The sequence below is a fragment of the Cetorhinus maximus genome, chromosome 21 (assembly GCF_964194155.1).
Source record: "Cetorhinus maximus chromosome 21, sCetMax3.hap1.1, whole genome shotgun sequence".
Lineage (NCBI taxonomy): Eukaryota > Metazoa > Chordata > Chondrichthyes > Lamniformes > Cetorhinidae > Cetorhinus > Cetorhinus maximus.
The window spans coordinates 43,421,158-43,493,246 of record NC_135899.1 but is presented as its reverse complement, the minus strand read 5'-3'; positions in this window follow the sequence as shown (position 1 = coordinate 43,493,246).

Genomic DNA, 72,089 nt, shown 5'->3' with positions numbered 1-72,089 from the left:
CCACCACTGACACACAGTAGCAGCAGTGTGTACCATCTACAAGATGCACTGCAGGTACTCACAAGGCTCTTTAGACAGCACCTTCTAGAACCATGACCACTACCATCTAGAAGGACAAGGGCAGCAGATAGATGGGAACACCACCACCTGGAAGTTCCCCTCCAAGTCACTCACCATCCTGACTTGGAAATATATTGCCGTTCCTTCACTATCGCTCAGTCAAAATCCTGGAACGCCCTCCCTAACAGCATTCATTGAGGGTGTACCTAAACCACATGGACTGCAGCGGTTCAAGAAGGCAGCTCACCACCACCTTTTCAAGGGCAACTAGGGATGGGTAATAAATGCTGACCTGGCCAGCAATGCCCACATTACTTGAAAGAATTTTTAAAAAGTCTCGGACAACCGAGGTGTGCCTTCTAACCAGCCTGCCTCAGCACTCACCCACCCTCATGGTCGCCTACAATCTACTTCTGGGCTCGACATGCCTGACTCTATTACGTTCCTCCCTCCCAAAAGCGAAAATTGGATGTAATGGACCCTTTAAAAGTTGGGATATCTCCAGACTCAAGCTACCTGCCTCGGTAGCAAACATCTGGACCCTTATTTTAGGTAATTATATTTTGTAGTTTTACTTTGAAAGGTCTCTTTTGAATGGATCAATGTAAATAGTCTTTACCGTATTGACCTAAACCATATCTCATCAACTCCTACACAGCAGTCTTCCTGAAAATGGATAAATCCCAAAGAGGTAAAAAGAATAAAATGTCCTCTCCTGAGGAAATTGTTTCTTTTGGATTTGGTTCAATAAGTGTTGCCACCTCTCCCCACATTGTCTAGATCTCCATGAATCAGCCTGAGTGACAAATGCATGAAAGTTATTCAATTATGGCAGGTCTCGTGTTGGCACCAAACTGGAATTCATGCATATGCATTCATTTTCCAGCATAGGTCACTGCTTGGCAACTTTCTTTCCCCTCCCTGAGGTCAATTGTGTCAGTTCTTCTACGCTTAGAACTGGCGACTGACTTGTTCCTGGCCAACGCTTGAGCACTTCAGAGGGCAGTTAAGAGTCAACCATATTGCTGTGGGTCTGAAGTTGCATGTAGGCCAGACCAGGTGAGGATGGCAGATTTTCTTCCCTAAAGGGACATTAGTGAACCAGTTGGGTTTTTATACCAATCAATTATAGTTTTCATGGTCACCATTAATGAGACTTGCTTTCAGTTCCAGATTTTATTAATTGGGTTTAAATTCCAGCAACCATTGTGGTGGGATCTAAACCCATGTCCTCAGAGAATTAGTCTGAGGCTCTGGAATAGCCCAGTAACACTACCACTGCACCACCATCTTCCCACGATTCTCATAGAGCTCCTCTACACTTCCTTCAAGGCCTTGATATCCTTCCTACAGTGTAGTATCTAAAATCAAATACTCCAGCTGTGGCCTAACCAATGATTTGTAAAGATTTAGGCTAACTGCCTGCCTCTATTCATAAAGCCAAGGATCCCATATGCTGTATTAACAACCCTATCAACTTGGATTGCCAGTTTCAAAGATTTTGTGGATGTGAACTCCCAGATCTCTTTGGTAGTGTCAAAAACTGGATGCCAGTAGGGAGTGACCAAAACAATAGTCAAAAAGATGGTTTTAAGGAAGGGAAATAACTGGAGAAATGAAGAGATAATATTCCAGAGTAAAGGGAGAAAAGGTTGCACAAGATGGGAGGTCGTGGTTCAGTGCTGACGGAGGTTACAGAGACAAAGAGTGGTGGGGTCACAAGAAGATTTAAATCCACGACTGCAAATGTTAAAGTTAAAGTACTGAGAGATCAGGTGCCTATGTAGGTCGGTGAGCACAGGGGCATGAGTGAGCAGCACATGGTGTGAGATAGCAGCAGGATTTTGGATAGGCTGAATTTTACAGAGAATGCAGGCTGGGAGGCCAACCAGGACAGCACTGTAATAGTCAAGGCCAGAGTTTGCAAAGGTATAGATGAAGGTTCCAATGGCACATGGACTCAGGCGGGAGCAGTGATATTAGGGAGATGGAAGTAAATGGTCTTGGTGATAATAGTCAGAAGGTCTGCTCCGGGTCAAATACAATGCTGAGGTTGTGAAAAGTCTATCTAATTCAGCCTGAAACAATGGCTAGGGGGGGGATGGAATCAATGGTTAAGAACCAAGTCTGGGAGCCAAAGACTTTCAGACTTCCAATGTTTAGCTGGATGAAACTGTGAGCCAACAAGACTGGATATCAGAGAAGCAACCTGACAATCCTGAGTGGAGCAACGGCTGAGAGGTAGAACTGGTGTCATCAGGATTTATGTGGTCAGCCCCATTTACCAACTGAGGCATTAAGGGAGAACTAAAGTAACCTTTTTTATGATTGAGCTACCATTATAGAGATAAAGCAGAATCATCTTCCATTCCATCTGTGATACAGTGGGCAGCATTCTTACCTCCGAGTCAGAGGGTAGTGAGTTCAAGTCCAACACCAGGAACTGGTGCAACACTCTAAGCAACACTCCAATGCAGTTCTGAGGGAGTGTTGCACTGTTGGAGGTAACATGTTTTGGATGAGACAGACCAGGAACCTGTCTGCCCTCTCAGGCGGATGTAAAAGATCCCAGAGCACTATGTTGAAGAAGACCAGCGGAAGTTTCCCTGGTGTCCTGACCAATATCCCTCAATCAACATCACGAAAACCGATTATCTGGTTATTAACACATTGCTGTTGGTGGGAGGTTGCTGTACATAAATTTGCTGCTGTTGGTCCCAAAGTTCAAAGAATGCTACATACCTTTAGGAATTAAGGGCAGAACCATCCCAGATTTGCACTAAGTGCAGTAGCGGATGGGAAAAAGTATCTTTTACCAGCTGGCCACAATGGCGGCTTTTCACACCGTCTCGTCCCAATCCCACCTCATTAATCATGCATTCCCAGGAAACATGCCATTTCGCTGGTGGGCAGTCTCCAATTCACCCGCCATGCCATCAAATTGCCACTTCCTCACACCATGCATCATATTTAAAGTGCAGTCGTGCACACACCTCAGTGCTTCTAGCACAGGGCTGTTGCAAAGAAGACATGGTCCTGAAGAGCATGAAGACTGCAGCCACCCCCTGATTCAGTGATGTATCCCTGGGACACGTTCTGGACATCGTTGGAGCCTGCTGCAATGTTCTCTACCCCTGCTCAGCCAGCAGGAGGCCTGTGACACCACTCTGGCTTGGGAGGCGGTGGCAGTGGAGGTCAGTGCCAACACTGCACTGAAGAGGTTCACCATCCAGTGCAGATAGAGGATGAATGATTTTATCCATGCCACCAGGTAAGGCAACCATCTAACTCGCACACTCAAGCCCATTACACATTCACTGGCATCTCACTCACTGCTAGCTCAAGGGACATCACTGCTCTCTCTCTCACACACATACCCTCACATCTCCATCTGGCCTCATCTCCTCCGGAGACTGCCTCCTTGGCCCTCACCATCTTGAGGCCACTTGCACAGATCAACATGTGCCCCCATACACATCCTGGGATACCTCCCTTCCTCAGTAATGCCCTAACCCTGCAGCCTCTTCCCTTGCCTGAGGCCACTTCTCTCCCTTTCCCAAGCAAGCCCTAGCCCTACAGCCATTGAAAAGCCACTCCCGCCTTACGCCTGGTTTTGTAGGTAGAGACCTGCCCGTAAGCCCCCCTAAAAGTGATGTGGTGCTGCCTGTGAAGCCTGGCGCTGATGACCATGAGTGCTACCTGAAGCAAGGTAGGCAAACAAGCCTCGAATTCCTGAGTGAATGGCAGCTCACCAGGTCCATATCGCTTATGTTCAGTTGTGAAACACGTCAGCATGTAATCACACCAATGTACCCGGATGCTCCAGCGTAGGGGGATGATTCTGGTGAGCATGGATTATAATGATACACAAATGTATTAAAATGAAGTTCCTGACATCCGGCAGCGGGAAAGGCAGCCCGCCATTGACGGGCGGAGCGGACAACTGCAAACTGGTTTCACGATGATGTGAAACCAATTTTGGCTTTTCCGCCATATTGTCTGCTCTCATCTGCCATGAACACCTGACGGCAACGAGCATGGAAAATTCCGCTTGATATTACAGTTAATTCACATGGCAAGTTCTTACAATATTCCTACGTCCATTATTTTAATGGAGGTGTTAGCCTGTTTAAAACCCAAAGCCACTACTTTCGCAGATCCTGATGCAACTAAAGGTATTGTGAAATCAAACTGCTGCTGAATGCTGCAGAAGGACAGATATTGCTGTGGTTTAATAGTCCCTCATGGGGATATGCTCTATGGCTGTCTGTGATAAAGTGCCACATTGATAAAGTGCCACATCAAAGGTTATTGCAGAAAATAAAAGCTCATGCTTTAGGGGGTAACATGTTGGCATGGATAGAGGATTGGCTAGCTAACAGGAAGCAGAGTTGGCATAAATTAGTCTTTTTCTGGTTAGCAGGATGTGACGAGTGGTGTGTCACAGGGATCAGTGTGGGGGCCTCAAACTTTTTAAAATTTATATAAATGACTTGAATGAAGGGACCAAAGGAATGGTGGCTAAATTTTCTGACGACACAAAGATAGATAGGAAAGTAAATTGTGAAGAGGATGTAAGGAGTCAACAAAGTGACATAGATAGGTTAAGTGAGTGGGCAAAGATCTGGCAAATGGAGTAAAATGTGAAATTGTCCATTTTGGCAGGAAGAATAAAAAAGCATATTGCTAAATGGTGAGAGATGCAGAGCTCTGAGATTCTGAGGGATCTGGTTGTCCTAGTGCATGAATCACAAAAGCTTAGTATACAGATACAGCAGGTAATTAGGAAAGCTAACAGAATGTTATTATTTATTGTGAAGGGAATTGATTACAAAAGTAGGGAGGTTATGCTTCAGTTGTACAGGGCATTGGTGAGACCACATCTGGAATATTGTGTACAGTACTGGTTCCCTTATTTAAAGAAAGATGTAAATGCGTTAGAAGCAGTTCAGAGAAGGTTTACTAGACTAATACCAAGAATGGGTGGGTTGTCTCATGAGGAAAGGGTGGACAGGCTGGGCTTGTATCCACTGGAATTTAGAAGAATAAGAGGTGACTTAATTGAAACCATTAAGATCCTAAAGGGTCTTGACAGGGTGATGTGGAGAGGATGTTTCCTCTAGTGAAGAATTTACAACTAGGGGTCACTGTTTAAAAATAAGGGGTCACTCATCTAGGGCAGATGAAGAGAAATTTTTTCTCTCAGAGGGTTGTGAGTCTTTGGAACTCTCTTCCTGAAAAGGCAGTGGAAGCAGGGTCTTTGAATATTTTTAAAGCAGAGCTAGATAGATTCTTGATTAACATGGGGCGGGGTGAAAGGTTATCGGGGGTAGGCAGGAATGTGGGGTTGAAGTTTAATTCAGATCAGCCATGATGTTACTGAATGGCGGAGTAGGCTCGAGGGGCTGAGTGGCCTACTCCTGCTCTTAATTCATATGTTCGTATGTATGTACATATGTTCATATGTAACAACAAAGGCTGGTTTGCAGGTTGTCACAGTGATTCCTAGAATATAAAATTTTTGGTCCAAGAGGGATAGTCTGCATTTGATGGTTAGCTCACTCAGAATGGATGTTCCCTTGCCAAATTGCTCTTAAATAGAACAAATATATCGTTTGTCAAACATTTATGATTTTTTTTGCTGTCTGGATCACCAATGTTACATTGGCCAATTACATTGGTCAGGCCACAAACACTGGCAAATTGGATCTTAGAGCTGCAGAAATCCATTTCTTAGTAACCAAGCGATGTGTTTATCAAGACTTAGTTGTGCAATAGGGCCCTTGGTATGGAATGCATCTATCAGTACACCCTGTACAAAAATGTCCAGCTCGATGTGAGGCTCACAAAGACATTTGAAATTCAGCGTCATCCTCACTAGATTATTTTCAGTGCAGCTCAGTTGGTAGCACTCTTAACCTCTGAGTCCAAAGGTTGTAGGTTTGAGTCCTTATTGAATATGAAAACCTATCCTGATACCGAGACAGTACTGAGGGAGAAGGGCTGTTTTTTAAATGAGGTGTTAAACTGGGGCTCCATTGTCCCCTTCTGGTGGGTGTAAAAAAATCTCAAGATACCATCTGGAAGAAGATCAATTGAATTCTCCCTGGTATCCTGGCCAATGTTCATACCTCAACCCTCATCACAAAAACAAATTATCCAGTCAGTTTCATGTTAATGTTTGTGGGAGTTTGCTATGCACAAATTAGCTGCCACATTTTCTATTACAACAGTGACTACACTTCAAAAAGGACTTCATGGGCTGTAAAGTGCTTTGAGACATCTGATGGTTGTAAAAGGGGATATATAAATGTAAGTTTTATTTATATTTATTTACTATTGCCTTCAGCTTCATCCTCACCATCTTCTTTTCCCTAGCCCACAACCTCTTTCATTTTCATCGTCACTCTCACTTACGACAACTTCACCCTCATCCTCACCAAGATCTTCATTTTCATCAGACCTTCCCATTCACTCCCATTGTGTAGAATCCCAATGGATCAAACGCCTTCCCTTTCACCCCCATTGTATAGAATCCCAATGGATCTATCCCCTTCCCATTCACTCCCATTATATAGGAGCCCAATGGAAAAAAACCCTTCTCATTCACTCATTGTACAGAATTCCAATAGATCAAACCCCTTCCCATTCACTCCCATTGTACAGAATCCCAATAGATCAAATCCCTTCCCATTCACTCCCATTATACAGAATCCCAATGGATCAAACCCCTTCCCATTCACTCCCATTGTACAGAATCCCAATGGATCAAACCACCTCCCATTCAGTCCCATTGTACAGAATCCCAATGGATCAAACCCCCTCCCATTCACTCCCATTGTACAGAATCCCAATGGATCAAACCCCCTCCCATTCAGTCCCATTGTACAGAATCCCAATGGATCAAATCCCTTCCCATTCACTCCCATTTTATAGAATCCCAATGGATCAAACACTTTCCTATTCACTCCCATTGTACAGAATCCCAATGGGAAAAACCATCCTCTCTGACCTCACTCCTTGGCCTTGAGACGTTTTGGTTCTTTTGAATAATTTGTTCTCTCTGGAGCTCCATCTCCCAGTATCCAGTCTCTCTGGAATCCTGGCTTCAACTTCAGTTTGGGACTTGTTATCTATCTCTCTGCTGTCCAGTCTCTCTGGCAGCTGCTTCCAACTGAACTCAAAACTGATTTTATTTAGTTTTTTCTGTCTGTGGGTGGGTCTCCCTCTCTGGACCCCTGTTGCTAGGCAACAGCACAGTTTTTTTTCCAACTCTTGTGTTTGTTTTACTCCCCTTCAAGAGTCATAAAACTCACTAGAAATGCAGGTATACAAACAGAGCTTTACACCTGCAGTCTCCACTCTAAAATGGAACTAGATCCCAGGTTTCACCTTTTAACCCACAAATAGAAAAAATATAAATTGAACTTAAACTTAAAGATATACATTATTCCTAACACACACAAATACACATATGACTTATTTAAACTATCTCTATTTCCTAACAATATGGTGTCAAACAAGACATCATAATTGTGTGGGACAGGCTTAATGGACCAAAGGAACTTTACCTATCCATAATTGCTCATGTTTGTGATTATCCACTCAGCACCTCGATGTTGCTTCTGCAAGGATGTTTGCAACAGCCAAGAAACAAAGCTTCAGTCTGGACAAAGGGAAGGGGTATTCCTTTATTATTGTGGTTAACTGCACCTCCCATGTCCCTGCTCACCCATAAAGGATGTCGAGTTGAGACATAAACTCTTTCAACTACTTAATTGGTAAAAACTGAGCCATGCAGTCTGGGAATTCTGTGGTGAATAACTCACCTCCTGACTCCTTAAAGCCTGTCCACCATTTACAACAGACAAGTCAGGAGTGTGATGGAATAAGCTGCATTTGCCTGGATAAGTGCAGCTCCAACAACACTAAAGAAGCTGAATGCTATCTAGGCCAAAACAGCCCATTTGATCAGCACCCCATTCATCACCTTAAACATTAATTTCCTCCACCACTAGTGCAGAGTGGCAGCAGTGTGTACTATCTACAAGATGCACTGCAGGAACTCACCAAGCATCCTTTAACAGCTCCTTCCAAACCTGCCATCTCCACCACCTGGAAGAACAAGGACAGCAGACGCATGGGAATGCACCATCCTGACCTGGAAATATATCACTGTTCCTTCACTGTGGCTGGGTCAAAATCTTGGGACCCCCTCCCTAACAGCACTCTGGATGTACCTACACCACATGGACTGCAGCAGTTCAGAAGGTGGCTCACCACCACCTTCACAATGGCAACAAATGCTGGCCTAGCCAGTGACACCCACGTTCCATGAACAAATGAGAAAGGGAGAACAAAGGGATGCTGGTTTACGTTAAGTTAGCTGATTTTAACCAGCGGGGCCACTGCAAGTGTTATAAATGGCCGTGGTGTCCCTAGAATGGCCCAGGGTTTCCATTCCCAACACTTGGCCACCATCTCTGCTGGAAAAGGTATGTGTGGGTTTGTGATGGGCAAAGGGCTGGGTTTCATTGTGCTGCCCCATGAGGTGCATTTGCTAGATGGAGGAGTTGCTGATTTTTCATTAAGATGAGTGGAAAATAGCTTTAAGTGTACAGTGATAATTCGTCTGCACAATTGGAAAACTCCTCCTTTGTAAGATTTTTCAAACTTAATTACCAAAAAAAAACTGAACTGCAGCTTTTGAAGAGACCTTTTGACAGCTCCTGATCCATTTGTTGGGAAAGTAATATTCTGACATGTTGGAAGAGTAGAGGGGTTAAGGGTGGAATGGTCCCAGATTTGCACCGTGCAGTAGCGGGCGGGTAAAATGACATTTTTCCTGCCGGCCATAATGGGGACTTTTCACACAGTCCAAAACCTGCCTCATTAATCATGCATTCCCGGGAAATACGCCGTTTCGATGGTGGGCGGACTCTCATTCTCCTGCCACGCCATCACCTCGCCTCTTCATCATGCCTAGCACAATATTTAAAGTCCAGCCACATGCACACCTCTCAGTGCTTCCAGCCCATGACTGCTGCACAGAAGACCTGGCCCTAAAAGGCAAGAAGACTGCAGCTCCCAGGTTTAGTGACATGTCCTTTGAGCACCTTTTGAACGCCGTGGAGGCCCGCTGTGATGTCCTCTACTCCTGCTCTGGTCACAGGAGGGGCAGCGGCATCACCAGTCCAGCATGGGAAATAGTGGCAGCGGTGGTTAGTGCCAACACCCTGAGAAGGAAGACAGCCACCCCGTGCCGCTACAGGATGAATGGTCTTATCCATTCTGCGAGGGTAATCCATTCTTCTCCTCACACACTCACAAACCCATCACACATCCACAGGGATCTTACACCTCAAAGGACAACACCACTAACTCTCACACACACCCTCACATCTCCATCAGGCTCATATCCTCTGGAGCTCGCGGCCTCATCCCGTCCATGGCTCTGCTCACCACACAAACATTCCACACAGTGCCATGTGTCCATCTCACACTCTCTCCATCTGTTTTCATGCAGGAGAAGCTGGCTCACATCAGAAGGTCCCAGACTGGGATGGAGTGGTCCACATTAGGCCCCTCACTCACTTTGAGGAGCGTGCCATCGCGCTGACTGGTGAGGATGTGGACTGTGCCTGCGGTGATGGTGAGGTCAATGGGAAACACCCATGTGAGGATCCTGCACCACATCATCCCTCTCTCAACACAACTGTGAGTGCTCTCTCTCCTGCTTTTGACTCTGCTGCCATGCACTAACTATCTCTACTTTGGTTCACAGGGAGCTCTGCCAAGCGACACTCAGCCAGCCAGTCCCTCAGCTCCATCCACGTCCTTATCTCCAGTCAAGAGGACACCTCCTCCATTGAAGAGCTAGAAATAAGCAGTCTGGAAGATCCATTGCAGCCTGGAAGACCCGTCACAGTGCTTACCCACACCCTCCACCAGCGCAGAGACACACACATCAGTTGGGCCTATTTCTCGAGCAGGCTCAGGTTCACAATCTGGTGGTCACCGCATTGACATGTGTCCACAGCAGGAGGAGGCAGGTTCAGCCGAGCTCCCAAACACTTGGAGGACTGCTATGGAAGAGGCATCTGTGAGGTCTGAGTCAGATAACGAGCCCCTAGATTTGGCCTTCCAACTCATCCTGGAAAGTCAACAGAAGGCAGGTAAACATCACACAGAGCTGTTGGAAGCCTTCAACAAAGTGGCACATGAGTCAGAGGAGTACATCCGCCTGCTCTCTGATGAAGTGGTGCCCGCATGTGCGAGTATAGAGGTCTCCATGGGGAGGATGGCGGATGCCATGGAGACCCTGGTCCAGCAGAACACAGAGATGCGTGCAAACCTGCACTCCATTGCGAGATCCATTGGTGAGCTCCTGCAGTGGCAACATGAGGGGGAAACGGGGCACCTCAACGTCCCTCCAGGTGCTCCTTCTCCTCAAGGAGTCAGGCCAGGGTCCCTGGGCACCTGAAGGGAGGAGGAGCGGCAGCTGGACACCCCAGGGTCATGCACTCAGGAATCTCTCTGTCCTCTCCCTCCAAGTCCCCTTTGCCTATGAGCCCCTCAACCTCATCCTCTGTCACCACAGCAGGAGCAGCTGGCCAAGAGTTATTCTGGAGGGTGAAGTGTGTGATTGGCAGGGCCTTTCAGAGCCTCGTGCAAGCACTGTCCCAAGCACATGGACCCTTCACATATCACACTCACTTCAATGACCGAAGTATTTTGAATGCTGCCTGCTGTGGTTTTCTTTCGGTTGTCCCTCTGAGCTGACCTGCATCCTGGCCTACCCACTGATCACACTCCCATGCAGCACCTGGTCTCACCCACCACAGCTCTCATTTCACTTTCGATTTGTACGGCATGGGGGTTGGGGGTTCAAGAAGGCAGCTCACCATCACCTCCTTTAGGACATCTAGGGGTGGGCAATAAATGCTGGCCCAGCCAGCAAAGCCCACATCCCATGAATGAATATATTAAAAAAAATTCAGTTTTACTTTCACTCCCCTGTCCTTTTCCCCTCCCCCAGTGACCCATTTTCTTTCCCCATCACTGTTGACCCTCCCCGGCATCACCTTCCGTCCCCTCTCTGTGACCTACCAGCCGTAACCCTTTTCATTCGGGGATGTCCAGGTGAATGTACTCATTCCCTTCCTTCCCGAATATCCCACCCCCATCCACAATCACCTTCCTGACCTCCTCCTTCCCACCCCCAGGGCCCGTGGCTGCTTTGAGTCCCCACCAAACACCCTCACCGTCCCTTCTGCCTCCACTGTCGAACCCTCACCCTCCCACCCTACTGCCTCACTCTGCCCTCAGTCATTCTCACAATTCCCTCATACCACACCCACCCTCAGTTTGCTCCCTGAGGGGCAGTCATGCACCCATCAGACCCCTCCCTTGCTCCCTTGCACAGTCACCTGGACATCCCCACTCCCCCCAAGCCTCCCAGAATCCCTTCCCCCCTGGAATCCCTCCCCCCACCAACTTAGACCTCCCACCCACCCACCATCCCCTCCACCCCAGACACCCCCCACCACTTAGTCCCTCCCCCTTCCTGACTCCTTCAATCGCCCTTACTTCCTCTGGCACCCTCACTCTGTCCCCCTTCCCGACTCCTTCCTTCACCCTTATTTCTTCCTCCCCCTAGACTCCCTAGCCTCTCTGCACTCCTTCCTCTCCCCAGATTTCCTATCCTCTCTGCACTCCTTCCTCCCCCTGGACTCCCTCCCCTCTCCTTACTCATTCCTCCACCCTTACTCCCTCCCCTTTCCACACTCTTTCCCCCCTCCAAACTCCCTCCCTTACACCCTCCTTACACCTACCTCCAGTTGTCATCTTCTCCCCCGTTAACCCCTCCCTCCCCCGTACTCCCCCCAACCTCACTCCCGACACCTTCACTGCCCCCTCCCAACCTTACCCCCCAACACCCTCATTCTCCCCCTCCCAACCTCACCCCCCCAACAACCTCATTCTCCCTCTCCCAACCTCACCCCCCTTCACCCCTTCCTCTCCCTCCCAACCTCACTCCCTGGCACCTCTTCCTCTCCCAATCGATCCTAGACTTTCCTCTCCCACCCCCTTGGCCATCATCCGTCGTTAGCATCAACAGTGAACTTTCAACTGCTTAGAGCTGCTTCACAGCAGAGCCATGTCCATGAGAATCCACCCAGCATGCCATGGACATCCCTCCAGCTGCTGGGCTCTAGCATCTTCTGCTCCTTGGATGTCCGCGATGTGAACAAGGCCCTGGCGGTAAGTCCCGACTTCTGCACGTCACAGTTGTCAAGACCTGTTCTGCACCGGCGTGTTTTCCCACTGACGTGGGCGGACGATCCAGCAGGGTGGGGTGGGGGGGTGGGGGGTGGCGAGGGATTGTCCGGTGGGCTGGCCTCATAACGATTTGCTGATGTATTACAATGAGGTTCCCAACATCCGATGACGGGAAATGTGGCCCCGCCATCAACGAGCTGAGCGGACCAGCACAAGCTGGTTTCATGACATCATGAAACCGAATTTTGGCCTTCTCGCCATGTTGTCCGCTCACGCCACCGAACACGCCCAACCGGCACAGATGATTCCACCCTAAGTCTCCACTTTGGCACGGTCAACAATCCTGGTGCAAATTACAGTCAAATTACACACTGATTTCCCAAAGTTAATTCTTTGCTGAAGTTTCTGCTCCAAATCATTTGCACGAACGAACATACAAACAAGGAGCAGGAGGAGGCCATTCAGCCCCTCGAGCCTGCTCCGCCATTCAATAAAATCATGGCTGACCTGATAGTGACCTGAAATCTGCATCCCACCTATCTCCGATAACCTATCACCCCCCCTTGCTTACCAAGAATCTATCCACCTCTGCCTTAAAAATATTCAAAGACTCTGCTTCCACCACCTTTTCAGGAAGAGAGTTCTAAAGACTCTCAACCCTCTGAGTGAAAAAATTTTGCCTCATCTCTGTTTTAAATGGGCCACCCCTTATTTTTAAACAGTGACCCCTAGTTCTAGAGTTTTCCACAAGAGGAAACATCCTCTCCACATCCACCCTGTCAAGGCCCCTCAGGATCTTATATGTTTCAATATTGCTAAACATGAAACCTTCCATGAACCAGTGCAGTCAGGCAGCATTTTAAAGTGCAACAGTTTACTTGTTTTTAATTTTAAAATATATTCCTTGATATGTTTAAGTGATAACTTGGTGCAGGTTTACTCTTTTTCAGTTCTTTGCCCAAAGGCAGGTCCAACCCACCGTGCCACAACCTCCACCATGGGTAGGGCAAGGAGGCAGGTCCCGAATCCACCCCAGACAGAATGGGGATTAAACCCAGGTTTTCAATTGCAAATTTTTATCTATGATCATAAGAAATAGGAGTAGGAGTAGGGCATTCAGCCCTTTGACCTTGCTCTACCATTCAATAAGATCATGGCGGATCTGATTGTGGCCCTTAACTCCACTTTCATTCCTCCCCTCCGCATAACCCTCAACTCCCTTCTGAATCAAGAACCTGTCTAACTCAGCTTTGAATACGTTCAATGACCCAGCCTCCACTGCTCCCTGGGTAGAGAATTCCAGAGATTAACGACTCTCTGAGAGGCAAAATTTCTCCTCATTTCTACCTTAAATAGTAGAGCCCCTTGTTTTTAAACGTGTCCCCCCATCTCTGAATTCCCTCACGAGGGGAAACATTGACCTGAATTTTCGCTCCTGAGGCAGGCGCGCAGAGTCAGAAAATTTTCTGACTCACCAAGTCCATGCTGGACGAAACAGCCCCTAATGGCCAGATTTTTGTTTGGGGGAGTGGGTTTGGGGATAGTGGGTTTGGGGGAGTGGGTTTGGGGGTGGGTGGTGCATGCTGGAATTGGGTCCACCACCACCAGAAACATTTTGGAGGCAGCCACAAGGGCTGCCAAGTGCCAAGGCAGTCTGATTAAAAGGCTTGCCTTGGTGTTCTGGGTCTTTGTCCCAGGTGTAATAAAAGCAGTTAGGCCCACCAGCCCTCACACCCCACACCCCCCCACCCATTCCCCATACCCCACCCATGCTAACTTATGCCCCCACCCACCCTGCATAGCCTTTCATATCCTTCATGCTGACCTATGCCCCTCTACCCACCCCATGGCCCCTTATAGCCTCTATGCCAACTTAGTGCCAACTCATGTCAACCCATGACCCCCATACCCACTACCCCTTCCCCTTACACACTCCATGCCAACTCACCCAGTATTCACACCTCAGGAGCCATGCTGAGGTTAAATAAAATAAAGTTCTAAGTATCTATTACAGACTTCACTATAGAAAAAAACCACTTATTCAATATGTTTAAATCCTTTCACGTACTTAATCACTTATAAAAACAAATATTTGTATTCATAGCCCCACATTAAAGACAGCTGATCCCTTCATAATCTCTTGGACTGTCAAACAAATTGTGAACTTACAGTCCCCCACTGTGATAGTGATAGGTTGTGGAAGCACTCAGGCAGTAATGTTACTATAATGATAGCCCTCAGGCTTTATGTCAATAAATGTCTATTGAAACTGCAAGCACCAACTTTTTTCAACTCACAGACTAAACAGGCTATTTTTTCCCCTGAAATTTAAAGAGCAGGGTGTTTAAATAACTTGTTAGTTTTACAATTCCACAGATCTTATCCACTTTTTACGTGCATTCACTTCTACCCTTAAAAGGCCACACACTATGGGAAACAAACCTTGATCCAGAGAAAATGGGGTCTGTTTGAACTCAGCACTGAGTTAAAATAGCCCTTCCGGGTACAGGTTTCCCCCATGTGTGAATCACATCCTGCCCCCTTAACCTCCCCAACCCACTCCAGGCAAAAATAGGATCTGTTGTAAATAGGGGCGGGAATTCCCGATCCGGAGCACGGTGCCATTTTGGGTAAGGCACGAAGGCCGGAACTCTCCAGCCCTGTTGGCATTGGGCATCATGGCAGGTGGGTGAGCGAGATAATATGGTGAGGCAGCGAAAAATCAGTTTCACGCAGTTGTGAAACCAGTTAGCGTTCCCACGTTCCACCCTCAATGACGGGCCACGTTTCCCACTGCTGCACATCAGAAACCTAATTTCAATACTTTAGCATCTCATTATAAGCCCTGCTCACCGGAATCATCCCCCTGTGCTGGACCATCTGGGCATGTCAACATGCATGTGTTTCACAACTGTACATAAGCAACGTGCACCTGGAGAGCTGCACTTAGCTTGGAATTTTGAGGTTTGTTTGCCTACCTTGCTTTGGGCAGCACTCGTGGTCATCAGCGCCAGGCTTCACAGGCAGCACCACATCACTTTTAGGGGGGCTCACGGGCAGGACTCTACCTACCAGACCAGCCATAATGCATAGGTGGTTTTACAATGGGTGCAGGGCTAGGGCTTGCTTGGGGTAGGGGGAGAAGTGGACTCAGGCAAGGGAAGAGGCTGCAGGGTGAGGGCTGTACTGGGGAAGGAGGGTAGCGCAGAGTGTGTGTGGGGGGGCACTTGTTGATTTGTGCAAGTGGCCTCAAGATGGTGAGGGCTGAGCAGGCAGTCTCCAGAGGAGATGAGGCCAGATGGAGGTGTGAGGGTGTGTGTGCTAGAATGGGTGGTGATGTCCCTTGAGCTGGCAGTGAGTGAGATGCCAGTGAATGTGTGATGGCCTTGTGAGTGTGTGAGTTTAGAGTAATAAGAAGGTTACCTTACCCTGGCAGCACAGATGAGTTCATTCACCCATTTTCTGCACTGGATGGCGATCTCTTGTGTACAGCACTGATCACCTCTGCCATCACTTCCCAAGCCGGAGTGGTGAGACTGATGTGCCTCCTATGGCCAGAGTGGGGGTAGAGGACATCAGGGAGGGCCGCCATGGCGTCTGGAAGGCATCCCAGGGTGCGGCACTGAATCAGGGGGCTGCACTCTTCTTGGCTTTTGGGGCTATGTCTTCACTGGAGCAGTCCTGGGCTGCGAGCATTGAGAAGTGTGTGCGCGGCTGCAGTTTAAATATGGTGCCCTGCGTGAGGAAGCGACGAGGTAACGATGTGGTGGGCAAATCAGAGGCTGCCTGCCAGTGAAACAGTGTGTTTCCTGTTGCTTCATAATTAATGGGGCAGGAATGGAACGATACAGTGCAAAATCCCACCATTGCAGCCAGCATGTAAAATGGCTTCTTTCCTGCCCGCTACCGCATTTTGTGCAAATCTGGGACAATTCCGCCCGGAGTTCTCCATGCCAAGAACAAGAAATCTCACCATCTTCAAAAATCACCTACCATTCAGGCTTCAGATTGATTTTAACGTGTGCCCTATATTCCCGGTACGGTGATGGAATCCCATTAATACACATATTTTAGTCCTTTCCTCATCAATAATATACATTTCTTAGCTCTCTGTGATAACATACCGTTGCTTGTATCACGGACTGGAACTACCATTTTAAAACCAACGACAGAGTTCGAACCTGACACTGGTTGTGTATCTTAGTGTCACTGGGCTACAAAGGAGGGAGAAAATCATCAGCCAAGGGGCCCTGACGCTGATTGACATCCTGTATGAGTCCTGCATGAAATTAAGAAAATATTACAACCAAAATTTCAACTTTACGCTCTAAGGGAGAGTCCATGCACATGCTCTTGGGAATTTGTAACCAGGTGCCAAGAGTTTAGCAGCAGATGCTTCCTCCAGCATTCCATCTGTACTCCACAGATAATGCCCTGCCTCTGCTCTGTGCCTTCTTCATGTCAGGAGTCACAGAGGAAAAGCTGTTTCCTTCCACCCCTGTGCCATATGGCTCTGGTACCCTAGTGGTTCACCAACAGCTGGGGGCGGGGGGCAGTCAAAATTCCTATCCAAACCCTGGGCTCTCAGGGCATCATTGGTCAAACGGCTACTCCGCAGTCTCGAGTTTCTTGCAACATCAGCTGGAGTTGACTTCCATTTAATCGATGCTCTGCTCTCTTCTAATCAATATTCTCAGATCTCACTTCCTTGCAAGTACCATTCAAAACAACTTCAGCTAACAGACGACTGCAAAATATCACTAGTGCTGCGGAAATATCAGCGGTGCGGAGAGTTTGCACTGGTCAACAAAGCAGCAATCTCGGCAGAGCTTCTAAATCTCAATTCTTTTCCCACCACAGAGTCAGGGGGCTATGGGTTCAAGCCCCACTCCTGAGGATTGAGCAAATAATCCAGGCAGTACTATGGGAGTTGTTCACTGTCAGAGATGTTATTTAAGAATGCTACGTTAATAGATGACATGGCTTTATTTGAAGAAAAGTTGGAGAGTTTTCCAGGTGTCCTGGTCAATATTCATCATCAACCAACACAACTAATTTGGATGGTCATTATAAATTTGGGATCTGCCTGTGCATAAATTTTCTGCACCGTTTCCTACATTACAGCAGTGTGTACAGTTCAAAGATTTACTGGCTGTAAAGTGTCCTGAAGTCTTAATAGAGTCATAGAAATTTATAGTACAGAAGGAGGCCATTCATCCCATCATGTCTGTGCTGCCTGTAAAAGAGCTATCCAACCTAATCCCATTTTCCAACTCTCAATCCATGGGCCTATAGGTTCCAGCACTTGAAGTGCAAATCCAAATGTGCTTTAAACATCTTGAAGGTTTCTACCTCTACTACCCTTCCAGGCAGTGAGTTCCAGATCCACCCTATCACTCTCTGCATGAAAATATTTCTCAACTTCTCTCTAATCCAATTATTTTAAATCTCTGTCCCATGATTATTGATCTCTCTGAACTGGAAATAGCTCCTTCCGATCCACTCAATCCGGGCTCCTCATAATTTTATACACCTCAGTTCAATTTCCCCTCAGCCTCCTCTGATCAAAGAAAACAGCTCCAGTCTATCCAGTCTTTCCTTGTGATTAAAATTCTCCATTCCTGGCAACATCCTCATAAATCTCCTCTGTACTTTCTCTAATGTGATCACATTCTTCCTGTAATGTGGTGTCCAGAACTGTATGCAGTGCTCCAGTACTCTACGTACTGCGGCCTAAGTAGTATTTTCGAGGCAGTTCTCATGTAAATGTGCTAAATGAAAGCCAGCTCTTTTCTTCCTTTTTGTTGTTTCATATAAGTGAGAGGATGTTGAGAGTCAGGTAGAATTATCGGGAACAGAGGACTGGGGCGTCTGTGGTATATGTGACAGGTGCTTGGCAATCCTGCCGTTAAGTACACATTAGCCAAGGTTGGGAATGCCAAAATGGTTCAGGGAGACATCATTCACTGTGACTTGGCTTTGAGGGATACCTTCTGTAATTACACTAGGTGTGTTGACAAACCAACTCATGAAGCCAAGACATTGGATCAATGTTTTTGCTCCATTATTGCCTCTTACAAGTCTTTGATCTGACCAGGGATTGGAGATTCTGATCATAATCAGCCTCCTCCAGAGGTCGCCAGCCTCACAGATGCCAGTCTTCAGCCAATTCGATTCACTCCACTTGATAACAAGAAACGCCAGAAGGCACTGGATATTGCAAAGGCTGTGGGGCCTGACAATATTCCGGCAATCGTACTGAAGATTTGTGTTCCAGAACTTGCCACACCCCTAGCCAAGCTGTTCCAGTACAGCTACAACATTGGCATCTACCCAGCTATGTGGAAAATTGCCCAGGTATGTGTCCTGTACACAAAAAGCAGGACAAATCCAACCGGGTCAAATACCGTCCCATCAGTCTACTCTCGATCACCAGTGAAGTGATGGAAGAGGTCAGCAACTGTGCTATCAAATGGCACTTGCTTAGCAATAACCTGCTCACTGGCGCTGAACACCAGAGGTGAGGTGAAAGTGACTGTCCTTGACACCAATGCAGCATTTGACCGAGTGTGGCTTCAACGAGCCCTAGCAAAACTGGAGTCAATGGGAATCGGGGAAAACTCTCCACTGGTTGGAGTCATAGCTAGCACAAAGGAAGATAGTTGTGGTTGTTGGAGGTTAATCATCTCAGTTCCAGGACATCACTGCAGGGTAGTGTCCGAGGCACAACTATCTTCAGCTGCTTCATCAATGACCTTCCTTCCATCATAAGGTCAGAAGTGGGGATGTTCACTGATGATTGCACAATGTTCAGCATCATTCATGTCTGCTCAGATACTGAAGCAGTCCATGTCCAAAGGCAGAAAGACCTGGACAATATCCAGGCTTGGGCTGACAAGCGGCAAATAACATTCGCACCACACAAGTGTCAAGCAGTGACCATCTCCAACAACAGATAATCTATCACCCCATGACATTCAATGGCATTACCATCACTGAATCCCCCACTATCAACATCCTGAGGATTACCATTGGCCAGAAACTGAACTAGACTTGCCATATAAACACTGTGGCTTCAAGAGCAGGTCAGAGGCTGGGAATCCTGTGGCAAGTAACCCACCTCCTGACTCCCCAAAGCCTGTCCACCATCTACAAGCACAAGTCAGGAGTGTGATGGAACATTCTCCACTTGCCTGGATGAGTGCAGCTCCCATAGCACTCAAGAAGCTTGACACCAACTAGGACAAAGCAACCCACTTGATTGGCACCACATCCACAAACATTCACTCCCTCCACCACCGACACACAGTGGTAGCAGTGTGTACCATCTTCAAGATGAACTGCAGGAATTCACAGAATCACAGAGCAGAAGAGGCCCTTCGGCCCATCGAGTCTGCACTGACACGTGAGAAACACCTGGCCTATCTACCTAATCCTATTTACCAGCACTTGGCCCATAGCTTTGAATGTTATGACGTGCCAAGTGCTCATCCAGGTACTTTTTAAAGGATGTGAGGCAATCTGCCCTCCCAGGCAGTGTATTCCAGACTGTCACCACCCTCTGGGTAAAAAAGTTTTTCCTCACATCCCCCCTAAATCTCCTGCCCCTCACCTTGAACTTATGCCCCCTTGTAACTGACCCTTCAACTAAGGGGAACAGCTGCTCCCTATCCACCCTGTCCATGCCCCTCATAATCTTGTGCACCTCGATCAGGTCGCCCCTCAGTCTTCTCTGCTCCAACAAAAACAACCCAAGTCTATCCAACCTCTCTTCATAACTTAAATGTTTCATCCCAGGCAACATCCTGGTGAATCTCCTCTGCACCACCTCCAGTGCCATCACATCCTTCCTATAATGTGGTGACCAGAACTGCACACAGTACTCCAGCTATGGCCTCACCAAGGTTCTATACAACTCCAACATGACCTCCCTACTTTTGTAATCTATGCCTTGACTGATAAAGGCAAGTGTCCCAAATGCCTTTTTCACCACCCCACTAACATGCCCCTCTGCCTTCAGAGATCTATGGACACACACGCCAAGGTCCCTTTGTTCCTCAGAACTTCCTAGTGTCATGCCGTTCATTGAATACTTCCTTGTCAAATTACTCCTTCCAAAGTGTATCACCTCACACTTTTCAGGGTTAAATTCCATCTGCCACTTATCTGCTGTTTCTTGTAGCTCAAGACACTCAACCTCATTGTTAACCGCCCGGCCAATCTTTGTGTCATCCGCAAACTTACTAATCCTACCCCCCAACATAGTCATCTATGTCGTTTATATAAATGACAAATAATAGGGGACCGAGCACAGATCCCTGTGGTACACCACTGGACACTGGCTTCCAGTCACTAAAGCATCCTTCTGTCATCACCCTCTGTCTCCTACAAGTAAGCCAATTTTGAATCCACCTTATTAAATTACCCTGTATCCCATGTGCATTTGCCTTCTTTATAAGTCTCCCATGTGGGACCTTGTCAAAGGCTTTGCTGAAATCCATATAAACTACATCAACTGCACTACCCTCATCTACACACCTGGTCACCTCCTCAAAAAATTCAATCAAATTTGTTAGGCATGACCTCCCTCTGACAAAGCCATGCTGACTATCCCTGATCAAACCTTTCCTCTCCATGTAGAGATAGATACTCTCCTTCATAACTTTCTCCAATAGTTTCCCTAGCACTGACGTGAGACTCACTGGCCTGTAGTTCCCTGGCTTATCTCTACAACTCTTCTTAAAAAGCGGAACCACATTAGCTGTTCTCCAGTCCTCTGGTACCTCCCCGGTGGTCAGAGAAGAATTAAAAATTTGGGTCAGAGCCCCTGCGATCTCCTCCCTTGCCTCCCTCAGCAGTCTGGGACACAAATCATCCGGACCTGGAGATTTGTCCACTTTTAAGCCTCCCAACACCTCCAATACCTTGTCATTCCCAATATCAATTTGCTTAAGAACCTCGCAGTCTCTCTCCCAGAGTTCGATACCTTCATCCTCATTCTCTTGGGTGAAGACGGATGTGAAATATTCATTCAACACTCTAGCGATGTCCTCTGGCTCCACCCATAGATTGCCCCCTTGGTCCCTTATGGGCCCTACTCTTTCCCTGGTTATCCTCTTCCCATTGATATACTTATAGAATATCTTGGGATTTTCCCTACTTTTACCAGCCAGAGCTTTCTCATATTCCCTCTTTGCTCTCCTAATTGCTTTCTTAAGCTCCACCCTGCATTTTCTGTACTCCACTAATGCCTCTGCTGATTTGCTTCCCTTGTACCTCCTAAAAGCCTCTCTTTTCCTTCTCATTGTATCCTGAATATCTCTGGTCATCCATGGTTCTCTGGGCTTGTTACTCCTTCCTATCACCCTAGAGGGAACATGTTGAGCCTGTACCCTCCCCATTTCCTTTTTGAACGCCCCCCCACTGCTCCTCTGTAGATTTCCCCACAAGTAGCTGTTCCCAGTCTACCTTGGCCAGATCCTGCCTTATTTTACTAAAATCCACTCCCCCCAATCCAAAACATTTTTTTGCAACTTGTCAATTTCTTTGTCCATAACAAACTTAAACTGTACCATGTTGTGGTCGCTATCACCAAGGCTCCTTAGACAGCACCTTCCAAACCCACGACTGTTACCATCTAGAAGACAAGGGCAGAACAACCTGGAAGTTCCCCTCCAAGCCACACACCATTCTGACTTGGAAATATATCACTGTTCCTTCACTGTCGCTGGATCAAAATCCTGGAACTCCCTCCCTAACAGCACTGTGGGTGTACCTACACCACATGGACTGCAGCAGTTCAAGAAGGCAGCTCACCACCACCTTCTCAAGGGCAATTAGGGATGGGCAATAAATGCTGGCCCAGCCAGCGAAGCCTACATCCCGTAAATGAATAAAGTTATGTATCTGTTCCCTAAATATCGGCAAAAACTTAAAACTGTAAAACCTGACCGGAAAGTGGTTAAAGTTTGGGATAATGTGGCCATTATCTTAAAACCTGCTTTGATAACACAAACTGGGATATTTTTGTAGAGGATGAAGATATAAATAAGAGCACAGATATAATAAGTGATTATGTTGGGTGGAATTTTCCGATCCCGCTGGCGGTGGGTGTGATAGGTGGCGTGCGCGGAAAATACGACACGAGCTGCTTCACGAGGGTGTGACGACAAGTCGCGATCGTCCGCTCAGCCGCTGACAGCAGGTTTCCCGCCATCAGTTGGTGGGGAGCTAATTGTAATACATTAACATATAATTAAAAGGCCATCCCGCAAGGATCTTGCAACCCATCTGTCCACATCGGCGGGAAAGCACGCTGACGTGTTTCACAACAGCACGCAGGCGACGTGCACTTGGCGGCTTCACTTTGGGGGAACTGAGGAGAGTGAGCAGCAGCGTTCTCCACAGCTCACCCATTGTTTACAGGCCTCAGGGGCGCCAGGGGTCGGGGGGTGCAGGGGCAACTGATGCCTGACCCCAGAGGTGACTGCTGAGGGGGGTGGGGGGGGGGGCTGACTGGGGGCAACTGCTGCCCAGCCTTGGAGGCAACCGTTGTCATTGGAGGGGTCAAGCACTGCCCTGGCGCTGCAACCCGCACACAGGCAATCGAGGTGGGCGGGCAGGGTAAGTGAGGGAAGTGGTCACCTGTATAAACTGACCATGCCTCTGCAACTGAGACAGATCAGGAGCAGCCACAGTGATATGACTGGGGTCGGCCTCCTAGCCTGCCCGCCCATGCAAGCAAAGCAGAGGCACCAAAGGGCCACCGAACACTCCATACCTTATCCGTCTGCCCCCCACCCCCCGGCACAGACTGTGAGTCCGCCACCACTTTATTGTACAATCTCATCGCCGATGCTGGTCATGTAGCAGTCACTGCTGGAGGTGCTCACAGCCCCTTGCAATGTCAGCATCCTGGTTTGGACCAGTGTCCCCCATGTCACAGAGTGACAGGGCAGCCATGCAGCACACTCATCTCTGGCCACCTGAGGGGTGACCAGCACTCTCCAGGAAGCATTAAGGGGTGGTCACACAGGGCCAGGAAAGGTGCTAAGTACAACCATGATAACCACAGTCTCTCACTCTCATTCATGCTGCAGGAGGACCACATCAGGTTCATGGATCCTGGTGACCTAGCTGTATGCCTGATGGCCTACAGAGATCGTAGAAGACAGTGGAGAGAGTGACTGAGACACCTGGCTGCAGAAAGGCAGGAGCAGCAACCTCATAAAGAAGGGGCAGCAGGGGCTCCTGCACACTGGCCAGGAGCAACAGTGAGATGTGGCTGGTCGGCGCCAAGCGATACCCAGGGTCTATAGATGCCACCTGTCATTCCTGCAGATGACTGAGAACCAGTGTCCCCGACGACTGCACATGTCTAGGGACCTGGTGGCTCACATCTGCCACTTACTGCAGGACTTGGCACCAAGGGGATATGGAGGGTATCCACTGCCAGTGGCTGTGAAAGTGACCATTGCGCTCAATTTCTACGCCAGTGGCTCCTTTCAGGGCTCCACAGGTGACCTCTGTGGGATTTCACAATCCACCACCCACAAATGCATTCATGAGGTCACGGATGCCATCTTCTCCATGGCAACAACTTTGTGCATTTCGCCTGGGACCGGGACAGCCAGGATGCAAGGGGCATTGGATTCACCCAGATCTCGGGATTCCCACAGGTGCAGGGTGTGATTGATTGCACTCATGTGGCGCTCAGATCTCCATCATAATACACGATGGACTTCATCAACCGCAACGGCTTCCACTCACTGAATGTGCAGCTGGTGTGCGACCATCAGAAATACATCCTGCAGGTGTGCGCACGGTTTCCAAGGAGTGTGCATGACGCCTACATCCTCAGTCGGTCACAGATCCCTGGAGTCTTCCAGGGTCCACAGTAGCTGCAGGGTTGGCTCCTCGGGGACAAGGGCTACCCACAGAGGCCGTGGCTGATGACACCCGTGCGGTGGCCTCAGACTGCAGCAGAGTGACGCTATAATGAGGCTCATGCAGCAGCTCACAACCTGGTGGAGCAGACCATGGAGATGCGACATGTTGGAGATGTGGTTCCGGTGCCTGGACCGGTCTGGTGAAGCCCTGCAATACAGTGCACAGAGAGTGTCACGCACGTTGTCGTCTGCTGTGCCCTTTACAACCTGGCGCTGCAACGGGGAGAGGAGCTGTTTGGCTGAGGGCAGCTCGCTTGTGCTCCATGATCAGGGCCATCTCAAAGACGTAGTCATCAAACGCATCCGATGCTGTATCCGCCTTCAGCACCTGACCCCTTCAGGAGCTGGTGCACAGCATCAATGGTCACAGATGCTGGTGTGATGGGGGCCAGCCCCAGCTTAAAGGTGTTGAGAGCACACAGAGAGAACTCTGTGGCACCTGCCCACTACATTCTGGCAGCAATGAGCAGCACCGCCGAGGTACAGGCATCAGTAATGTGTCCAGGGAGTGTGAGGCTGGACCATCACTTTGGTCTGAAGGCTGTACAGAGCACAGGGAAGAGGCCCTGAACTGAGACACCTGCCTTTATCTTGTGCAGAAAGGTTTCACGTCTGAGTGACATGAACACTGCTCATCAGAACAAGGAGCCATAGGCAGGGAGGACATTTTTAGGAGTTTATTGACAAGAGTGAACAGTATGTACACCCAGAAAGGGCACAGAAAGAGGGGATTTGGATGGGCCGGTCAGTCCCAGGGTCACCTGGATGGATGGCCCCAGAGTGTGCACCTGCTGATCCTCCTCCCTATAGGTTCCCAAGGGCCCCTGGCTGACTCCATGAGCGGAAGGAGTAGCTGGAGTGAGATTGAGCTGCTTGGCACCCCTTTCACGTACACAATACTGGAGGCCAACTGTGGCATCAGTGATGGAGTTCAGCCCGCACAGCAGTGCAGGAGTGACATCCTGGGCCAAGGTCCCCATGGCGGCCGCCATCCTACCAGTGTTGACCTCAGTGCGTTGCAAGGCCGGTGCTATCACCTCAGACTGAAGATGGACGGACTCCTCCATCGTGCCTTGCAATCTGAAGAGTGCAGCGGACATCCCTTCCTGATGTTTACCTTTGCAGCTCCAGCAACTGTGACATGACCGAGTCCAGAGGTTCGTCATCTGACTCAGACTCAACAACGTTCTGGCCTCCAGCAGTCCTCCGAGTGCCGGGGACCTGGGAAGTCCCTGCCTCCACCTGCTGTGGATCAGACAGTGCGATGAGCTCACCAGATTGTGGTCCCGAGGCTACTCTAAAGCTCGGTCCCATCGAGGTGTGTGTCTCTGCGCTGGTGGAGGGTGTGGGTGAGCGCTGTGACAGGACTTCAGGGAGGGTGCCTCCAGATTCCTCCTCAGAGGTTTCTTCGGAGCTTGATTAGAGGCCCTGGGTCATGGACTCTGTTGGCTGTTTGGTAGGTGTTCCTGTGAAAGCAAGGGGAGATAATTAGTGCATGTCAGTGGCCTGTGAAACAGGACACATCACGCACAGCATGGTTGCCTGATGGATGTTGCACTGTTGGATCCTCACTTGGTAGAGCAGCGCTGACCTCACTGTCAGCACAGGACCGGTCCCGGTCATCGCCGGCCAGCTGGATGGGTCTGTTTTCAAATTCTGTCTGAACTTTAATTTCCGGCATCCCTCCACCTGTCTGTGACCTTTCCCCCCTGTTGTGAGCCAGTTTGTCCTGCATGGATGGAGATGGGGAGAGTATATCAGGGCTCCTGCTGGGCCAGATGATAAGTACGCCTGACCTGTGTGGGTGGTGAGTGGTCCCATGGATGGGATGAGGACAATGACGGTGAGTGTGAGAGAGTGAATGGTGATGTACCTTGCACTGACAGTAAGTGAGGGCCCTGTGGATGTGTGATGGGTTTGAGAGTGTGTGAGTTGGGAGTAACGAGGAGAGTGATTTACCCTGGTGGAACGGAGATCATCATTCATTCTTTTGTGGCACTGGGTGGCTGTCCTCCTCTGAAGGGTGTTGGCGCTGACCACCGCGGCCACCGCCCCTCAAGCCGGATTGGTGACTTTGCTGCCCATCCTGCGGCCAGAGTGGGAGTACAGGACATTCCGGCGGCCTCCATGGAATCCAGCAGTCGTCATTAAACCTGGGAGCTGCAGTCTTTTTTCCTTTGCTGGCCATGTCTCCCAGGCAGCGGTGGTGAGCTGGTGATGATGAGAACTGTGCTGGCGGCTGCCTTTTAAACATGGCGGCCAGTGTGATGAAGCAGTGGGGTGATGGCGGGCGGGCGAATGAGAGCCCACTCGCCATGGAAACAGCGTGTTTCCCGGGACTGGATAGGTAATGAGGCAGCCTTGGGACAATGCGGCGTTGCCGTTAGCAGGCAGCACGCCGTTTTACCCACCCTCTACCGTACTTAGCACAAATTTGGGAAAATTCCAGACATTATCTTTTGTGAACAGCTTCACGTTCAAACAAAAATGATTAGTGTCTTTACAAATGAGAAACCCTAGATTGCAGTAATGAAGGAAAGATAAATTACATTTAGTGTAGAGGTTCAAGATGAACTGTATGAACTAAAGGTCAAAGTGAGACAGGAAATTCAGAATGTGAAAGATGCACACAGAGACAAACTGCATAATTGCTTTAGGACAAATTATCTGAGAGCACATGCATAAAGAGTTAGGCTTCACATCGAAAGAGGGAAATGAACTGAACAGATTTTTGAGCCAGTTCAAAAATGATGAGTTTAAAGAGCGTGTGATTCTGCAGCACACATCGCTCCGTGAACTAGAAGGATCTCGTGCTGCTATCAACAACTGGGAGGTAGGGAAACAATTCAAGTGACGAATCCACGAAACCATGCGGCGTCCCAGATCAGATAAGTGGAAAGGTTCTTATGGAATGCATTCATCAGCTGGCAGTTCCTTTCTCTCTGGTCTTTCAGAAATCGTTCGACATGTGCACTGTTCCTTGCTGTTAGAAATCAGCCTATGTCGCTCTGGGTGCTAAGGAGCCGCGACTTGTTGAGCTGAATGATTACCAACCAGTTACTCTTACATTGATAGTCATGAAGGGTTTTAAGCAATTGCATCAAAGCCTCTTTTAGATCCTCTTGTTCCACATATTGATCAGTTACATTTTGCCTATCAACTTCACAGGTCAATGGATAACGCTGTTCTGACTCTGGTCCATTTGACCTAACAGAACGTGAATAGATTCGGTAACTATGCTCACCCTATCTTTGTTGATTTCTCTTCAGCTTAAGTTTAACTCCAGATTAAGGGCACTGGGAGAGTCCATCACAATTTATATAGCGAAGTTGAAGCAGTTGACTGAGCACTGCAACTTCAGAGACACACTCAATATGTTGCGGGACTGATTAGTTTGTGGAATTCATGATGATGCCATTCAGCGCCATTTACTTACAGAAGTCAGTATCGATTTAAAGCGCGCCATGGAAATAGCACTAGCCATGGGAAGTGCTGTGAGAGCCTCGCAGGCTACACAGAATGTGCAACATGGTGCCGTTCTTCATGTGGGGCGGGAACATACTGCCAGGCGTGGCGCGAAAACCAGAAACACAGCATTGAAGCGAGAGACAGTCTCTGCTGCTACAAAAATGAAAAGGTCTAGTAGAGACATTTCAGCAGCGCCTCCGAGGTTAACCTGTTATAGATGTGGGGGTAACCACGTACCGGACACCTGCAGATTCAAGGACTCACAATGCCACCACTGCCATAAGAAAGGTCACGTAATAAAGCAATGCAGGATGAAATCGAGACAGCCCACAAGGCAGCAGACCAAAATGATTGAAGTGAACAATACAACAGAACCTGAAGCTGCTGATACCGGTATCTATTCCCTGTAGAGTGTCACTGCAGTAAAAACTGAACCCATAACTGTCACAATTTAAGTGAATGGGAAGCCACTAGTAATGGAGGTACATATGGGAGCCTCAACCACAGTGGTGGGAGAGCACAGATTTAAATGAACGTACCCAGCCATTGAATCTGGAGCAAACCACGGCTCAGCTGAAGACATAGATACTGTGGCAATGCCCTCCAGCATGTGTCCTATAGGCAACAGACAGCCCAGCTTCTAGTGATCACAGTGACAGGTGAAGGCAAAAAATTAAGTTCAACTGGTCTGAAGTATTTCACTTGAGAGCAGGAGTTCCTGAACTGCTAAGGAAATATGACAGTGAATTTCGGAGTGAGTTAGGAGAATTGAAGGACCTTCGCATGCTACAAGGATCCCTCAGGTCAGAGTTGGTTCCTCTGGAAAATCATAAAGAGAAACAAAATGAACTTAGTGTCACGCTGAACAAACAGAAGGAACAGTTAGCAGAGAAGACTCAAAGTTCAATATTTCAGGAGGAAGCCAAGAGATACAATAAAGAGACTGAAGAGCTGAAGAATCAGCTGAATGAAACAAAAGAGGCATTAGAAGGAAAAGTAATGGAACTTTCCAAGATGCAAGTGGACAATGAAGCCATGGGTAACTCAACCACTCAACTGAATCAAGTTAAGATTTCACCAGAGAGAAATTTTTCTGACAGCGAAATCAAACTGAAGGACGAGACAAAACTCTGCGGCAAACAGAAGAAAAGACAGAAATCAGATCAGAAAGACCAATGGGCTATGTCTCCAGAACTCTCTCTGCGGCCGAGAACTAGAAACTAGAAAAGGAAGGTTTATCGGTGATATTTGGAGTGAAGAAATTCCACCAGTTTCTGTATGGACAACATTTCACAATTGTGTCGGATCATAACCCATTACTGTGTTTATTCAGTGCGGATAAAGCCATTCCACTAATAGTCTCAGCAAAAATTCAACGTTGGGCTTTGATATTGTCTGCGTGTGAGTATACCTTTATGTACCGTCCTGGCTTGCATATTGCAAATGCGGACACACTCAGTTGTCTCCCATTCCAAGATAGCATTGTACATGCTCCAGTGCCACAAGAAATTGTGCTTGTGCTGAATTTCTTGGAAGTGTCACCTGTGTGTGCAAAGCAAATAAGGAATTGGACAAACAGAGATCCAATTTTGTCGAAAGTCAGAGACTTTGTTTTGTAAGGATGATCGAATTCACCAGTGTCTGGAGAGATGAGACCATTCCATGCCTGAAAAACAGAGTTAAGTTGTCAAAATGGAATCTTGCTATGGGGATCAAGAGTTGTTGTCCCTGCACAAGGAAGAGACGCACTCTTGACAGAGCTTCACAGTGCACATCCAGGCACTTCGAAAATGAAGATGCTTGCGCGAAGTTATGTCTGGTAGCCAGGTGTAGACAGTGACACAGAAAGAATGGTCGAGCACTGTCTCCACTGTCAGCAACAACAGAAGCTGCCTGTTTCAGCTCCACTGCATCTGTGGGTGTGGCCTGGTCGACCCTGGGCTAGACTACATATTGACTATGTAGGTCCATGTTAGGTACCATGTTTTTATTGATTGTCGATGCACATTCTAAGTGGATGGATGTGTTTGCAGTCAGATCACTGATAGAGTGCAACTATTGAAAAGCTGTGTCAGTGCTTTAGTATACATGGCCTGCTGGAAGGCATCATTTCTGATAATGGTACAGTCTTCACTCGTACAGAATTCCAGAGATTCATGAGTTTAAATGGAATCAGACATATGAAAACAGCACAATATCATCCCACATCAAATGGTTTAGCTGAAAAAGCTATACAAACTTACAAATCAGGAATGAAGAGGTTATCCGAAGATACTTTAGAAACTCGACTTTCATGTTTTCTTCTCAATTATCGTACAACTCCTCGTGCAACTACAGGTTCAATGCTGTCTGAATTATTGATGTAACGCCGCCTACGTACAAGGTTAAGTTTTGGTGTTTCCAAACTTAGAAAGGGAAGATAGAGAAGAATCACAGTAATCAAAAATTGAATCATGATATTCATAGTAAAACTCGAAGATTTACTGTGGGAGATACAGTTTTCATGTGGAATTTTGGAAGTGGACCTTGTTGGGTTCCTGGTGTAATTGTCTCAGAATCTGGTCCCTTGTCTTTCCAGCTGGAAGTGGAAGACCAAATTGTTCGAAAGCATGTGGATCATTTTAGGAGTAGAGAGACATTCCAACAACCAGCCATTCTGCCTCTGATTAACATTGAACCATTAATCCCTGAGGTGACAGATCAGCCTAGAATAGACATACCCGATGTCTCTGTAGAGTTGTCTAACCCTGAACTGCTACTTTCTAATGATGCACCTGATGCTGTAGTTCCTGATCATGTCGATCCAGTGGGAGAACTTCAAGTGGTAGAGCTGTGCCGCTCTAACGGAATAAGGAAACCACCTCAGAGACTTAATCTTTAATCACCTGACCTGTATGTATGTATATGTTATGGACTAAAATGTTCTTTGTAAATATGAAATGTAAAAAAAACTAAAGGGGGAGGAAATGTAGTGATTGAAGGTATAACCTTTTCCAACTGCCTATCAGGGGTCACATGATTGTTCCTGTAGACTCTGAGGAATGTGCCCTAAGCATGGGTAATCTGGAGCTGATTCAAGCATGTAGCTTATGAAAAGCTCTCTGTAATAAAGTTATTTGTTTCAAGTAGAAACCTGTCCGGTACTTCGTCATTATACTGTGCAACCATTCAAGCTTATTGAGAAATTGAAAAACCTTAATGTCAATCCTACCCTCCTACTTTGGATCAGTGATTTCCTTCACAACAGGATCAGCTGGTGATCATCTCCAGGTTTTACCATGTTAACAAATAGTGAATTTCCTCAGGGCTGTTTACTTTTCATTTTACTTTTCATCCTCTAAAGGAATGATTGTCGATTAGAGTATAAGGGCATAATCCTGAAGTATGCTGATGATACAGTACGTATGGTTCTCATCAGGGATGATGAAGGAAACTATAGGAACTCAGTGGAGAGGTTTGTAAAACTGTACAATAATAATTCTCTTAAACTGAACGAAAACAAGACAAAAGGACTAATTATAGACTTTAGGAAAAAAGCCAGTTAATGATATTGTTCCAGGGATGATTTTGTGGACATTGAAATAGTTACTAACTACAAGTATCTGGGCATCCAAGTAGATGATAAATTGAATAGGAGGGAACAGTGTATAGATGTGGTGGCCAAGGGGCATGCACCATTATACTATCTCAGAAAATTAAAATCCTTTCAAGTTGATCCCACAATCATGAAGTTCTTCTACATGGCTGTAGTTGAGTGTGCTAATGTTTTTGGATGTCTTGCCTGGTACTGTTATCTTAGGAAAGCAGATTCTTTAAGGGTACAGCGATTATTGAACCAGACAGGAAGAGTATTTGATGAGCAGATCTCTCTTGACGAAATCTGCTCTCGAAGAATTTTGACGAAAGTGAAGAGTGTCACGAACAATGGGAATCACCCCCTGTCTCAGTATTACTGCTGGTTGCAGTCAGGGAAAAGGATTTTGCAATCCCTCAGATGCAGGACAAATTGGTTCCTGAACTCGTTTGTGCCATTCTCTATAAGAACTTTTAACAGGAGTTTGACATATGGATAAGGGCATGAACTCAGGGTGGGACTCTGACTGATTATTTTAATGCATTAGAATAGCTTTTAATACATATTTTAATTAAAGTCAGAACTCTGTGATAGGCTAATTTTCTTTCTTTTATCATCATCATTCGTTTTATATAATTTTTTAAAGAATTAGCAATATACCCAAAATTAATTTCTGAACGGACAATAAGGTGAATTAATAAGTTCAAGTTCACATCCACAGAAATCTCTGGTGATCAGAAACAGTAATCTGAGAGCTTTTTGCCCCCTCTCCTCCCAGTGCACGGGTACTTTTCCCCTTCCTAGTTCCACTCCCACCCCAGCTGTGACCAGCTGATTGGTATTACAGAGTACAGTGGACTTCAGGAGCAGTCTGGAACATGTTACCCTCAGCCTGATGTAAGTGAATGTGGTTGGTCTCTGCAGCAGGCACTGACCACTCCCAGCTCTGGAAACCAGCTGCACGGAACATACTTTGGAGCAAAATGAGGTGAAAGCAAGAGAATAGTTTTGGATTTCTCTGACAAAAAGCTGGCACAGACATGATGGGCTGAATGGCCTCCTGAGCTACAGGCAGAATTTTTCTCTCATCGGGCTGGCACACACCCGACCCAAATGAGCATAAAATAACCTGCGATGACGTTGGACAAGTGTTCCGACCTCACTGCACACTCGCCTGATGTTTCAGCGTGTGGGAGTTGGCAGTGCACTCGCCAACAATTAAGCTGCCTATTAAGGCCCTTAATCAATTAATTGACTAGAAATTTTCGCTGCCCGTCCAACCGCTCGGTTGGCGAGCGGGCGGAAAAGGCCTTTGAATTTTTGGCGAAACCTCATCCACGGGCGGGATAAGGTTTAGACCAGTGATTTTTAAAAAAACCTTTAAACACTCATATTTAACATGTCCCAGCTCATGTGACAGAGTCACATGTTTTCATTATTTGTAATATCTTTATTTTTTATTTTAAAAATCTTCATCTCCCTGAGGCAGCTCTGTGCCTCAGGGAGCTTTTACTGCACACACCCGCGCGAACTTCCACGCTTTCCCTCCTCCCCCACCACCCCAGCAGCGCTAAGCACTGCAGTGCGTGATTCATGCTGGCTGCCCGTTAATTGGCCAGCCAGTGTGAAATCGCGGTCGGGGTCCGATTACGGTTGGGCGGTTGGCTTCCCTACCACTCCCAGGCCCACCCAGCGACCAGAAAATCCTGGCCATGATTCTGAGAACAGAGCAAACAGGTTGAAGAACAGAGAAGTTTGGCAGGGCTGGATATTGAACCAGTGCCTTGGGGTGGTGGGGTGGTTGATTACATGGGATTACACAAGATATATGGCACAGAAACAGGCCATTCGGCCCAACCAGTTCATACCAGTGTGTTTGCTCTACTCAAGCCTCCTCCCACCCTTTCTCAGCTGAATCTATCATCATAACCCTCTATTCTCTTCTCTCTCATATACTTGCCTAGTTTCGCCTTAAATGCATCCATACTACTCACTTCAACCACTCCCTGTGGTAGCGAGTTCCACATTCTCACCACTCTCTGGGTAAAGAAGTTTCTTCAAAATTCCCTATTGGATTTCTTGGTGACTATCTCATGTTGATGGCCTCTAGTTCTGCTCTTCCCCACAAGAGGAAACATTCTCTCTGTATCCACTTGATCAAAACCTTTCAGAATTCTCAAGATCTCTATTAGATCACCCCTTAGCTTTTCCCCTGGCCTGTCAATCCTTTCCTGATACATATACCCACATATTTCTGGTATCATCTTTGTAAATCTTCTCTGTACCCGCTCCAGTGCCTCTATATTCTTTTTATAATATGGGGATCAGAGCTGCACGCAGTGCTCTCAGTGTGACCTAACCAAGGTTCAATTCAAGTTTGGTATAACTTCCCTACTTTTCAATTCTATCCTCTAGAAATAAAACCTGGTGCTTGGTTTGACTTTTTACAACCTTGTTAAGCCATGGGGCAACTTTTAGTGATTGATGTATTTGTGCTCCAACATCACTCCGTTCCCGTACCTACCTAGACTCACACCGTCCATGTAATGTAACCTCCCTGTTCTTCCCACCAAACTATACTACCTCACATCTATTTGTGTTGAACTTCGTTTGCCAATTCTGAAAGTTTATTAATCTCCTTTTGTAATCTGTTGCAGTTCTCCTCAATGTTGACTATCCGCCCGATATCAGTGTGTGCTTATAAAGCAAATGAAAAGCTTGCCCAACACTAACCTGTCACCAACCCTCAACTCCGACATTCAGACAGTGATGTGATGTCGAGCACCGTCAAAGTATTGAGTCCAGAGGAGGGTAACACTGGGAAGCAAACTTCCCTCAGTCACTTCCCTACATTCCTGACTGCTGGGAAATAGTCCAAAAAGGAGATTCTAATCCCGCAAAGATACTCTGCCTGTGATTGAGAGATTCAGACTCCCGTGCACTGTTTTACTAACAATATCAACAGCACAATAACAACATTCTACATTTATATAGCACATTTGACAGAGTAAAACATCGCAAGACGTTTCACAGCAGCGTAATCAAACCAACATTTGACACTGAGCCACATGACACCCACATCCCATGAAAATATTTTTAAAATGATAAAGTAGGGCAGATGGCAAAAGAGGCAGGTTTTAAGGAACCTTGTAAAGAAGGAGAGCGAGGTAGAGAAGTGGAGAGATTGCTAGATGGAATTCTAAAGCTTGGGAACTTGTTATCTGGAGACTAGATTGAGATGTACAAAATTATGAGGGGCCTGGATAGTGCGGATGGAAAGGGCCTATTTACTTTAGTAGAAAGGTCAGTGACTAGGGGGCATAGATTTAAAGTGATTGATAGAAAGGTTAGAGGGGAGATGAGGGAAAATCTTTTGATCCAGAGGATTGTGGGGGTCCGGAACTCACCAGGCAGAAACTCTCAACTCATCTAAAAGGTGTCTGGCTATGCACCTGAGGGTGCTGTAACCTGCAGGGCTATGGACCAAATGCTTGAAAGTGGGATCAGGCTGGGTGGCTCGTTTTACCGGCTGGCGCAGACACGATGGGGACAAGTGGCCTCTTTCTGTGCTGTAAACTTTCTATAACCAACGGAGGAATGATAAAAATCGGGAATGTGTGATAGGCTAGACTTGGATAATTACATACAGTATTTTTAAATAATAAGTATACCTTGTTAAATGAAATAAAAAACAATAATTAAAAATTAAAATTTCCCGAGGGCTGTAGTTGTAAACAGCAGGTGGTGGCTTCACCTGTGTGACAGCCTGTGGCCTCAGTGACAGACGGGATTGGTCAGTCTGTCTGTTGGGCCCTGACTGGGCTAGGCTGTAGTTCCACCTGAACACCAAGGGTGACCAGTGCCACACGTTCAGGGAAATGCGAGCACATCCTTGTGACTCCCTGCCTCAAGGATTTCCCCTCCTGAAGCTGCTTACTCTTTTCTGAACCAATGGTTTACAGGTTGGAAAAATGGTTACTTTTTATGTGTGAGTCTATGCAGTGACTGTCAGGGTGCACGCTACCTTGGGATGGTGGGGGCATCAACAAACTCAATCTTGTCCTCAGTCAAAGTCCACATTCATATATAGACACACAGACACACATACACACACACCCAGTTACCATCCCCATAGAGACTGATAACTTTTAAAAAGAGATGTGAATTCCCAGTGATTGACTCAAAGGGACATATGATGTGATGTCACATTTTAAGAGGTTTACTGCAACAAACACAATAAAAGCAACAACCTCTAAGCATTACTTAGCAGGCAATTAATGCACTAAATTATAGAAAAGGTATTCCCCTTTAACAGGGGATGCAGCAGTTCAAGAACTGGGAGGAGTACGGAAAAGAGTATCCCACTGCCCCGCCCTGATTTCCTCTCTATTTGTTATTAGTGTGGCAGATGGATTATTGAAAATTTTCCCTTCTGGCTGTGGAACACCTCTTGCACAATCTCCTCTCATCACCCCATAGAAGGATCTGCCATAAAGAAGATAGATCCTCTGTTAAGCTGTCTTTTCAATTCTGATAAACACTATCTCCACCCAATGTGGTGTTGAGCCATGTAAAATGGGAAGGACCCAGTTTGGGTCCTTCCACCTGGGCTCAGCTAGCACAGTGAGAGTTGGAGATGCTAAAATTGGACTTCAATGTCCGGGGCTCGAGAGAGCAAGAAAAACAAACGAGGTAGAATTATCATTGCTGCTGACTCTTGCTGAGAAATGCACGTGTGTGAGGAGGCCATCTGCTTCTACTGTGAGGTCCCCCATGGTTCAATATCTCATTGACACTCAAGCTTTGTCAATGTTATTTTATGGCCATCAAAATGGTTCCTTTATGATCAATCTCCTGCAGTTACTGAAGCCAAAACAAAAAGCACATCAATACCTACAGAGAAGACAGTTAGAGCAACTGAGTTATGAAGGCAGAGATCTGTGTCCTTCAACTTTGAAATGACATTATTGAGAGGGGAGTTAACACTACTAATTGAAATGTGACAATATGAGCAGTGAGCACTGATTCAACCTGATAGAGAGGGGTAAAGGTAGTACTGAAATCAGCTGCTTTGTCACAGAGTGGTGCCTCCAATTTGTAGCCATTTCTGCCAGAACCTATAGCAGGAATCTATCAGAAAAGGTGAGGGTTTTGGGACATAAAATGTTCAGACCTAGACAAAATTGATATATGTTATTAATTTTCCTAGCGAACGCTTTCAGACAGACAGACCTCAGAACTCTTGGGTTTTGATAGTGAGAAATGGGAAGTAGCAAACTCAAGAAGATAATCCAATTTGTTTCTTTTCAAAAATGCCTGCAACACTGTCCAGTGCCCACCCCCCCAAAAATCTCAAACAAACATATTTGCATTTTCCCCAAACAAGAACACGGCTACGCAGGGCTGGATTTTCATGGTTGAGATGAGTATGGTGAGGTTGGGAATTTTCCCAACCTCACCATCCTGTCTCCATCTTGGAAAGGCCTGGCCACCCTATTTCATGTTGGATAGGCAGGTATGGGCTGGATATAGGCCACTGCCTCCAGAGGCAGGCCTGAGGCGGCAATGGACAGAGGTGCCTCCATTTACTGGGACACCAGTCCTGTTCTGTTCATGGTTGTTAAGGCCTCTAGCCTTCACCTTCCCTCACCCCCTACATATGCCCCATGCCCCGGCCATGCTCCCTCTATCCCCATGCCACCTCCATGGCCATCTTTTTATCCTGTTTCTATCGGTACAGTTGACAGATGTCCTCATTATGAATATTTGGCTAATTTCTAAGAATGACAAACGTATTCAGCTCTGTGGGAGGCAGTTTATACAATTACAATCAGGACAGGTGGACTGTTTGATTGACAGTTTAATTACCTTGTAATAATCTTGATCTTGCTTTGAAGGTTTTTCAATGCCTGTGTTTACTTGGTCAGGAATAAACTTCAAGGGATTTTCACTTGTTTTTGATTAACAGTTTTATGGGAAGTTAAGAGGTGGGGGGGTGTATTTTTTCCAAAGGGAATGTTGAATGCCTGGTAGTTTTTTCTTTGTTCCTGACTGCAGACTCAGATCCCTCCATGGTTCATGACTTCTCCGAGGAGACATGAACCACCTCTCCTGCAAATGTCAGCCTGTCTCCAGCAAAATTGTGCGGGTAGGGCTCTGAGATGCCCACCCACTGCAATGGAGCTGGCATGTTGGGAGTGCTGCATGTGGGTTTGCTACCCGTGTCCTTCAAAAATTGCTGGTAATGGGAATGGGCAAGAAACCTGGAATCGTGTCTTGCCTGCCTTCCTGACGGAGGCATGACAATCCAGATCAATTTTAACCAATTCCAGCGGTTGGAGAATTGACAGAATTGGATGCAATGTTAGTTTTTACACCTTGCCCAATTTTACTGTCCATTGAAATCCTGATCTGGTGGGTTTCCCACCTGGTGAGTTAGAGTAGAACTGACCCTTTTGTGTATGTGTGTGCTGTGTATGTATGTGAATATATACCTACATAAATATATATATATATATATATATAGACTCCTAAGCAGGATATTCCAGATTCCAATTCCTTCTACCCAGTCTCTTAGAGGCCACTTATTAACAGGTGGGCCAGAATTTTGATGTTGGCATGTGTGGGCGGGCCCGGCATGCCGACATGTAAAATGACACGTGGTGACATCGGGTGTGCGTCCCTATGTCAGCGCTTGTCATTTAGATATATTTGGCGGGCACACGCCAGAGTCGGCTGCGCACCTGCTGAACTGTCAATGGCCTATTAAGGCCATTAAAAAACCAATTAAAGTAGTTACCAATGCTGCTCATCCAAACTTAAGATTGGCGGGCAGGCGAAGAGCCCAAGCGGCTCATCCAGGGGCGGGATGAGGTTTCCTGAAGGTTTTATTAAATAAATAAATAATTTTTGCAGAATTTATAAACATGCCCTAGCTAATGTGATACTGTCACAGGAGGGGACAGGTCTAAATAATTTTTAACTTTATTATTTATGAACTTTTATTATGTACGTAATCCCCCTGAGGCAACTCTGTGCCTCAGTGAGATTTCTGCACTCTTTTGCGCACATGCCGAGTGCTGCCAGTGTGTCACACTGAGCGGGCCTGAATTGGCCCGCCCACGAAAAATGGCGGCGCACTGCCAATCACGGGTGGCGCTTTGCTCCGCGCCCGCTCCCGACCGTCCCGCCTGACATGCGGAAAATTCTCCCCATGATTAATTAATGATTACACATTTGCTGAAACATAAAACTTAGAAGCAGGAGTAGGCCATTCATCCCTTCGAGCCTGTGCCGTCATTCGATAAGATCATGGCTGATCTAATTGTGGTCTCAACTCCACTTTACCATCTGACTCCCATAACCCTAGATTCCCTTATCTATCAAAAATCTAACTAACTCAGCCCTGAATGACTCAACCGTCACTGCTTTCTGGGGAACAGAATTCCACATTCTAATGAACCTCTGAGAGAAGAAAAATCCTCATCATCTCTGTCTTAAAAGGGAGACCTCTTATTTTAAAACTGTGTCACCTAGTTCTAGTCTCCCCCACAAGTGGAAATATCTTCCAGGTATCTATATTATCATTTCCCTTCAGGATTTTATATGTTTCAATAAGATCACCTCTTATTCTTCTAAACCCTAATGGGTATAGGCCCAACCTGTTCAGCTTTTCTTCATAAGATAAGCCCCTTATCCCAGGAATGAGTCAAGTGGAACCTTCCCTGAACTGCTTCTAACACAATTATATCCTTTTTCAAATGAGACCAAAACTGTACATAGTATTCCAGATGTGTCCTCACCAAGGCTCTGTACAGCTGCAGTAAAACTTCCCTACTTTATATTCCATTCCCCTTGCAATGAACACCAACATTCCATTTGCCTTCCTAATCACTTGCTGCACCTGCATACTAACTTTAAGTGATTCATATACCAGGACACCCAGATCCCTCTGTATCTCAGAGTTCCACAATCTCTCTCCATTTAAATAGTATACTGCTTTTCTATTCTTCCTGCCAAAGTGAACAAGTTCACATATTCCCACATTATACTCCATCTGCCAAATTCTTTTCCCACTCACTTAACCTATCTAAACACCTTTGCAGACTCTCTACCTCCTCATGACAACTTACTTTCCTGCTTATTTTGGTGTCATCGGCTAACTTAGCAACTATACATTCGGTCCATTCATCCAAGCATAGATATAGATTGTAAATAGTCAGGGCCCCAGCACTCATCCCTGATCTGGAAGTTCAGAATCATATCATTATATTCAAATCAATATGATAGTGACCCCGCACAGCTCGTAGAATGAATTTAGTTTCCATTGCAGCTTTGAATTCCTGTTCTTCTAGGAGTTTGCAGAACAGAAAGAGGCTATTCATATTCCCATTGTAATTTGCACTTATAGCTTACCAAGCTTATTCACAATACTTTATACCTTTAAGTACATACAATTCAAATCTCCTCTGGCTGTTTGGCAATCAGACCATTTTACTTAGTTCTCCTTCTCAACTGTTCTCTGCTTGTCCTTTTTGCTGTCTGTATTGTGTGTTTATTTGAATTTTCTCCCTTCTCCTGCCAGATTAGGTTAGAATTTACTCCACTTCACCGACTGGCCTCACAGCAAGGACATCATTCCAAACCCATCATTCCCAAACCTATCATTCCCAAATCCATCGGTCCCAAATCCATTGGTCGTGCACATGCACATCTGCACCAGAACTGGTCCCAGTTCTGAACCCTTCAGTCCCATACCACAGAAAGAAAGAACAAGTCAATGAAATAGTTTCCAAGTGTATTCAGTATTATAATGTAAAAATCGTGGCAGTCAATTTGTGCGCAGCAAGGTCCCAGAGCAATGAAACAATGGCCAGGTAATTTTTTGTTTACTGCTGTTGGTTGTTGGATAAATATTGACCAGGACATTGGGGAGAATTCCCTTGCTAAAAGAATAGTCCCATAAGATCCTTTATGTCGAAATAGTTTCTGAAGAAGTCATTGCTATAAGTGAGCCTCACATCTCTATAATCTGGCATGCACCTAATGGGCAGAATGTTCCCGTCGGCGATTTGGGGTCGGGGCCCGCTCGCTGATGGGAAAATGATGCGGGATGATGTCGGGAGGAACCCCCAACGTCATCCTGGTCCATTTAAATATTGAGGAAGGCGGGCGGACAGCGAAATCAGCTGTCCGCCCATTGACCTGTCAAAGGCCAATTGAGGCCATTGACAGGCTAATTAAGATTGTTGAAGACCCTGCCCGTTCAACCTTAAGGTTGGTGGGCAGGCCAGGAGCCCCAGCGGGCTTCTGATAATACATGAAACCTCATTCACTGGCGGGATGAGGTTTCATGTCCGTTTTTAAAAAACTTCAATAAAGTTTATGTGCTTCTTATTAACATGTCCCATCTCGTGTGACATTGTCACATGAGGGGGACATGTTAATAATTTTAATATTTTTCTATTTTTAAAGATTTTTATACTGTCAGTAATCTCCCTGAGACAGCACTTGGTCTCAGGGAGCAGTATGCTCTTTCGCACGGATGCGGGATTCCCTCCCCCCCACTGTACAGGAAGCGCATAGCTCAAAATGGCGGCGGGCCCCGTTTCGGTGGTGGGGGTCGGCTGCCCGCCCACTGCCGAGCCTGTGGGGCCCACCTGCCCATCAAGGTCAAAATCCTGCCCAATATGGGGAGATGGTAGCGTAATGGTATTGTCACTAGACCAGTAATCCAGATGCCTAGGTAAATGCTCTGGGGACAGGGGTTCAGATACCACCACAGCAGTTAATTCAATTAATAATTCAATTCAATTAATAAAAAAAACCTGGAATATAAAGCTAGCCTCAATGACATCAGCCATGAAGCCATCGTTAATTGTTGTAAAACCCATCTGGTTCACTGATGTCCTTTAGGGAAGGAAATCTGCTGTCCTTACCTGGTCTGGCCTACATGTGACTCCAGACCCACAGCAATGTGGTTGACTCTTAACTGCCCTCTAAAATGGCCTAGCAAGCCACTCAATTCAAGGGCATTTTGGGATGGGCAACAAATGCTGCCCTTGCCAGTGACATCCCATTAAAGAATTAAAAAAACTGCCCAATACCTAGTTAAAAAATAATAGCATCCATGATTGTAAATGCCCTGTATACTAACTATTGTGATATCAAATACATTAACATAAATACTATTTTTATAAAAGACAGATGGAATAAGTGCTGTGGGAGGATGTCACACAAACTTCAAACCACAAAGTAATTTATTTACATAGAACGTATGAATGAACAGAACACACCCTTCATAATGAGAATATAAACTCTCTACCTCCATCTTTGAGAAGGACAAAGGAGACAGATGTATGGGAACAGCATCACCATCAGGTTCCCCTCCAAGTCACACCATCCTGACTTGGAAATTTCACTGTCGAAATCCTGGAACTCCCAACCAAGCAGCACTGTGGGAGCAGCTTCACCACAAAGATTGCAGTAGTATGAGAAGAAGGCCCAGCTCTACATTCTCAGGGCAGTGAGGAATGGACAATAACCTTACCTGTGACACCCACGTCCCAAGCATAAATAAACAAAAATATGCCGACACTCCTCAGTTTATGAAATCAATAAAGGCACACCTCTCCATCTAAACATGGGCCTAAGACAGGAATCCACATACCTCAGCTCAGTCTTTTGAGGGTAGGCTTGATGGCCCTTTACTGTACACACAGCCTTTGGTTGCTGGCTGTGGAATGCACAAATGCTCTTTGATTGAGACTTATCTCCATACAGTCAACACCCGTGGGCTGAAAAGTCGTCACAGAGAGCTCAGCCGTCAGCATTCTGTCCCTTTCTTTAAAGGACCTCAAATGTCACAAGTTTGACAACACCCAATGTCACTGCCCCACTCCAGCCACCCTTCCTCACCATTCTTACAGGACAATTTGTAAAGTTGCAGTTATTAAAAAGAGTTAGTAATCTGGCAAATCTCTAAAATACATAAACCACATGAAGCCAACAATGAGGCAGGAGCAGTTCTCCTCACTGCTTTTGTGTTAAATGGAGGCTGCTACAAAATAGTAAGCCAAAATATTCAGCTTAATAGGATGCGATTATCCCTCCGAGCTGGTGAATTAAACGACTGAACTAGCTGCTCTTCCAAAATCTTGGTAATTTGGCATGGGCCAGAATCTTAAAGCTCGGCGAGCGGGGGCGGGGCCTGTTCACCGATGTGTAAAATGATGCGCGGTGACGTCGGGCGTGAGTCATTCAGATCTTGAGTTCAGCGGGCATGCACCGGAGTTGGCTGCGCGCCCGCCGAACTGTCAAGGGCCTATTGAGGCCATTTAAATAATAATTAAAATAATTAACTGAGCTGCCCATCCAACCTTAAGGTTGGCGGGCAGGCGAAGAGCCCAGGCGACCTTCATATTTTTCATGAAACCTCATCCACGGGTGGGATGAGGTTTCATGAAAGTTTTTAAAATTTAATAAAAATTTTTAATTAAATTCATTGACATGTCCCAGCTCATGTGACACTGTCACATGAGGGTACACGTCTTAAAAAATTTTTATTTTCTTTATTAAAATTTTAAAATATCAAACTAATCTGCCTGAGGCAGCTCTGTGCCTCAGGGAGGTTTCTGCGCTGTTTCGCGTACATGTGTGAGAGAGCTCAGGCCTCGACTCAGCCTACTCCCCCCACCCGCACAGGGAGTGCTGAGCGCTTCTGGGTGTGCGTCACGCAGAGCGGGCCTTAATTGGCCCGCCCACGTAAAATGCCGGCGCGCAGCCAATCGTGGACGGCGATTGGTTACGTGCCCGCCTGCGCCCGCTCCTGTCCAACCCCCCCGACAGGGAGAAAATTCTTCCCATAGACTCAGAACATTGTCAAAGTCTCGTTTTTAAAATCCTCATCCTTGCTTTTGAATTCCTCTCTGGCTTTGCCCCTCCCCTAACTGTACATCATCCTGACCACCCATCACACTGAGATGGTTGACCTATACAGGTTCCTAGTCTTGTACCTCCCGATCTCTGTTATCTTCTCCAGCTTGTTGTGGTCTTGATGCTCCTCTATTTTTGGCCGCTTGAGCATCCCTGATTTTAATCACTCCACCGTCGCCTTTAGCTGCTAAGACCCTAAGCTCTGGAATTCCCTCCCTGAACCTCTCTATCTCTTCCTTCCTTTAAGACACTCCACAAAATCTAGCTCTTTGGCCAAGATTTTTGCCATGTCTGCTTTAATATCTCTTTATAAGGCTGTGTGTCAATGATTACACTCCTGTGATCATTTCGCTATATGTTTGACTTGTAGCTTCACACACATTTTCTTCCCTTTGGGGATTAGTGGGAAAGAATTGAAAGGATTATCAGGCTGATTATTGGCATGTTGAACTCACTCACTCACTTTTCCAGAACTTCTTCATCCGATTCAGAGTTGCGGGAAGTCGGAGCCTATCCCGACAGGCAATGGGTGCTAGGCGGGGTACACCCAGGAAGGGACCCCAGTCCATCACAGGGCACACACTCACACGCGCACACTGGGGGACAACTTACCATAGCCAATCCACCTAAACAGCTTTGGATGGTGAGAGGAAACTGGAGCAGCATGATGAACTGATTTTACTAAATTAAAGGCGCTATATAAGTACAAGTTATTGTTGAGAAAAGATGATAGATAATGGGGTTACTCTGAAAAAAGCCAACACCGTTGATTGCCTTTGACACATCAACATCAACATCAACATCAACACTGCTGTTGCTGATCTTGCCAAGTTTCCTCAGTTGCACAATGCGAGGGCAGTTTCCCGTATAGCTCAGCATTTTCTTTGCCTTGTTGACTGCTATCAGCAGCTGGAACTCTTGCTTCACTCAGATCACAGTTTGCAAGCTGCTGTATGGAAGCTGGGGACCTGTAACTAGTGAGAGTAAAAATCCAGATGAACGTTCAACTGGCACAGCCAGTAATGCCTCCAGGAGGTGGGTGGGGGTGGCGGTCACTGGTCTTGAGTCACAACTTAGGATCGAGCCATGTAAACATTCTGAGAAAGTTCATTAAAAATTTTTTTTAGCCATATACCTTTGAAAACATTCCCCTTAGGCTGTCAGGCTATGAAGGCTTTAAGAGGGTAAATGAAAATACTTAGACCTCTGTAGTAACTTGCTGGTCGGGGGTGGTGGGGGTTGCTTGTGGTGTAGTGGCAGCATCTCTGTGGGTTCCAGACCCACTCCAGGACTTGAATGCCAAGGAAAGGGCATTCTTAACATGGCCAAACAGGTCGAGCATCCTGTTAGAAGGGTTGTAAAATCCTTCTAAGACGTGCCAATGGCAGACGGTAAGAGTGGGAGAGATTCCTGGTCAGCCATGTGATGAGTACTGTCACTTGCAGGAGGCAGTGGCAAACTACTCCAGTGTATATTGCCAAGCATAACCATGGATGAAGTCCATGGTTATCAATGCCCCTTCTGGGTGTGGAACCTGAAGAGAGAGTAACTTGCTGATGTGCTACAATGGAGCCAATGAAGAAAACAACAGTGTAATCTTCAATTGGCTGGTTTCACACCAATGCTTACTTAGAAGGCTTTCAACATAGAAAACAGAAGGGGTTTATTACTTTTGCAGTTGCTGGGCTCATAGTCACTGCTAACAGGTACTCCTTACTTGAAAAGTCAATGTTCAAAACAGTCAAAACCCTTAAAACATATGTACAGAGTACTGGGTATTGCAGCAATTCAGACACTAATCTTTTAACTCTGGGCTCAAACCCAGCAAAGACTATCTGTTGGCAGTAACAATTCATGCTTAATTTTACATGGAACTTACAGCAGAAACAGGGCATTTAAGCCAACTGGTCTATGCTGGTGTTTATGCCCCACACAGAGCTTCCTTCCACCTTATTTCATCTAACTCTATAATCATATTCTTCTATCCCTCTCTCCCTAAAGTACTCACTTTGCCTTTAATTAATCTATCTCTTCGGCTCAGTTACTCCTTGAGTTCCACATTCTTACCAGTGTTTGTTAGTCTTAGCCCAGCTGCCAATGGTACAAATCTGCACCACAAAACCAATACCTGATTTATCCCTCATTTCAACAGCATCTCCCAAACCTGCAACCATCACCTAGAAGGATAAGGGAAGCAGGCAGATGGAAGCACCACCACCTTCGATTTCCTCCCCAAGTCACACACCATCTGGACTTTGTTACTCCATCACCATTGAGTCAAAAACCTAGAACTCCTGATCTAACAGCACTGTGGGAGTATATTCACCACATGAACTATCCACAAAAAAAGTGGAACAAGAAAGCAGGAATTAATGCTGATCTCCCCTGCGATGTCCACATCATCAGAAGGATCTTTTTTAAATTGTCAAACTCATTATAGATTGGTTGGTGAGGAATTAGAAAATGTCACACTGGTACAGTAAGAGATGCTTTTCAGAGATTGGGCTGAAGCTAGTTGCTGCAGACAGTGTACAAACAGCTTTACTCCACATCAATTCTCAAAAGTAAAGTTAGTGTCAAAATTGTGGCATTCTAGTTCTATTGAAGATCCTTTGTGGAAGGGAAGAAAGAGGAATTTTCATTCCGATAGGACCTTTCACAACCTCAGTCATCTATCGACATATAAATTTAATGCAGAGAATTTGAAGTAATACATTTTTGTAGGAAGAATGAGAAAAGGCAATATAACTTAAAAGATACAATTCTAAAGGGGGTGCAGGAACAGAGAGACTTGGAGGTCCAAATGCACAAATCATTGAAGGTGCTAGGGCAGATTGAGAAAGAGGTTCAAAAGGCAGGCGGAATCCTGGACTTCATAAATAGAGCCATTGTACAAAAGAAGGAGATCATGATAAGACACTGATTCACCTACAACTGGAGTATTGTGTCCAATTCTGGGCACCAGACTTTGGGAAGGGTGTGAAGGCATTAGAAAGGGTGAAGAAAAGAGTCACAGGAATGGTTCCAGGGATGAGGTACTTCAGTTATGCGGATAGATTGGAGAAGTTGGTGCTGTTTTTGTTGAGAAGAGAAGGTTGAGAAGAGATTTTATAGAGGTGTTCAAAATCATGAGGGGACTGGACAGGATAGATAGGGAGAAACTGTTCCCAATTAGTGAAAGGATCAAAAACTAGAGGGCACAGATTTAAGATGAACAGTAAAGGAACCGACAGTGACAGGAGGAAAATCTTTTTCACACAGCGTGTGGTTAAGATCTGGAATGCACTGCCTGAGAGTGTGTTGGAGTCAGGGTCAAACGTGGCAGTCAAAAGGAAATTTGATAAATATTTGAGGGAAAAAAATTGTATGGCTAAGAGAAAAGGGTGGGACATTGGAGTAACTCTTGCAAAGAGCCAATATGGACTCAATGGACTGATGGCCTTGGTCTGAGCTATAACTATTCTGTGATTTTATTTCATAATTCTCAATAAAGATATATTTCATTGAGAAAGAAAGACTCCATGGGGCGGAATTTTACGGCCCTGTCGCAGTGAGGGTGGGGCTGTAAAATACGGCGAGCCACTCAAAAGACCACTGACTTCAGTGGGACCATAAAATCCCGCCGGTGTAAAATTCCTCCCCGTGAAAATCATGAAACATACATCTCGACTTGAGGAACTTAAAGATGGTGTTAAACTGAAAGGAAAGGCACACAATGTTGTGAAAATTAGTCATAGGCCAGAAGATTGGGAAAGTTTTGGAAGCCAGCAAAGAATGATTAAAATAAAATAATGAGGGAAAATATAGATTATGAGAAGAAACTAGCAAGAAATATAAAAATAGACAGTAAGAGCTTCTACACTGATATAAAAAGGTAGCCAAGCTAACATAAATCTTGGTCCCTAAGAGGGTGAGACTGGGGAATTAGTAAAGGGAAACAAGGAAATGGCGGAAACTTTGAACAAATATTTTGTATCGACCTTCACAGTAAAGACACTAAAAGCATTCCAATAATAATAGAAAATCAGAGGGCAAAAGGGACTTAAAAACATCACTATCAATAGAGATTAAATACTAGGAAACTAATGGGACTGAAGGCTGACAAGTCAACTGGACCTGATGGTTTGCATTGTAATCTTCCAAAATTCCCAAGTTTCGGGAAAGATCCCAGTGGATTAGAAAACCACAAATGTAACTCCTTTATTCAAGAAGGGAGGGAGACAGAAAGCAGGAGATTATAGGCCAGTTAGTCTAACATCTGTCTTTGGGAAATTGCTGGAATTAATTATTAAGGATGTTATAATAGGACATATAGAAAATCATAATACAATTAAACAGAGTCAACATGGTTTTGTGAAACAGAAGTCGTGTTTGACAAATTTATTAGAGCTCTTTGAGAATGCAACAAACAGGGTAGATAAAGGGGAATCATTAGATTAAGTGTATTTGGATTTCCAAAAGGCATTCAAATGTTGCCAAATAAAAAGTTACAGAATGGATAAGAGCTCATGATTTTCAGGTTAATATATTAACATGGATAGTATATGGCATATAGAACAAATAACAGAGAGTCAGGATGATGGGTCATTTTAGGTTGGCAAGAATCTGCACTGGGGCCTCAACTATTTACAGAAATGGATGAAGGGACCAAATGTATTGCAGCCAAATTTGCAGCTCGTGCAAAGATAGGTGGGAAAGCAAGTTGTGAGGAGGACGCAAAGGCCAAACGTTTCGTGGAGTCATGGAGATTCTGCAGACATTTAAAAATGGCGGGTGGGACTATAATGTGGAAGTTCTGACATATCCCGCTTTTGCTGCTTGGGGAAGGGGGCTTGGTGTCACTCACACATGATGGAAACCCAAACCCAGCAGGGCCATTTGAACTCAGCACTGAGTCCAAACAGACTCTATTTTCACTGTGGCAAGGGCCTTAACCTGCAGTTGGGAGTCATAAATATTTAGAATAGACATAAATGCTTTTAAACGCTGGATAAGGTCTGTCCTAATAGAACTATCATGATGTGAAGTTATTTCAAATGAAAAAAAAACAGGCTGCCTGTGTCAGTGAGAGTTTAAAAATCTAGCAGTTACAACAGCTGTTTACTGACATTTCTGAAAGGGCTATCATTATGTCATTATGAATGATTGGATGCTTTTCATAAGCTATAATTTTCTCAGTGGGGTGGTCTGAAGTTCACGGTTTGATTGACAGCTCAAAAAGGTTATTAAAGGTTTAGCCATCTTTGATTTTTTTTAAATTAATTCAATGGAAGTGAGCATCTATGGCTAGGCCAGCATTTATTGCCTATCCCTAATTTCCCTTGAGAAGGTGGTGGTGAACTGCTTTCTTAAACCGCTGAAGTCCATGTGGTGTAGGTACACCCACAGTGCTGTTAGGGAGGGAGTTCCAGGATTTTGACCCAGTGACAGTGAATGAACTATAGGACTATGTGTGGGGCTATGAATACAAGTTTATTTGTTTTTATAGATGATTAAGTACTTGAGGAGATTTAAAAGTTTTGGAAGGGCTTTAATGAAAGGGAATATTTTTAACATAGAGAAGGCTGTAATAAATATTCAACACTTTTATTTTATTACAATATGGCTCCTGAGGTCTCCCTATGGTGCATACTGAGTGAGTTGGCATCAAGGGTATAAGTGCCAGATTTGGTGGGTGGGTTGGCATAAATTGGCCTTGGCTGGCATGGGGTCTATAAAGGTGCCATGGTTTGGGCAGGGGCAAGGGTTGGCATGAGTTGACATTATGTTGGAATGGGGATATATGGAAAGGGGCCTTGGGGGTGTGTGGGGGGAATGGGGTGGCATGATTGGGTATTGAGTTGGCATGGAGGTGGCATGACGAGTGGGTGGGGATGAGGGGATATGAGGGTTGAGAGCTAGAGGGCCTAAAATTTAACAAAGCATGAGGACAAAGTCCCAGAGAATCAAGGCAGGCTTTTTAAAAAGCCCACCTCAACACACAGCAGCCCTGTTACCACCTCCAATCTGTGTCCAGGAGAAGTGGGCCTCACTTTATTCTGCATCATCCCCCCACCTGGCCTGGAACAAAGTTCACCCCAACTAGGCGAATTCTCCTGAGGCAGTTTTGCCGAGCCAGGAAATTCTCCAATTAGGGATGGACAATAAATGCTGGCCTCGGGAGTGAAAATCCAGACCAAAGTTTCTGCAAAGAGATAGGTTAAGTGAGTGGGCAAAAATTTAGCAGATGTGGGAAAGTGTGAGGTTGTCCACTTTGGTGGGAAGAATGGAAAAGCAAAATATTATTGAAATGGAGAGGGATTTTAGAACTCTGAGGCACAAAGAGATCTGGCTGTCCTCACACATAAAATACAAAAAGTTAGCATGCAGGTACAGCAGGTAATTAGTAAGGCAAATGGAATATTGGCCTTTATTGAAAGGGAGGATGGAGTATAAAAGTAGGGAAGTCTTGCTACAACTGTACAACTAATTGAGAAACCAAGTTATAGCTGCAGCTGGGCAGAAAACAAAGACACTCTCAAAGAAAATCTTGGGGGCAGAAGAAGTCAAACTCAAAGGTTTTTAATATTCAGTTGAAAAGAGGACAGGGGAAAGAAGCAAATGTCTCTGTGGAAAAGTCAGTTTTACCAGAGCCGGCTAGACTGTTTAACAGGGTTTATTCAAGGGTGTTGGAGAAAGAAGTCTCTGGGAACCTGTGCTGTCTGGACCAAGGTGACTGCAGGGCGATTGGACCATCAGAGTGGGCCTCACTGGTGATAATTGTATCTGGAAAACTTGGACGGAGTGGAAGAGTTGGCGACGGCCCTTGTGAGATTTGACCTGCTATAGCGAGGAGAGAACTGGGAGAAACTTTGGAACTGCCCTTGATGCTACTTGCATGTCAGTCATGTTTGTGGCATCCGTTTAAAGTGAAATTTACCTTTTTGATTGAAGTATAATTTGCCTGTTAATTAATGTTTGAATTACTGTGTTGTTATGATCACAGCTGATGTTAACACTGGACAAGTCACGTCCCAGGGCGGAACACGACTTGATAGATCCTAACTTTTATTTTTTGTTTAGAAACGTGGAGGGCGGCTACTAGGAATCATCTGATTAAGTTTCAGAAAAAGAATAAAACATTTATAAAACAAGAAAAGATGAACTATATTATAATACTCCTTCACCCACAACTATACCTTTACAGATATATACAGATTCATAAGGATAACGTAAGTTAAAAAAGCTATCTTATACTCTCATGTTCACAGTAAACCAATAGGTGACCTGTGGTCAGGCGCACCACACTCTGAAACAAGTGTCAGACACCACCCCAAACAGATGTTATGGATCTCTCATCAACTCCCCCCAAGATACCTGTCACACCGTGAGCAAACCTGTCTCACTGAACTTCATCTTTTCCCGAGGGTTTCCAATCTCAACATTCAAAGTACTTGCCTTGGTATTTTCTCCCAAGCTACGCTTTCACTTGGATGTCTTCAACAAGAATCCACCTCCAGGGTTTTGATGTCTCCTTCCAATGTTCCTCCACCCTGGATCGCCAGGTGCGTTCAAGCTTCGCCTTGCACTTGCTCTCTCTCAGATGCTCAGCTGTGACAACAGAACACCGCTGCTTCACAGGCCCATAATAAGGAGTCACCAGCCTTTAGCTGTCTCCTCAGATTTCCTGGCTTCTCGCTAGCCCACTTTACCTTGATTCTGCTCCCTGCAGCTTTCCGTCTTTAATTTGGAGCCTTTTCCTTTCCTCCTTACTTTAACTTCACTGAACAGGACCTTGTTCAGATTCCTATCCCTGTTCCTTGACTGTCTTTCTGGAAGTTTCTTTTGTCTCCACTCCCTGATTTCTGGGACTTTCTTCTGTTCTTTTGGGAAATTGACTCTCTGCAATCCCCTCTCCTGTCCAGCTTCCTCACCCTGCAGTCTCCACAGACCAACTGAACTCCAACTGCTTTTCTGTTTCTCTGTAGGTCTCCTGTTGCTAGGCAAGTTTTCCCTGCTTTGTTTTAACCTCGCTAAACTACTAACCCCCCTTGAAACACAGGTTTCCACTCGAAAGGTCGTAAAACCTCACTAAAATGCAGGTATGGAAAACAAAACTTTAGACTTGCTGACTCCATCTCACAGAGAAAAACTCTAAGTAAAACTAGACCCAGGTCACCCTTTTAACGCACAAATCAAACATATAAATGAAACTTAAACTTAAAGCTAAAACTTAAATTTAAAGCTATAGCATATTCCTAACCCACAAAAATACATACATAACTTATTTAAAACTTTCTCTAGTTCCTAGTAGTATGTTGATTTTGGTTTGATTATTTCAGCAAAAGTTTTTTTAAAATGTAACCTTGTCTGTCGGCTTCTTCCGATGTATTTTGGGAAACTCATTTTTTTAAAGCAATCAGTTTCTTGAGTGTTGCTAAAAAAAGAGACATGGCAAAGCTTTTCATCTTGCAGTCATCTGGACACTTTGCAAGAATACCAATATAAGGGGAAAACAACAATTTATATTGCATGAGAAGAGAGTGCTGATTGGTTGGCAATTGGACTATGAGAGTCGTTGTCATAGGGAATGCACCAGTGATGGTGACTGAAGTTAACTGCCAAGCACTGTTTGAAATTTAAACCAGGCATCTTGACCCTGATTGGTCAAGGCATTGCCCTGAGGAATGAGCCAGTGAATGGCTGTCACTTACTTTGTTTAGTCGAAACAATCTTAAATTGATTGTCAGTGTAGTTTTTAGCACATTCAGGATTATTTAGCAAATGTTGTCCAATCGCGGAACCACTAATGTTGAACACTGTGTTTTGAATTTTGCAAGCATAGGCTGGTTGGGCACAGTCTGTACCTTGCTCATTGCAAACAGCGGATGGGACATGTTGTTTAATATGAGCCACTAGTCTTTGGGATGTATGGCCTACATACCTGGCATCACTTGGGCATTCTCCATGGCAATGCCTTGACCAAGCAGAGTCCACCTGCCAACCAATCATCACTCTCTTCCCATGCAGTATAAATTGTTGTTTTCCCCTTATATTGGTATTCTTGTGAAGTGTCCTGACAAGTGCAAGGCAAAAAACTTCGACATGTCTCTTTTTTCAGCAATACTCAGGTTCTGTACTACCAAATGACCATAATCAGTGTATACAGGGATTATAACACCAGCTACATTAGAGTACATATTTGGCCTCCTTATTTAAGGAGGGTTATATTTGCATTGAAAGCTGTTCAGAGAAGGTTCACTAGACTGATTCCTGGGATAAAGGGGTTTGTCTTATGAAGAAAGGTTCAGCAGGTTGGGCTGATACTCATTGGAGTTTAGAAGAATGAGAGGTGATCTTATTGGAACATAAAAGATTCTGAGGGGGATTGATAGGGTGGATGCTGAAAGGATGTTTCCCCTTGCGGGGGATCTAGGTCTAGCAGGCACAGTTTCAGAATAAGAGCTCTCCTATTTAAGGAGGTATGAGGAGGAACTTCTTCTCTCAGAGAGTCGTTAATCTTTGGAATTCTCTACTCCAGAGAGCAGTGGAGGCTGGGTCATTGAATATATTGAAGGCTGAGTTAGACAGATTCTTGAAGTATGGAGGAATCAAGGGTGCTGGGGGCAGAAAAGAGGAGTTTGATGCCAAGATCAGATCAGCCATAATCATAATGAATGACACAGCAGATTTAAGGGGCCATTTTGTACATTCCTGTTCCTATGTCTTATGCCCTTATGATTTGATGATTCTCATGATGTTCCAAAGTGCTTTCCAACTATTGAAGAAGTTTTGAAGTGTTGTCACTGTTATAATGTAGGAAGTGCAGCAGCCACTTTGTGTACCGCAAAGTCCCAAAAACAGCAATATGGTAATGACCAGATAAGATCATTTGTTTTAGTTATTTTGATTAAGGGAAAAATATTGAACAGGGTACCAGTGAGTACTCCGCTGCTCTTCTTTAAGAGATCTTTTACATTCGCCTAAGAGATAAGATGGGTCTCAGTTTAATGTCACATCTATAAGACAGCATCTCTGACATTACAGCACTCCCTAAATGCTAGGAATGTCAGCATGAATTACATGCTCAATTCCCAAGAAGTGGGACTTGAACCTGTAACCTCCTGAGTTAGGGGCAGGAGTGCTATCATTGAGCCACAGCTGACACCTTCAACTGAGAACAGGAGATGGAAAGGAGGGAGTAAGTGGAACCATTAAAAATGTAATCAGCACAATCCTTTCAAAAGCCCCTGTACAATTTATTCTATTCACAAACTGCTCTCAATGCATTTAATCTTCTGAAGCTGCAGGAAAACTTTCAAAATATGAAGGACTTTGTTGACAGAAATTTCTAAAACTTGTCTCTTCAGTGGCCTTTCCCCTCCTAATCCACTTTTCCTCCACAAGCCTCATGCTGAAATACCCATTGTTATGTATATATTAATCTCCAAAGTTACTGTGGCAGTCGATTTCACTTTGCAGGGCATCAGAACTGAGCATGATGCTGTCCTCATCTGATGCTTACACAAGTCAGCAGGATAATGATCCTGGAATAAGAACTGGGGATGATTTCCTCTTTCCCACTTTGGGATGTTGGATCCAATTGGCTCACTCATATTGCCATCCCAGTTGAAATTAGCTAACACATCACAGGCTGGGAATCAAAGGTAGACCTGTGGCCTATACTAGGCCACACCAGCAATGGCAGGGGAGCTAGCATGCTTTATAATCTTGTCTACGTCCCATACAAACCACTGTGTCATTCAGCTCATCAACCTGAGGAGCTGGTTTATACATTGGTGCACTTTGTACATGGATCTTACAGTAGTTCAGAGTATGGTAATCTTCAATTAGGCTGTACATCCTTTCCCAACCACTTCCATAAACCAAACCAGTTTAATCTTCAACTTACCGGTCTGGTTAAGTTGTGTTGTACTTTTGCTCCATTGTGACAGTCCAACGATGGCGACCATTTTCGCACCAAGACTGGACCGCCTCTTCTTAATGGCATTATCCGCCACTGGTTCTTGCTGGCTGCCACTGCTCTTTTCCATGTCGTACATCTCTCCACTTATACTGGAACTCCGTAACACGCTCCTCGCTGCCTTACTCGTGGCCCCGTTGTACATTTTAGCTGTTTTCTGAGGTTGCTGGTCTCTCCGTTGTACGAATTGTCTTCAGGATTTTTCAGGACTAACTGTTAAAATAAGAAACAATAGATTGTTTCAATGAATGTGTTTCCCACAAAAAATTGTCATGTCAACAGCATGAAAGAGACCATAAACTGTTTAAATCAAACCTTACTTTCTGATTAGTTAAAAATGGACTATGCTGGACCAAACAAATGGCTGCTACAGGTCACATGATTTCCAAGTTGGCTACAGTTCTGGAAACTTGCAATATTAATTACAGGGCAAAGCTCAACTCTCATTCTTGTGGAATCTCACACTTATCATTGTGTGGACCTATTACAATCAACAAAACTTGGGAGCAGCATGTGGTCTCTCTCCCCAGCTTAGACTTATAACAAAGAGAGAGCCATCAAAACTTGTTATACCTGCAGAGGCACGAATAGCCATGATCTATCACCTAAGTTGAACAATGGATTTTGACCAGAGAAATCAAACCTGATTGTTATCCTGAGGCTGACTCATCAATGGGCAAGATCACATGATCTAACCTCCTCTAGCCTTTGGAACATTTGACTGTTACATTCCTGGACTCCCAGGGCAGTCTGCTGTTAAACAACCAGCCTGTCAACACCAAAGCAGGACTACAGGTTGACAGCAAAGCCTGCCTCAAGTCTAAACTTCCACGAAGCCTGGTTCTCAGGAAGATTCCTGCCATTGTCTGCAGAGCGGCCCAAGTCTCTGTATACCAATCTCATCTTGCTGCATCATCATCAACTTTAAAGGAATTCTGCAACTCCTGCTTTCAGCTAGCTAAACCCTTCCGAACCTTAACTTCTGCGTGAAGGAACCCTCACTAGACTCTGACATTCATGTAAATTAATATCCATATCTTTGGTTCTATTTTTTTAAGTTATTCCTAGTTGTAAAACTCTTTTCTTTCATTTCTCCTTCTTGTGTGTGTTTATGTAATTGTGGCTCTCATCCCCCAGGTTGGAATGTATGAATAAACAATACTCCTGGTTTAACCCTAAAGTGAGTTTGGTGTGAGTCACTTTAAAGTTGACTTCACAGACAGAGGGCAGGATTTTGCCATTGGTGGGGGAGCTCGGCGGGGGTGGTCAGGAAGCTAACCGCCGCCCATGATCAGCACGGAGCTGCCTCAGGGAGATTGAAGCCCTTTTTAAAAAAATTAATAAAGACAGTAAAAAATTAATAAAACATGTCCCCTCATGTGACCCTGTCACATGAGATGGGACATGTTTTAATTCCAAAATAAAGCTTTTATTTAATGTTTATTTGCTTTAGGGAACCTCATACTGCTTGTGGATGAGGTTTCCTAAAAAATGTAAAGGCCGCTTGGCCTTTTTGCCTGCCTGCCAACCGTAAGGTTGGGCGGGCAGCGTAGATTTGAATTTAGTTAGATTGTTAATGGTCGTAATAGGCCTTTTAATTATCGGCAGGCACACAGCCAGCTCCGGCGTACGCCTGCCGAATGAAATATCACATGAGTGCGCGATGACGTCCAGACACATGCCCAACATCATCGCACGTCATTTTACACTTGGACTTTTTGGGCGCGCATCCACACGCCGAGTGTAATATTCTGCCAGAGGGTTTAGGGAAACACGCCACAGCCTATTTCACAAATTAAAACACCTCTGCTTACAGACAGATGGTGTGAAAAATAAAGGAGTTCAGTTTGCCTTTCTCGCCTGTCTGTAACAGCACCTTCCAAACTCATGTCCACAACCATCGAGAAGGACAAGGGCAGCAGATACATGGGAACAACACCACCTGTAAGTTCCCCTCCAAGTCAGTCATCATCCTGACTTGGAAATATATCGCCGTTCCTTCACTGTCGCTGGGTCAAAGCTCTGGAACTCCCTCCCTAACAGCACTGTGGGTGTGAACAGCGGTTCAGGAAGGCAGCTCACCACCGCCTTCTCAAGGGCAATTAGGGATGGGCAATTAACACTGGCCTAGCCAGCGAAGCCCACATCCCGTGAATGAATAAAAAGAAACAAAATGAACATGCTAAAAATTCCAAGTGCACGGGAAGGATGGTCACGTCTGCTTCCCTTACTGGAAAGTGAGAAGCTGTAAAATGATGAAATACAGAGGAATGGGAGTAAGGAGAGAACACTTTCAGAGAGCTGGAACAGGCACGGAGCTGGAAAATTCTGAAAGTCATGTTAAGTGAGTTAGAATATGTTGTAGGCTTTAAGGATCATACAAAGAGTGAACTGGGAACAGACTCCTCCAAACCCGATGGGAAATGCATACAAAGCTTAATGTTACTCCTGATTCAGCAGGAAGTGGACATCTCACTTAAAGAGGACAGGGCCTGGCTTGGGGTATTGCAGTGCTAATCCAGGGTTAGGCCCAAGACAGAGCAGGTGGAGCTTTACTCTGTATCTAACCCCGCACTTGTCCTGGGAGTGTTTGATGGGGACAGTGTAGATGAAGCTTTACTCTGTATCTAACCCCGTGCTGTACCTGTCCTGGGAGTGTTTGATGGGGACAGTGTAGATGAAGCTTTACTCTGTATCTAACCCCGTGCTGTACCTGTCCTGGGAGTGTTTGATGGGGACAGTGTAGATGGAGCTTTACTCTGTATCTAACCCTGTGCTGGACCTGTCCTGGGAGTGTTTGATGGGGACAGTGTAGAGGGAGCTTTATTCTGTATCTAACCCCGTGCTGTACCTGTCCTGGGAGTGTTTGATGGGGACAGTGTAGAGGAAGCTTTACTCTGTATCTAACCCCGTGCTGGACCTGTCCTGGGAGTGTTTGATGGGGACAGTGTACAGGGCGTTTTAACCTGTATCTAACCCCGTGCTGTACCTGTCCTGGGAGTATTTGATGGGGACAGTGTAGATGGAGCTTTACTCTCTATTTAACCCCGTGCTGTACCTGTCCTGGGAGTATTTGATAGGGACAGTGTAGAGGGAGCTTTACTCTGTATCTAACCCCGTGCTGTACCTGTCCTGGGAGTGTTTGATGGGGACAGTGTAGAGGGAGCTTTACTCTGTATTTAACCCCGTGCTGTACCTGTCCTGGGAGTATTTGATAGGGACAGTGTAGAGGGAGCTTTACTCTGTATCTAACCCCGTGCTGTACCTGCCCTGGGAGTGTTTGATGGGGACAGTATAGAGGGAGCTTTACTCTGTATCTAACCCCTTGCTTTACCTGCCCAAGGTGTGTTTGATGCGACAGTGCAGAGGAAATTTTACTCTGTACCAAAACAGAACACAATACTCTTATGTTTTACACTCATTTGTCAAATGCAACAAGGTTTGATAAAGTGTAAAGCTTCCTCTACCGTTCAAACACTTTACCTAAGGGTTCACCTTTTTTGTAATAATTCTTGCATTTTCCAAATTCCTATTCTGTTGGTCACTCTGTGTAAGAATCCGAATGCAGTCTATTTTCTTGCATTATTTGCAGGCTCATGCCTAATCCTTGCAATTAAAAATGGCCAAAATTACAGACATGTTTACAGGCACAGAGCGACCTTCATCCCAACAATGTTAGTGTTTTAAAAAAATGTCCATTTTCTGATAAAGAAATTGAGGACTCTAAGTGTCTCGGTCTGTTTCTTTGTGATTGTGTCTGTCCAAAGTTCTGCCTGAATTTTGAGATGAATCTCCATTGTTTCAAATGTTGAACTGTGAGTTGTATCTCTTTCCCCCTGTGATTTGTTGTAGAATTGATCTTTAATGAGGGAGCAGGTGAAAGCACAGCTCTTTCTTACACTGAATCTGACAGGACTTCACAGGGTTGAAAAGACTGGGGCAGGATGCAGGGAGCAGGTAACACAAAGATTGGTTTTTAATAATGTGTAAATTACAAAAATCGATATTGGTGAGAATGGTCATTTCATCGAAGGCTGCAATCCCCCCAAAGCAGAGCCTCTAATTACTTGACTTCAGTCCTGAACTTGCCCATTACCAGTATGTGCCTGGACAGGCAGCTGTGGTTTTATTTGAAATATCACTGCAGATTAACTTGTTCCATTCCATGTTGAACCCTAGCAGCCTGACTGTAAATAACAACTTGCATCTATACAGCAATTGTAACAGTAAAATGTCCCTCAAGCCCTTCACAGGATTGATTATCCTGCAAAATTTGACACAGTCACCGAGATATTGAGACCAGTGGCCAAAGGCTTGGTCAAAGAAGTCGGTTTTAAGGAGCTTCTTAAAGGATGAGAACAAGGCAGAGAGAGTTAGAGGGGTTTAAGGCTTAGGCAACTGAAGGCGAGGTTGTCAGTAATGCTGGAATCAAGATCAGGAATGCACAAGAGGCCAGAATTGGAGGAGCACAGGGCTCTCGGAGGTTGGTGGAGCTGTAAGCTTGTGGAGGTTATAGAGATGGCGGGTGGAGGAGGTAGTGAGGTCATGGAAGAATTTGTAAAGAATCAGAATTTTAAAATTGAGGTTTTGCTGAACCAGGAGCCAATGCAGCCAGTGACACTGACTGAACCAGACTCAGGACAGTAGAGTTTTGAGGAAGCTCAGGTTTAGTGTTTTGCTCTGTCCTGAGGATGAGAAATTTGCGATATAAATGCAAGTCTTTCTTCATTCTATTGTACAGTTTCAGGAGATTTCTCTCTCGCCTGCTTTGACTCTGATCAAAAGTGAAAAAGGCTGGAATGAAAATCAATTTGTTCCATTTCCTAATGGCTAAAATTACCTCCATGCTCACACGCACACTCACACTCTCACACTTAAACACTCTCACAGTCACACATGCACACACAGCCACAGCTACATACACACACACACACACACACACACACACACAGTCACAGTTACACACTCACCCACACACAGTCACAGTTACACACTAACACACACACACACACACATACACACACACACTCACTCACACAGCAACACTGACACACTCAGTCAGACTCACACATACACTCACATAGGCACAGTCACACACTTACACTCACTCACACTCACAATCACGCACACAGTCCCACAAACAGGGTAGAATTTCCAGGTCAGCGGGTGGCTGCGATTGCAGGCTTGGGAGCAGCTGGGGAATCGGCCCCTGATCGCGATTTCACGCTAACTGGCCAATTAGTGGTCAACCAGTATGAAAGGCGTGCTGAAAGGCTCAGCGCTGTTGGGGTGGGGGCAGGCGGAGGGCAGGTGCTGAAGTCTGCATGGGCGCGGGGGAGTGTGGAATGGAAGCTCCCTGAAGGCATAGAGATGCCTCAGGGATCTGAAGAATTTTAAAATCAAAAATAAAGATTCGAAACTGCAGAATAAAATGTCCACACATCAGATTTATTCACATGAAAATATAGATGATAAAATTTCTGTCCAAACATTTTTTCAAATTAATAGCAGAAACCTCATCCCGACCCTGAACGAGGTTTCCTCAAAAAGTTCGCCTGGCTGAATCGACTGCTCGCCAACCGTTAAGTTGGGCAGGCAGCGAAAAATCGGCGTCCATTGCTACTTTAGTGGCCTGAATAGGCCTCCTAATTGTTGGCGAGCATGCTGCCGACTCTTGCGCGCACCCACCGACCAAAATATCGCACAATTGCACGTCGAGACACTTGCTCGACATCATCGCGTGCTATTCCACACTTGACCATGTTGGGCGTGCGCCCGCACACTGAGCAGAAAATTCCACCCGCACACACTCACACAGACTCACACTCACATGCTCACAGTCACTCTCTCACACACACACATAGACACACACACATTCGCACGCAGACTCACACACACAAACACACAACACACACTCTCGCACATAAACAGTCACACTCACACGTTCGTACTCACACACTTACTCACAAACACACTTACACACAAAAACACACACATATGCACACACTCACATATTCACATACACACTCTCACATACTCACACTCACACTCAGGCACTCACACACACATACACACAGACTCACACTCACACACACAATCCATTAAGGACCCCTGGTGAGCAGGTTCAGGAAGCACGGCCGACTCTGTTCTGTTCACCAGTGCATAGGTACTGAGGCCAGTTTTAACACCCTAATTGTCAGCCTGGCTGAGATCAGCGAACTGAGCACAGATCCACTGTAATTCCTGGTCTGTGAGACACAGTATCACATTGGGCATTGCACTTAGACACAGCCATTCAGGAGGCAAGTAATGTCCTTTTAAACAATGAAACAGAGTGAATGAGAAGGAGGTGTGTAACACAGAGGACAACTTGTACTGTGTTACTGTGGTGTTCCAGCTTATAACACAGAAGCTTCTATCTGGGGGGGTATGGGCAACGTGCAGCTGGGAGAGATTCAGTTGGTGCACAGCTGGCTTGCAGTGTCCCTGTACTGTACATGTGCTCGACATTGCTGATGAAGATGGTTAAAGTTAGATCTTAATTCCAGCAAACAGGAAGAGACCATGAATCTGAAAGCCTAGCTCTGGCCTTTCTTCATGTCCTTATCCCAAATCGGAATTGAAAGAGACCAGAAGTGAGAGTGGGGTAGGGAGGTGGGGATGAGCTGGAATGGGGGGCCATGGAGAGTCACAGTTACATAAGGAATACTGGACTTTCAAGCTCAGATAGTTGGGATGGAAAGCTGCTTTCTGCCCTGCAATCCGGAGACTCCATGAAAATTAATTGCAAGTTCTGCAGTCATGGTCCCTGTGGCAAGAGCCCACGTCATGAAAAGCACACAGTATTACCGATACACTGTATTACCAGTGCACTGTATTATCAGTACACTTGATTAACAGCACACTGTATTAACAGTACATAGTATTACCAGCATACTGCATTAACAGTACAATGTATTAACAGCACACTTTATTAAGAGTGCACTTTATTAACAGTACACTGTATTACAAGTACACTGTATTACGAGTACACTGTATTACAAGTACACTGTATTAACAGTACACTTTATTAACAGCACACTATTAACAGCAAACTGTATTAACAGTACACTGTACTACCAGTACACTGTACTACAGGTACACTGTATTACTAGTACACTGTATTAACAGTACACTTTATTAACAGCACACTGTATTAACAGTACATAGTATTACCAGCATACTGCATTAACAGTACACTGTATTAACAGCACACTTTATTAAGAGCGCACTTTATTAACAGTACACTGTATTAAGAGCACGTGGTATTAACAGCACACTGTATTAACAGCACCCTATATTAAAAGCACAATGTATTAACAGTATTCTATATCAACAATACATTGTATTACCAGTACACTGTATTAACAGCACATTGCATTAACAGTACACAATATTAGCAATAGACTGTATTAACAGCACACTGCATTTACAGTGCACTGTATTAACAATACACCGAATTACCAGTACACTGTATTAACAGTACACTGTATTAACAGCACACTGTATTACCAGTACACTGTGTTAACAGCACACTGCATTAACAACACACTGTATTAACAATACACCACATTACCAGTACACTGTATTTACAGCATACGGTATTAATCGCACACTGTATTAATAATGCACAGCATTACCAGTAAACATTACTAACGGTACATTGAATTAACAGTACACTGTATTAGCACTGTGTTGTATTAACAGTACACAGTTTTAACAGCACACGATTTTAGCAGCACACTGTATCACCAGTACACTCTATTAACAGCACATTGTATTAACAGTACACTGTATTAACAATAAACTGTAATACCAGTACACTGTATTAACAGCACACTGTATTACCACCATGCAGTATTACCAGCACGCTATATTAACAGTAAACTTTATTAACAATACACTTAATTACCAGTGCACTGTATTACTAGTACACTGTATTACCAGTACACGTTTTAACAGCACACTGTATTATCAGTACACTGTATTAAGAGTACACTTTATTAGCAGCACACTGTATTACCAGTATTCTGTATTAGCAGTACAATGTATTGCCAGTACACTGTATTACAAGTACACTGTATTAACAGTACACTTTATTAACAGCACACTGTATTAACAATACACTGAATTAACAGGACACAATATTAACAGCTCACTGTATTAACAGTTCACTGTATCAAGAGCAAACACTATTAACAGTACACTGTGTAAACAGCAGGCGGTATTAACAGTACACCCTATTAACAGCAAATTTTATTACCAACACACTGTACTAACAGTACACTGTATTCACAGCACACTGTATTACCAGTACATGGTGTTACCAGTAAACTGTACTAACAGCACAGTACATTCTATTAATTGTACACTCTATTAACAGCAAATTTTATTGCCAACACACTGTACTAACAGTACATTGAATTAGCAGCACACTGTATTACCAGCACACTTTATTAGTAGCGCACGGTGTTAGCAGTACACTGTATTAACAACACATGATACTAACAGCACACAGTATTAATAATTCACTGTATTAACACTTTGTTGTGTAAACAGTATACTGTATTAACAGCACACTGTATTAGCTGTATACAGTGTAACCAGTACAATGTAGTAACAGCACACTGAATTTCATGTACACTGTATAACAGCACACGGTATTAACAGTACACTGTATTAACAGCACACTCTATTAACAGCAAATTGTATTACCAACACATTGTATTCACAGCACACTGTATTACCAGCATATGATATTGCCAGTACACTGTACTAACAGCACAAGGTGTTGACAGCACACTGTATTAACAGTACACTGTTTTAGCAGTACATAGTATTACCAGCACACTGTAATAATAGTACACTGTATTAACCATACACAGTATTACCAGCACATGGTACTACCAGTGCACTGTATTAACAGTACAGTGTATAAACAGTACACTATATAAACAGTACAGTGTATTACCAGAACATGGTATTAACAGCACACTGTATTAAAACTACACCGTATGAATAGTACACTATTTTACCAGTACACTGTATTACCAGCGCACTCTATTAACAGCACACTGAAATAACAGTACACTCTATTAATCAGAGCACTGTATTACAGCACACTGAATTAAAAGCACATGGTATTAACAGTACACTGTACTAAAAGTATACTGTATTAACAGTACACAGTATAAACAGTACACTATAACAACACACTGTACTAACAGTACACTGTATTAACAGCACACTGTATTAACAGTACATTGTATTAACAGCAGAGGGTATTAACAGCAAAAGGTATTAACAGCTCACTGTATTAACAGTAAACTGTTTTACCACCACACAGTATTTCCAGTACATTGTACTAACAGCACACTGTATTAACTGTCCATTGTACTGACAGTACACTATATTAACTGTCCATTGTATTAACAGCACAGTGTGTTAACCGTACACTGGATTACCAGTACCCTGTATTAACAGCACACTGTTTTACCAGTACACTGTATTAAAAGTACACTATTAACAGCACATTGGAAAAATAGCACACGGTATTAACAGCACACTGAATTAACAGCAACTGTATTACCAGCACAAGGTATTAACAGTACATGGTATTAACAGTACACTATTATCAGTACACTATTAACAGTACACGGTATTACCGGTACAGTGTATTACCAGTACACTGTATCAACAGTACACTGTATTAACAGCACACTATTAACAGTACACTATATTACCAGCACATTGTATTAACTATACACTGTATTAACAGCACACAGTTTTAACAGAACACTAAATTACCGGCATACTGTATTAGCAGTACGTTGTATTAGCAGTACACTGTATTACCAGCACATTGTATTAACTATACATTGTATTAACAGTACACTGTGATGGCAGTGCACTGTATTAACAGCACACAGGTTTAACAGAACATTAAATTATTGGCATACTGTATTAGCAGTATGCTATATTAGCAGTACATTGTATTAGCAGTACACTGTATTAACTATACATTGTATTAACAGTACATGGTGTTAACAGTACACTTTATTAACAGCACACAGTTTTAATAGAACACTAAATTACTGGCACACTGTATTAGCAGTACACTGTATTAACAGTACACTGTATTGGCTGTACACTGTATTGAACGCATATGATATTAACAGCACAGTGTTAATCAGGACTTTCCAAAAATGATAGAATAAGGACAGAGAAATGCCGCATAGTTGATTTGACCTCGCATTTCACCCACTCCCCCAGCTCCACCATCAAGTCTTGATAAATGTGATAGTTTGCTTCTAAGAGTTTTGATTAAGCAGGATTTCTGTGAGTTTAAAGAGAAGTTAATGCTGGTAGATTCTGTGAAGGTAGTCTTTGGTCATACACAGCTAGCATCAGCCATTGTCAGAGATGCCAATGATAAGCTCACTGCCCTCGCTGTGTAAAACACTCCAGCTATTTCGAGCAGACTCAACTTTTATGAAAAAGTGCAGTTTACGTTTGTGAACCTGCATGCAAGCTGGTTTACTGGGGAATTGAAAGAAAGAATGAGCTTGCATTTATAAAACACCTTTCACAACCGCAGGATGTCCCAAAGCACCATTCAGTCAATGCTGTGAGGAAGGATACATGGTAGCCAATTTGCACATAGATAGCCTCACAAAAACAGCAATGAGATAAATTTACGTATAACATGCTTTAGTTTATTGGAGGGATAAGAATTGGCATGAAACTTAGGAGAATTCCCTTGCTCCATTTTAAATAGTACCTTCTGATCCTTCACATTCACCAAAAAAGCAGAAAGGGCCTCTGTGAAATGACTGAGAGACGTGGCACTTCCACAGTGCAGCAGTCCCTCAGTACTGCACTGATGTTCCAGTCTAGATTTTGCACTCAAGCCTCTGGAGTAGGACTTAAACTCACAATCTGACTCTGATGTGTCAGTGAAACCAGTAATCCATGATTAACGCCATGTCAGGTTCGTGATTTAGAGGTGCAACTCATTTCACTGCCCATCTCACTGAACAAGCAAGTTATGTTTACATTTCCAACTCTGATATACGGCTTGCTGCAAGAATACCAAAATAAGGGGAAGACACCAATTTATACTGTATGCGAAGAGAGTGCTGATTGGTTGGCAAGAGGTGTTGCCGTGGGGAATGCACCATTGATGGTGACTGACAGTTAACTGCCAAACATTGTTTGAAATTTAATCCAGGCAGGTTGACTCTAATTGGTCAAGGGATTGCCCTGAGGAATAAGTCAGCGAATGGCTGTCACTTACTTTGTTTAGCTGAAATGGGCACAATGTGTGTACATGTTCTTTCTATCTGCAAAGAACAGGGCCCTGTGTATTAATATATGTAGCTTCCAGTACAAGCAAATGTGCCACACTGCAAGCCTGACTGACAATCTTAAATTGGTTTACAGTGTAATTCTTAGCACACTGAGGATTATTTAGCAAATGTTGTCTAATCGTGGAATCACATCTAATGTTAGGCATGAGTTTTGCAAGCACAGGTTGGTTGGGTACCATCTGTATCCTGCCTATTGCGAACAGTGGCTGTTTGATACAATCCTCCAGTCTTTGGGACATACGGCCTACATACCTGGCATCACATTGGCACTGAAATTCATATATCACATTATTTATTTGTGTGATAGGCAGAACGTCTTTTTGGCTTGATGGCAGCATCCTGTTAGTGGTGAATACCACTCGTGTTGCTACTCCATAGCAGCATGAGACAGCTAGCTTCACCTGTTGCTCAAAAAATTGAGAAACCTTGCCAGCGTGATGCTAGGTACATAGGCCGTACGTCCCAAAGACTGGTGGATCGTATCAAACGGCATGTCCCAACCGCTGTTCACAATGGGCAGGGTACAGACTGTACACAACCAGCCCGTGCTTGCAAAACTCAAAACACAGTGTCCAACATCAAATGTGATTCCGCGATTGGACAACATTTGCTGAATAATCATCGTGTGCTAAGAATGACGCTGATGACCAATTTGATTGTCAGGCAGGCTCACAGTGTGCTTCATTTGCATGTACTGGAAACTACATATATTAATAGACTGCTTGTTTAAAACATGAATTGAGTCCGGTAGTTTACACACAAATATTATCCAATCCTGAAATGTCTGGGCTAGGTGCGAGGGAGGCATGAATTTGATTGGATGACTGCAATGAGTGAGTGACCAGACATCTTGGACTCGATGCTGTGCTGCATCATCGCAAGAGTTGGTTTGTGTTCAAAAAAGTTTCCAGAAAATTTTGAATGCAATAAAATGAATTGTTATTGTATTTTATAAAACAGGTTGTGGCAGAATTATGGAGGACAGGGTGACTACAACCAGACTTTCTTTACAATGCAATGAACAGACAGTAGGATTAATGATACAGCCTGTTGCAGAACTGAGGCAGTATCCTCGGTTCCACGTTCTCTCTCGCTCTGGCAGCAGGGCAGAGTGCTGTCCTTTTTAGCCATTTAAAATGCATTTACTTTCTTAAAAGGAGTTTTGCTTTCCTACTGGGGAGAATGAAGCTGAGGGCGCAGGAGGGTTGAGAAAGGAAAACATTTCCATTTTAAAAAGTCACTTCCATCATTTGATCAGGTGCAGCATGTGGTTAGCTACAGAGTAAAGTCCCCTCTACATTGTCCCCATCAAACACTCCCAGGACAGGTAATGCACGGGTCTAGATAGAGAGTAAAGTTCCCTCTACATCGTTCACATCAAACACTCCCAGGACAGGTACAGCACAGGGTTAGATACAGAGTAAAGCTCCCTCTACACTGTCCCCATCAAACACTCCCAGGACAGGCACCGCACGGGGTTAGATACAGAGTAAAGCTCCCTCTACACCGTCCACACCAAACACTCCCAGGACAGGTACAGCATAGGGTTAGACACAGAGTAAAGCTCCGTTTACACTGTCCCGAACAAACACTCCCAGGACAGGTACAGCACAGGGTGAGATAGAGAGTAAAGTTCCCTCTACACCGTCCACACCAAACACTCCCAGGGCAGGTTTCAGCATGGGGTTAGATACAGAGTGAAGCTTCCTCTACACTGTCCCATCAAACGCTCCCAGGACAGGTACAGCACGGGGTTAGATACAGAGTAAAGCTCCCTCTACACTGTCCCCATCAAACATTCCCAGGGCAGGTACAGCACGGGGTTAGATACAGAGTGAAGCTCCCGCTACACTGTCCCCATCAAATACTCCCAGGGAAAATGCGGAGCGTTACCAAGTAAAGCTCTTTCTACCCTCTTCTAACCCTAGCATGTCACAGTCTGACATATACCCAAGCACTAGCTCCTCAAAACATTGTTCTTTAACTTTCAGTCTTAGCAGACCTTATCAGTGTAAAGTGGTTTCTCTTTCTCTGGCCTGAATATAAGTCTCGGGTGGGATCCCAAGGTCAGCAGAGAGACTACAGTGACCCTGTGGGACTGGTGTAGTCCTGACAGACAAGTCAGGATCTCCGGAATACAACACAGGCCAGACATGGGGAGAACTTTCAATTGCCAGAATCGAGGCCTGTGAACACCACATCAAAACCACAGTTTGTTACCTTTGAGAAACAATGGATCACTGTTGACTGCCCGTGTGCTCTGTGCAATATTAATGTGAGCCATAGAAGGTCAGAGTTTGAAATGGTATTATCCAAAAGAGGCCTGTACACCTTCAAAAGCAGTGTCCTGCAGGCTGGAACCCCAGTCAGCAGCCTTTGCTTCTGAGGCTGCACTTGCGGAAAGACAAGTTCAAAGGAACTTTCTGCAAAAATGATTGTCCCGTTTGAAACCCATGAAGAAGAGTAAGACTACCCGTGTGCTTTCCATGCATCCTGAGGGCCTGTTAAATACAGCAAAGCTGGGAATGTGCACCAGGAGCAGAATGTTGAGGTCGGTGGGCGAGCATGATGGTCAGGTCCAGGATTGGCCAGGGAACGGACTACTGACCGTGATCAGCCCCCGACCGTGATTTCATGCTAGCTGGCTAATTAACGGCCAACGTGAAGCACACACTGAGAAGCTCAGCTCTGCCAGGGTGGGGGGCAGCGCGGGCATGGGCGAGTGCTGAGAGAAAGCTCCCTGAAGGCAGAGAGCTGCCTTAGGGAGCTGAAGAACTGAAAAGTGCTAAATAAAGTCTTTAAAATCAGGGAAGAGTGTCCAAGCATCACAAACAGTTACTTGAACATGTACATGATAAAAATGCTGTCCATAGATTTTTATTTTTCTTTCATTTAGTAAGGGAAGCCTCATCCCACCCTTGGATGAGATTTCTTGAAAAATGCAAAGTCCGCCTGGCCAATTCGCCCGTTCGCCAACCGTAAAGTTGGACAGACCATAAAAAATCGGTGACGATTCCACCTTTAATGACCTTAATTGGCCTATTAATTGTCGGCAGGTGCGCTTCCACCTTTTGCGCGCCTGCTGACTGAAATATCATGCGAGTGCCGGATGACACTGGGACGCTCGCCTGACACCATCTCGCGCGATTTTGTATCTGATTGGGTTGGGCACGCGCCCGCCCAATCAGCGTAAATTTCTGCCCCAGGACCTGAACTTTTTTATTGCATAATAGCAAGTGAGTGCTTCAAATATAGACAGCAGCACTGTATGATCCCTGGAAAATTAACCAGTGGCTGTTTTGTTCAGTTGCGGACTGACCTGCTGTGTATTTCCAGCTTTGACTACTTTTATTTTAGATTTCCAGCACTTGCAAGCTTTTTATCTTTCTATTAATTTGCCTCTGGTTTCAAAAAGGAAGTAACACCTGGGAAATTATTCATAAATTCATTTAAGGAAATCCATACTTTCCACTCAAGCGTTGATCTTCCAGAACTGGGAAACGTCTTCTAAAAGCTAGTGAATTTGTACAAGGAGCAATCAAAAAGGCTAACGGAATTCTGACCTTCATATCACAAGGACCAGAATACAAGAAGTTAAAGTGATGATTCAGTTCTACTGAGCCCTGGACACACATTATCTGGATTCCTGCTTTCAGTTCTGGGCAGCACACTTCAGGCAGTGGGTGCGGAGCAGATTCATCAGAATAATACCAGGGCTAAAGGGATTAAATTATGGAACAAAAACAGAAAATGCTGGTAAAACTCAGCAGGTCTAACAGCATCTGTAGAGAAAAAAACCGAGTTAATATTTCGAGTTCGTTGACTCTTCTGCAGAGCTCTGAAGAAGAGTCTTACGGACTCGAAACGTTAACTGTTTTTTTTCTCCACAGATGTTGTTAGACCTGCTGAGTTTTACCAGCATTTTCTGTTTTTGTTTCAGATTTCCAGCATCCGCAGTGTTTTGCTTTTATTTTAGGATTAAATTACGGGTTATATTAAATTGGTTTGTATTCCCTCACGAAAAGAAGATTGAGGGGTTATCTGACCAAGGTGTCTAAAATGATAAGTGGATTTGATACGGTAAATACAGAGAAACTATTTCCTCTGCTGGGGGAATCTAGAACATGAAGGCGTAATTTTAAAATTAGAGCAAAGTTAATTAGGAGTGAAACTGGGAAGCAATTTTTCACACAAAGCATAACAGAAAACCAGGAACTGTGTGCCTCAAAAGAGCTTTTGAGCCTGATGGAGAATTAGAGCTCTCAAGACTGAGATTGAAATTTTGTTTTTGGATGAGTGTATGAAGGAATATGGAGCAAAGAAGAGCAAATTAAATTGAAGTACAGGCTCGAGAGGCTGAATGGCCTACTCCTGCTCTTATGTCACTATGTCAAGAGTGACATTTAAAACTTGCTGCGAGACTATTGGTAGCAGCGGGACATTCTATAAGGTATAGCAGCAACAGGGAGGAAAATACAACAGATTGAGCAATATTAGTGCCCTCCACCATCACCGCTAATGAATTACACTCAACAGACATGTCTTTTACAGACAGCTGTTAAAATTGACAATGCACGGTTCAGGGCAAAATGTGTCCATCAGGTACACAGAGATTTCAGAATGTGTATGAAATAGAGGCTGCAAGAGCACTGGGATCATGGAGCAAAGATGGTCCCTATGAAAATGGCTACACTATGTTATCCCATGATTGAATAGCTGGCCAGCTTTCAATGTCTAGCTTTACATATGGAAAATGGTGCCCAAGTGAGTGTGGGTGGTGGGGAAGAAAAGAGAGATTTGTATTTGAATAGAGCTTTTCACAACCATTGGATGTCTCAAAGTGCTTTGCAGCCAATGAAATACTTTTTAAACGGCAATGTGATAATGACCAGATCATCTGTTTTATGATGTTGATTGAGGGATAAATATTGACCAGGACATGAGGATAACTCCCCTGCTCGTCTTCGGAATAGTGCAATCAGATCTTTTACATCCACCCAAGTAGGCAGATGGGGCCTCAGTTTAACGCCCCATCTGAAAGGCAGGATTTCTGACAGTGCAATGGGAGGTGGAACTACAGGAGAAGCCTCCACGTACGTAAGAGGACAGAGCAGTAAGAAAGTGCCAGCTTCCTACTCATTGGGAGATGAGAGCAGGATGAATGGGGCAGTGTTACCAATGGAGTCATTGGGTGAAATTTTCCCGCTGGGGACTAAGCCCTGTGGGGGGCGGGGACAGGGGTGGAGGCGGGGATGGGGGCGGGGATGGGGGCGGAGGCGAGGATGGGGGCGGGGACGTGGGTGGAGGGGGAGATGGGAGCGGGGACGGGGCAGAGACAGGGCAGGGATGGGGCGGGGACAGAGGTGGAGGCGGAGACGGGGACGGGGCGGGGACGGGACTGGGGTGGGGGCGAGGACGGGGGCAGGGGTGGGGGCGGGGACAGGGGTGGGGGCGGGGACGGGGGCAGGGGGGGCGGGGACGGGGGCAGGGGTGGGGGCAGGGATGGGGTGGGGGCGGGGATGGGGCGGGGACGGGGCGGGGACAGGGGTGGGGGGCAGGGACGGAGACAGGGCGGGGACAGAGACGAGGGGGCGGGGTGGGGGCGGAGACGAGGGGGCGGGGTGGGGGCGGAGACGAGGGGGCGGGTTGGGAGCGGAGACAGGGCGGAGACGGGGCGGGGACGGGGTGAGGGCGGGGACGGAGACAGGGTGGAGACGGGGCGGGGACGGAGACAGGGCGGGGATGGGGTGGGGGCGGAGACAGGGCGGAGACGGGGCGGGGACGGAGACAGGGCGGGGATGGGGTGGGGGCGGAGACAGGGCAGAGACAGGGTGTGGGCGGAGACAGGGCGGAGACGGGACGGGAATGGGGGCAGGGGTGGGGGCGGGGACAGGATGGGGATGGGGCAGGGACGAGGAGGGGACGAGGGCAGGGGTGGGGGTGGGGGCGGGGACGAGGGCAGGGGTGGGGGCGGGGACGGGACGGGAATGTGGGCAGGGGTGGGGGCGGGGGCAGTGGCGGGGACGGGACGGGAATGGGGGCAGGGGTGGGGGCGGGGGCAGTGGCGGGGACGGGACGGGAATGGGGTCAGGGGTGGGGGGTGTTTCCTGCCGCAGAGGCTTTTGGGAATTCGCGCCATATCACGCAACCCCGGCCTCTTTAATTATGCAGATAGGGGTTTCCCAATGTTTTTCACGGAAGGCAGGCTGGATGGCACTCTCCGCTGTCGTATCCAGACGCCATATTTAAAAGGTGCATTGAAAAGGCTGAAGACCCGATCCCTGGGAGGAGCTGCTGCGCTGAGTATAACCACCTCGAGGATCCTGCTGTATGGTGAAGGTCCTTGTGGTTGATGCTCCACCCACCTTGTCCTGCACGTGGTGGTCCAGGGTCCGGTCACTGGGGTCCTCCATCTTCCCATCTCCATGAGCTGCCCCAGGCCTTTTTCAGGT